General features: G+C 39.7%; 3 protein-coding genes across 5 annotated transcripts; 2 read left to right on the top strand and 1 right to left on the bottom strand.

The window, feature by feature from the left end:
- The first annotated feature begins 23633 nt into the window (after nucleotides 1–23633).
- Nucleotides 23634–41636, top strand: vps11 (VPS11 core subunit of CORVET and HOPS complexes). Of its 3 annotated transcripts, none has more exons than XM_031744623.2 (16): nucleotides 23634–23820; nucleotides 25724–25872; nucleotides 25959–26094; nucleotides 26179–26342; nucleotides 28986–29233; nucleotides 29436–29637; nucleotides 29765–29916; nucleotides 30165–30351; nucleotides 30506–30649; nucleotides 31659–31847; nucleotides 31949–32110; nucleotides 34551–34684; nucleotides 37686–37888; nucleotides 38034–38205; nucleotides 40702–40924; nucleotides 41097–41636. In XM_031744623.2, exons 1-16 carry the CDS (start codon nucleotides 23646–23648, stop codon nucleotides 41259–41261), a joined length of 2805 nt encoding a protein of 934 aa, XP_031600483.2. In that variant the 5' UTR covers nucleotides 23634–23645; the 3' UTR covers nucleotides 41262–41636. The 3 variants fall into 3 exon arrangements, with proteins under 3 accessions (XP_031600483.2, XP_031600482.2, XP_031600484.1); XM_031744622.2 differs by having other exon boundaries at nucleotides 31659–31856; XM_031744624.2 differs by having other exon boundaries at nucleotides 23634–23926; nucleotides 25765–25872; nucleotides 31659–31856.
- Nucleotides 41637–42311: 675 nt separating this feature from the next.
- On the top strand, nucleotides 42312–59630 carry hyou1 (hypoxia up-regulated 1). The gene is made up of 24 exons (XM_031744627.2): nucleotides 42312–42653; nucleotides 43516–43591; nucleotides 43781–43874; nucleotides 43995–44073; nucleotides 44181–44335; nucleotides 44695–44771; nucleotides 44879–45060; nucleotides 45538–45653; nucleotides 47220–47406; nucleotides 47631–47765; nucleotides 47895–47977; nucleotides 48063–48195; nucleotides 48345–48532; nucleotides 48705–48843; nucleotides 49199–49256; nucleotides 50016–50092; nucleotides 50252–50425; nucleotides 50603–50757; nucleotides 50835–50922; nucleotides 55365–55621; nucleotides 55696–55780; nucleotides 56000–56255; nucleotides 56360–56458; nucleotides 57219–59630. The coding sequence occupies exons 2-24, from the start codon at nucleotides 43519–43521 to the stop codon at nucleotides 57266–57268; spliced, it is 2940 nt and encodes a 979-aa protein (XP_031600487.1). The 5' UTR covers nucleotides 42312–42653; nucleotides 43516–43518; the 3' UTR covers nucleotides 57269–59630.
- Nucleotides 59631–60375: 745 nt separating this feature from the next.
- On the bottom strand, nucleotides 60376–61240 carry LOC116324083 (histone H2A). The gene has a single exon (XM_031744626.2). The coding sequence runs from the start codon at nucleotides 61143–61145 to the stop codon at nucleotides 60759–60761; it is 387 nt and encodes a 128-aa protein (XP_031600486.1). The 5' UTR covers nucleotides 61146–61240; the 3' UTR covers nucleotides 60376–60758.
- Nucleotides 61241–72089: the final 10849 nt, after the last annotated feature.

The raw sequence follows: 72089 nt of genomic DNA, 5'->3' as shown, positions 1-72089 counted from the left end.
CCCTTTTTCATAGTATAATCTTAACGTGCTTCATCTGAATCACCCTTTCTGTGTACTCACTACCTAATTTATAGCCAAAGTATTCACTCACTGTCTCTTTACTGTTTTCGCTAGCTTAGCTTAGCTCAGTAGCCGACTCGTTAGCACCATGGCTACTTCACCTGTCCCTCCTGCACTTTCCTGCTCATTGTGTCAGATGTTTAGTTACTCCTCGGCCTCCTTTAGCAGTAATGATACCTGTAACAAATGTAGCATATTTGCAGCTCTGGAGGCCAGGATTACTGAATTGGAGACTCGGCCGCACCCTTCATTCACCCGTAGCTAGCCAGGCCCCTGTAGCTGGTGCAGCCGAAGATAGCGTGAGGCCCCGCTAGCTGTTCCCCCCGGCAGACCCCAAGCAGCTGGGGAAAGAGGGCGGCTGGGTGACGGTGAGGAGGAAGCATAGTCTTAAACTGAAGCCCCAGGTACACCACCAACCTGTTCATGTGTCTCAACTGCTTTTTTCCCCACTCGGCGACACACCCGCCGGGGTCAAACTCTGGTAATTGGTGATTCTGTTCTCAGACATGTGAAGCTAGAGACACCGGCAACCATAGTCAATTGTCTTCCAGGGGCCAGAGCAGGCGACATTGAAGGAAATTTAAAACTGCTGGCTAAGGGTAAGCGTAAATACAGTAAGATCATAATTCACGTCGGCAGTAATGACACCCGGTTACGCCAATCGGAGGTCACTAAAATCAATATTGAATCGGTGTGTAACTTTGCCAAAACAATGTCGGACTCTGTAGTTTTCTCTGGTCCCCTCCCAATCAGACCAGGAGTGACATGTTTAGCCGCATGTTCTCCTTAAATTGCTGGCTGTCTGAGTGGTGTCCCAGAAACGATGTGGGCTTCATAGATAATTGGCAAACCTTCTGGAGGAAACCTGGTCTTGTTAGAGAGACGGCATCCATCCCACTTTGGATGGAGCAGCTCTTATTTCTAGAAATATGGACCAATTTATTAAACCCCCAAAATATGACTATCCAGAGTTGGGACCAGGAAGCAGAGTTGCAGTCTTACACGCCTCTCTGCAGCTTCTCTCCTCCTGCTACCCCCAAAACCCATCTCCACTGAGACTGTGTCAGCTCCCAAACAGACAAAAACAAACTAAAAACCAGCAATAAACAACTTAAACATAAAAATCACAAAAAAAAGAACAATACAGTATCCACATTTGAACCAAAGAGTAAAACAGTGAAATGTGGATTATTAAATATTAGGTCTCTCTCCTCCAAGTCTCTGTTAGTACATGACTTAATAATTGATCAACAAATCGATTTACTCTGCCTTACAGAAACCTGGTTGCAGCAGGATGATTATGTTAGTTTAAATGAATCAACACCCCGAGTCATTCTAACTACCAGAAATCTCAAGCACAGGCCGAGGGGGCGGTGTGGCAGCAATTTTTCACACCAGTCTATTAATTAACGAAAGACCAAGACAGACTTTTAATTCATTTGAAAGCCTGATGCTTAGCCTCGTCCACCCCAGCTGTAAAACTCAGAAACCAGTCTTACTTGTTATCATCTATCGTCCACCTGGGCCTTACACAGAGTTTCTCTCTGATTTCTCAGACTTTTTATCTGATTTAGTGCTCAGCTCAGATAAAATAATTATTGTGGGTGATTTTAACATCCATGTAGATGCTAAAAATGACAGCCTCAACATCGCATTTAATCTGTTATTAGACTCAATTGGCTTCTCTCAAAATGTAAAAGAACCCACCCACCACTTTAATCACACTCTAGATCTTGTTTTAACATATGGCATAGAAACTGAACATTTAACAGTGTTTCCTGAAAACCCTCTGCTGTCTGATCATTTCCTGATAACATTTACATTTACAATAATTGATTACACAGCAGTGGAGAGTAGACTTTATCAAAGTAGATGTCTTTCTGAAAGTGCTGTAACTAAGTTTAAGAATATAATCCACCCACTGTTATCATCTTCAATGCCCTGTACCAACATAGAGCAGAGCAGCTATCTGAACGCTACCCCAACAGAGGTCGATTATCTTGTTAATAATTTTACCTCCTCACTACGCACGACTCTGGATACTGTAGCTCCTGTGAAAACTAAGGCCTCAAATCCAAAGTCCCTGACTCCGTGGTATAATTCTCAAACACGTAGCCTAAAGCAGATAACTCGTAAGCTGGAGAGGAAATGGCGTGTCACAAATTTAGAGGATCATCATTTAGCCTGGAGAAATAGTTTGCTACTTTATAAGAAAGCCCTTCGCAGAAAGCCAGAACATCTTACTATTCGTCACTGATTGAAGAAAATAAGAACAACCCCAGGTTTCTCTTCAGCACTGTAGCCAGGCTGACAAAAGTCAGAGCTCTACTCAGCCAACAATCCCTTTAACGTTAACTAGTAATGACTTCATGAACTTCTTCACAAATAAAATTTTTATCATTAGAGAAAAAATTACCAATAATCATCCCACAGATGTAATCTTATCTACAGCTACTTTTAGTACCATCGATGTTAAGTTAAACTCTTTTTCTCCAATTGATCTTTCTGAGTTAACTTCAATAATTAATTCCTCCAAACCATCAACGTGTCTTTTAGACCCCATTCCTACAAAACTGCTCAAAGAAGTCCTGCCATTAATTAATTCTTCGATCTTAAATATGATCAACCTATCTCTAATAATCGGCTATGTACCACAGGCCTTCAAGGTGGCTGTAGTTAAACCTTTACTTAAAAAGCCATCTCTAGACCCAGCTGTCTTAGCTAATTATAGGCCAATCTCCAACCTTCCTTTCATATCAAAAATCCTTGAAAGAGTAGTTGTCAGTAGTAATATACCTACAGCTTTTTGCCCCCCACCCCCCCTACCCCACCCCCACCCCTCCCTATCCCCCCGCGTCCATGTGTGCGCGAACGGACTTTGCATGCGTGAACGGACTTTGCTTGCGTGAACGGACTTGCGAGTTCAGAGGTCATATGAGTTTACATGTGTTTAATAGCGTTTTATTTAATGAAACCATTATGTGTTTTAATTAAACTCTTTTTTAAAGGATTGTATAGGTCTCAGAGTTCTGTTATTTAGACATAGATGATTTAATTTAACTAGTTAAGGGTATTTTTCTTTAGGGCTCTGAAACACACAGAGGCTAATAGTTTTTAAACAGAAAGTTTTTTCCACCTTCTAAAAAACACATATTCACACACAGCATTTAATTTAACTAGTTTTAGGGTATTTTTCTTTTCTTTAGGGCTCTGAAACACACAGGGTGTAATAGTTTCAAACAGAATACCACAAACAGCATGCATTCCTTTAGAAATGGGATTCTTAATTCTGCAACTGCTAGACAGAGGGGGGTTACAGTTAGACCCCCTACAGTCAGCAGAAGAGGTCATCCTTATCAAGAGCATCTCAATTGTACTGTCATAGTTTTCAATACAAACAGTCTCCTTTATCTTATGGCAGAGTGTCGGCGGTGCCAGGTCCATCGGTGCCACCATACCTTTATCATGCCATTACACTTTCTACTGACCATCCTCCAAACAGGCATCACCTTTTGTTTACACCTGAAACCAACCCCAACCCCAAGGGACTGTAATGACACCTCCTAGAGGACTGTTCCAATACATATAAAACGGTCTCTTTCACCATTTGGAACATCAACAGCGCAACCTAAAGAACACCTCTAACTAGCTAACTAAGGAGTGCAGGATGACGCCGGCATCAACCATGACGAACAGCCAGAACATCACCCAAGCCACAGAAGCTCTAGGTACGTGTACAGGTGTATGTACCCGATGCCCCTCATCGTAAAAAGCAACGCTGTAAAACGTCGTAGATGGGTCTAAATTTAAGTTAGAATAGCAAGGCAGTAATAGGTATGTGTATACCGTTAAATATAACAGCGGAGCAGTTATACTTGCGTGAGATTGTGGTGAGGGAGTGTTTGCGCTGTCTTGGACAATGTAGTCATCCCAGAGATGCTGTATGTTTCCCAGTGGAACAGTCCAACAGGCCCTGAGCTTTACAGTGCGAGGCTGATCGTTTTAACCGTGAGACCCGATGACTTTATTATTCTCAGGGTATGTGATGACAGGGAAAGTCTTGTTGGTGCCAGAGGGGTTGAAAACTGGAGGTTAAATCCTTACCCTCTGAGCATAGAAGAGCCGCACTACATGGTTTAAGGATATGGTTTTTATACAGTGGCATAAATGTGTGTGTGTGTGTGTGTGTGTGTGTGTGTGTGTGTCTATGCAACAAAATATAAAATCTTTTTATTGTTCCCATTTTCAGAGCGAGACATGCAAGCGTGGGACCTCTCAGACTCCCCACCGCCTGCGCTGCTAATCCAGACCCCACCACATCCTCCCCTCTCCTCAGCTGCTGCAGGATCCTACAGGATCGGGTCTGTGTGAGGAAACCATTATCGACATCAAGCTTGCAACCCATCACATGGTGATGTTGGCATTAAACGCCTTTCTACAGGAAACATGCGGATGTCGAACAGCTCAACCCAGTCAGGTGCAACACAGTTGTTTGCTCGAACTGCACGAGCATTTTACTTTTAATTTAACTAGTTTAGGAGCATTTTGCTTTAGGGCTCTGAAACACACAGAGGCTAATAGTTTTCAAACAGTGTCACAAATAACATGTATTCCTTTAGAAATAAACTATGATACTTCTAAAACAAACAAACACATATTCTTTCCTCATCACTAGCCAATTCACCATTTTATTTAAATATCTGAATTTCGGAATAATGATCCAAGCGGGACACAGAGGCTGCTAGTTTAACGCACCAGAATGCAAATATAAATAAATGCATGACTATCCTGAGAGCTAGCTGCAGCGACACCTTTCTTTCAGACGGATGCCTGGATGTGCGTTGGAGCCGACTGTGCTACCCACACACAGCGTTTCTGACCCACGGGCGCTGCTTATACAACAGAGAAAAGCAACAATACAGCGTGTTTCTCTGCTCCAAGACATCGGCGGCCTTTCACACGGTAAGCATGTCTGTTATACCCAGCGCATAAATGTCTGTATGTCAGTGCTGATTATACAAACCCTGTTTAAAATGTGACACATATGTTGTCCGAAAACAAATCCTCTAAATTTGCAAAGTTACTGATTTAAAAATATATTTTCGAATTTTAGTTGCATGTCAAACACACGATAGACTCTTGAGCGTATTTATTTATATAGCTACATTCACAACGGTACAACCATGCTAAATAAAAGATGCCCAAGCACCAAAGCACTCTAATGCAAGCCTCTAAACTACATGTTGATAAGTGCATGAAGTTAACCTCTACAGCTGAAAACAGTTTGTATCCGCACTCTGAGGGTCTACTGAATTGTTTTTAATATTGCGCTTTTCACGAACTGCAGATGATGAATTCCTCTTTATTGGACATAATGTCCTTAAGCTATTGTTGCTCATACTTACAGAGTTCCCTAGCTACTTCTTTACTATGTCAGTAAACTTTTCGAAAAGGAAGGCGTTGTAGATTTAAAGAAACATCCTAATTGAAGCAAAGGCAAAAAATTGGAACGAATTTTATGTGACTGTTCATATTAAATTCAATTCAATTCAATTCAATTTTATTTATATAGCGCCAAATCACAACAAAAGTCGCCTCAAGGCGCTTTATATTGTACAGTAGATAGCACAATAATAAATACAGAGAAAAACCCAACAATCATATGACCCCTATGAGCAAGCACTTTGGCGACAGTGGGAAGGAAAAACTCCCTTTAACAGGAAGAAACCTCCGGCAGAACCAGGCTCAGGGAGGCGGCCATCTGCTGCGACGGTTGGGGTGAAAGAAGGAAAACAGGATGAAAGACATGCTGTGGAAGAGAGACAGAGATTAATAACAGATATGATTCGATGCAGAGAGGTCTATTAGCACATAGTGAGTGAGAAAGGTGACTGGAAGGGAAAACTCAATGCATCATGGGAATCCCCGGCAGCCTACGTCTATTGCAGCATAACTAAGGGAGGATTCAGGGTCACCTGGTCCAGCCCTAACTATATGCTTTAGCAAAAGGAAAGTTTTAAGCCTAATCTTGAAAGTAGAGATAGTGTCTGTCTCCGAATCCAAACTGGAAGCTGGTTCCACAGAAGAGGGGCCTGAAAACTGAAGGCTCTGCCTCCCATTCTACTTTTAAATACTCTAGGAACAACAAGTAGGCCTGCAGTGCAAGAGCGAAGTGCTCTAATAGGGTGATATGGTACTACAAGGTCATTAAGATAAGATGGGGCCTGATTATTTAAGACCTTGTATGTGAGGAGCAGGATTTTGAAATCAATTCTGGATTTAACAGGAAGCCAATGAAGGAAGCCAAAACAGGAGAAATATGCTCTCTCTTTCTAGTCCCTGTCAGTACTCTTGCTGCAGCATTTTGGATTAGCTGAAGGCTTCTCAGCGAGTTTTTAGGACATCCTGATAATAGTGAATTACAGTAGTCCAGCCTGGAAGTAATAAATGCATGAACTAGTTTTTCAGCATCACTCTGAGACAGGATATTTCTAATTTTAGAGATGTTGCGCAAATGGAAGAAAGCAGTCTTACATATTTGTTTAATATGTGCATTGAAGGACATGTCCTGGTCAAAAATGACTCAAGGTTTCTCACAGTGTTACTGGAGGCCAAGGTAATGCCATCCAGAGTAAGAATCTGCTTAGATACCATATTTCTAAGATTTTCAGGGCCGAGTACAATAACCTCAGTTTTATCTGAATTAAGAAGCAGAAAGTTAGCGGCCATCCAGGTCTTTATGTCTTTAAGACATTCCTGCAGTTTAACTAATTGGTGTGTGTTACCTGGCTTCATGGATAGATAGAGCTGCGTGTCATCTGCATAGCAGTGAAAATTTATGCTATGTCTTCTAATGATGTTGCCTAGGGAAGCATGTATAATGTAAATAGAATTGGTCCTAGCACTGAACCCTGTGGAACACCATAATTGACCTTAGTGTCTGAAGAGGACTCTCCATTTACATGTACAAACTGGAGTCTATTAGATAGATATGATACAAACCACTGCAGTGCAGTACCTGTAATACCTACAGCATGTTCTAATCGCTCTAATAGGATATTATGGTCAACAGTATCGAACGCAGCACTGAGGTCTAGCAGGACAAGCACAGAGATGAGTCCACTGTCAGAGGCCATAAGAAGATCATTTGTAACCTTCACTAAAGCTGTTTCTGTGCTGTGCTGAGCTCTGAAACCTGACTGAAACTCTTCAAATAAGCCATTCCTCTGCAGATGATCTGTTAGCTGTTTGACAACTACTCTTTCAAGGATTTTTGATATGAAAGGAAGGTTGGAGATTGGCCTATAATTAGCTAAGACAGCTGGGTCTAGAGATGGCTTTTTAAGTAAAGGTTTAACTACAGCCAGCTTGAAGGCCTGTGGTACATAGCCGATTATTAGAGATAGGTTGATCATATTTAAGATCGAAGAATTAATTAATGGCAGGACTTCTTTGAGCAGTTTTGTAGGAATGGGGTCTAAAAGACACGTTGATGGTTTGGAGGAATTAATTATTGAAGTTAACTCAGAAAGATCAATTGGAGAAAAAGAGTCTAACTTAACATCGATGGTACTAAGAGTAGATGTAGATAATATTACATCTGTGGGATGATTATTGGTAATTTTTTCTCTAATGATAAAAATTTTATTTGTGAAGAAGTTCATGAAGTCATTACTAGTTAACGTTAAAGGGATGGTTGGCTCAGTAGCTCAACAACAAGTGAAAATCCAAAACCGACTCCAATGCTTTGTATTAATGATCTCCCCCTCTCTCTCTCTCTCTCTCTCTCTCTCTCTCTCTCTCTGTGTGTGTGTGTGTGTGTGTGTGTGTGTGAGTGTGCGTGTGTGAGTGTGTGTGTGTGTGTGTGTGTGTGTGTGTGTGTGTGTGTGTGTGTGTGTGTGTGTGTGTGTGTGTGTGTGTGTATGTGTGAGTGTGAGTGTGTGTGCCCTCACAGAAGGAAGGTCACAGCAGGAGCTTTTTCAAACGCGTTTCCAATCATCTTTACAAGAAGTGTAGCTCATACAATGGTATTATTGTATTATTTGCGATACTTTATAAATATGAAACTCTAAAGATTTGGAGTTCATGCAAATTGTGAAACAAGAATCTAAATATTTGTGTCACAGTGATTTCTATAAAAACATGTTGTTTATGGGGATAATGTAACAAATCTTTTGTGGCCCTATTAATGATCAATGGTAATTGAAGAGGAAGCTGAACCCGGCTCTGGACATTTTCAGGACAAGCGACAGCGCAGACATCTACTAATGAGAGAACATGTTTTATCATCATAAACACTGTGATATGAAGTATCGTTAAAGTGTCACTTCAGTAATGTTTTAATAGATGACTTTAAAACACTAAACTCTAATTTCTGTGGTTTATTTTAAGTTTACAGAATATAACATGTGGTAAGACGACGAGTTTTACTTCTCACAAGTTGTGATATGTGTATCTATTATCATGTATGCTACTTTGCTCTGTGGACTGTAAAATGTTTCATTGTGTTCATGAAATAAACCAAACTTTCACCGTCTGCATCTTTTACTGTTTTTTCTGCTTTTGTACACTCCAAGTTTGACAAACCCACAGACATCCAGAGTTAACTTGCTAACAATGTGGAGCAGTCTCAGTGTATTTAGCAGCTTTTCCCCTAAACACAACCAACTGAGAGAAACGCTTGTAGTCCTCACTTTGGTCATTTTGAACGTTGAAGGAGTTTTGTTCCATAGACACCTTATACTAGTGTTTCCTGCACTTAATCCATCACTACTATGTTCTATTTAAATTCAGATTCCTTTTATAGTTTGCAGTTTCTTTACTAACACATTTGTAGATAAGTTTATTGCTGAACCACACAGCTAGCAGTCTCACTCACTCTCTAGGTTTTGAAGTTTTGTGTGTAATGGTTTTAGTCTATCAAACCTTATCCTTTTCTCCCCAGTATCACAACAGTATGACTCCCAAAGTACGGATCAGTAAACAACCAATGATTCTAAAGCCAGAACAGAAAGATACAGTTGGAAGATGCATGATTGCGTTTTTATGAAGCGTAGTAAAACTGGCCCCTCTTCTTCTTCTCTGTGTTGTTGTTGTTGTTCTTGTGTGTGTGTGTGCCTTAGAAGTCAAATAATACATTAGCCACACTTAAAAAAACAAAAAACATTTGAATTTCATTTAGAACTGAGATTCTAAGTTGTAAGCAGAAATCTTGTGCTCAGCCACAAACATGTTTCCCCACTTTCACAATGCTGAGGTGTCAAATCCACAACCCCAACAAATGGTTTGTTACACGCGGGGTGAAGGGCAAGCTTTACTTACACAGCCTCACACACAGTAGATTTTTAAAGTTTTTGGGTACAGTGGTTTAGCCACAGATGCAACTTCCACTTTTGATAAAGATCACTCCACCTGCATATTTCTTAAGAAATTAAGCATCTTTATTAAGCTCTTATTTATACATGTCTACACAATAATAGACACTGTGTGCTCTGTGACATTATAGTCTTCTACTGCTGCTTCCATTGGTTTGCATTTTAAACTCCCAACCTTTCAGGTTGTTATGAACGACTTATATTTCTAACATTTTGTGATATAAAAGTGAACCATGTGGGTTTTTTTAATTTTCTGTGTGATGGAAGGACTTAAGACACGAGTTATTTAAACAATTCTAAATGAAAGTGTGATGGCCATAGTACTTAGTGTGGGCCAAATATGTTAAGGATAATGTTTATCAATGTAAAATTGCAAAGAACCTTTGAATAGATTATAACATTTTGTAAACAGTTACCTCAGAACCTGTACTGTCAGCCCTATGTATGTAAGGTGAAACTTTCCACAGTACTTACACTTAAGTAACTAAACACATAAAGTCACCCTTACCAATAATCCACTGCTCCTTGAAAAAGTAGCACAAACAGACAACTGACTCAGCAATGATGAGTAGAGCTACCCGAGGCCGAGACTCAAGCAGAAGAAAATTAAAAGTTTTGGTTTTTGCGGCTCGAAAAATTAAAGAAAGTATGTTTAATAATTCAACAAGACCTACACTTTCAACACACGTACATTCAAATTTTGGATCAGACTAACATCGATGTTGTTCAATAGTTTTTATCCGTTCAAAAAGCCATTTTACGGCTTTAATGTTTCCAGCTGATAAGGAGAATGAGTGCATTTCATCAAATGGGCGTCCAAAGGCTTTAAACATCCGCTTTGTCTGTAAAGACAGTATCAAACTACAGAGCATTGTTTTTACTAAAATTCAACATTTTCAGATGAAAATTTGGCTGCTTTTTTTCACTGTAACACCCCCTCAATGCCATTTTTAGGATATTCTCGGTGATCCCATTTTTATCATATTTATGCTTTTGGGACTGAGGGTATCTATCACGTACATCGTCACAGTGTATTGTACTACCAACTGTGAGGCTCTGCTTTTGCTTTGAGCAGACTGTTTTTATTTTGTCTCCTGAGTGTGTGTTTTTCAAACGAGATCCTCCTCCTCAGTTTGATTTTGTTACCACAAACTTTGTGTAAAGTTCACAACAGAGGTAAAGAGATTTAAACACCCCAGTTTGAGGAGGCAGGGGTTGGACCAGCTGCACAGGGCAGGTGAAACAGAGAGTGTCAGGGGAGATGTGCAACAGAAGCAGAGGGAACATTTTACAAGATGATAAATGCCACATTTAGGTGATTAAGGATTTGTTGACAAGATTAAAAGACGCGCGGCAGTCAGAGTTCAACAACATTACAGTTTGATTAAATAAAAGTTTTAAACTACACAAGGTTCATTTTCTCCTCTGATAGTAATCATATTAAACATGTCAAGAAAGAAAGAGTACAAAGGAAAATAGTAAAGGTGTGTCTAATTCAACTCTTCCTGTGAACCTTATATGGTGAACCTTATATGGTGATGGCCAGAGGGGCCGATGGCTCGATATGGCAGCCTAGCCTCTGTCAGCCTCCCCCAGGGCATCTGTGGCTACAACAGTAGCTTGCCGCCACCTGTGTGTGAATGTGAGAGTGAATGAATAGTGGCATTGTAAAGCAATTTGGGTGCCTTGAAAAGCGCTATATGAAATCCAATCAATTATTATTATTATTATCATCCCTTAATATGTTCGGTGTTACAAACTTGAAGAATCAGAGAAAAGATCATCAGACATTAATCTAATCAGTTTTCAGCCTTCATTCATTCATATTGAAAAGTTGGAAATCTTCCCTGCTAGACCAAAGTGCAGCGTTTAACACCGTTGGCCATAACATTTTATTACAGCTATTATTAAATGAAGAGGCCTCTTCACACACTGAGGTTAATTATGAAGCTCCACAGGCTTCTGTGCAAAGACCAGTTCTGTTTACATTATACGTGCTTTAGAAGACATAGCGTACATTTTCACTGCTATGCATATGATACCCACTTTTATTGGTTAAACTGCCGGGATGTCTTAGACACATAATGAGCTTTAATTTTCTGCTTCTAAGTTCAGATAAAACTGAGGTTATCGTAACGGGGCGTAAAAATCTTAGAAACACTGGCTAACAAAATCCTTACTCTGGACGGCATTGCCTGAGTAGTCTGTTGTAGTCATTTGGCACATTATAAGTAAAATTGAAACATACAATCCCATAGCACAACATCAACATTTATTTATATACAAAAATAAAAATGCTTTTTTACAGAAAAGAATTGTAACTTCATATTTTATCAACGATTACGCGGGTACATGTTTTAAAAATGCACTAAATGTTGGATACATTGTTTGGTAAAATGCAGGTTACACGTTTTAAGAAAGAAAAATCAGTCTTTCAGAGAAAGCATTAGCAGCCTCCTTTGTAACACTCTGCGACCAGCCGTAACTGTCTGATTTTCACCATGTCCAACCCTACCAGATTGGTGTATGCCTCGGCTATGGCGTCAAAGACTTTCCTTTCCGATTTCAGTTCGTGCAAGAGAGTTTCCGCCACCATGCGGACTTTGACGTCGTCCATTTTGATGTTGCGAGCAATCAGAAGCCGTTGAATAGATGGAATGAAACGTGGGGTGAGGAGTCTTTTTCTGATGCTGTGATAATTTTCAGCGTAAAAGTCATCCTCCAAGACTTGCACACACTCGTGTTGTTTCTGGCGGGGTTGATCGGACTTACAGCCGTTGCATTCGTCAGTGAGGTACCTGTTGATTACTAGGTTGACTAGATGATACACCGCGGTTTTCACGGTATCGATGAAAAAAGAAGATGCCCAACCGTCAAGCTCGTCGGCATGCTGCTGCTGCTTCTCCAAGGGGCGATAGTAACCGGGCGTGTCGGGTACTATTGTGCCCTCAGCCGCAGAACTTTCCTCCTCCTCAGTGTGGCGCAGGGCTGTAGAGGCCATACTTCTGGTTTTTGAGCTAAAAAAAGGTTTGAAGGAATGAGACGGCGGTCTTCTTTTTAAAATAACAGAAGGGGGCGTGATCTGGAAGTGGGTTGATCTTAAAGGTTGTGGGTAGGAGTGGCAACAATTTTCAAAAACCGTAGAGTTGGCCACCGTGTCTCTCTAGCAGTTGCAACTTTGGAAAAGAGCGGTAATTTTCATCTGTTGGGCTTGAAATTCTCCATGAAAATGGCATCTTCCAGCCCTTCTGTTCAATCAACCATCAAAGTGGCTGAACCTGGTACATACTTGGTACTTGGTACTATCAGTGATGCTGGGCAATCTTTACTCTCTGAAGAGCCATACACTAACCCTGCATTTGAAGATTGGAGTGAAGACGCACCGTATTCACCAGTATCAGAGTGGAGCCCACCCCCTTCACCACCACAACTGTGGACTATGGACACTGACAACGAGGAAGATTTTTTGTATTTCGGCGACTCTCCCGACATTGATGAGGTAGACTGGGCATGGCCACCCTTCCAAGGTCCTGAGAGATTACCGGAGCCGCTATGGGATAATGATGAGGACTTACCCTATGTACCCGCGTAATCGTTGATAAAATATGAAGTTACAATTCTTTTCTGTAAAAAAGCATTTTTATTTTTGTATATAAATAAATGTTGATGTTGTGCTATGGGATTGTATGTTTCAATTTTACTTATAATGTGCCAAATGACTACAACAGACTACTCAGGCAATGCCGTCCAGAGTAAGGATTTTGTTAGCCAGTGTTTCTAAGATTTTTTACGCCCGTTACGATAACCTCAGTTTTATCTGAACTTAGAAGCAGAAAATTAAAGCTCATTATGTGTCTAAGACATCCCGGCAGTTTAACCAATAAAAGTGGGTATCATATGCATAGCAGTGAAAATGTACGCTATGTCTTCTAAAGCACGTATAATGTAAACAGAACTGGTCTTTGCACAGAAGCCTGTGGAGCTTCATAATTAACCTCAGTGTGTGAAGAGGCCTCTTCATTTAATAATAGCTGTAATAAAATGTTATGGCTAACGGTGTTAAACGCTGCACTTTGGTCTAGCAGGGAAGATTTCCAACTTTTCAATATGAATGAATGAAGGCTGAAAACTGATTAGATTAATGTCTGATGATCTTTTCTCTGATTCTTCAAGTTTGTAACACCGAACATATTAAGGGATGATAATAATAATAATAATTGATTGGATTTCATATAGCGCTTTTCAAGGCACCCAAATTGCTTTACAATGCCACTATTCATTCACTCTCACATTCACACACAGGTGGCGGCAAGCTACTGTTGTAGCCACAGATGCCCTGGGGAGGCTGACAGAGGCTAGGCTGCCATATCGAGCCATCGGCCCCTCTGGCCATCACCATATAAGGTTCACCATATAAGGTTCACAGGAAGAGTTGAATTAGACACACCTTTACTATTTTCCTTTGTACTCTTTCTTTCTTGACATGTTTAATATGATTACTATCAGAGGAGAAAATGAACCTTGTGTAGTTTAAAACTTTTATTTAATCAAACTGTAATGTTGTTGAACTCTGACTGTCGCGTCTTTTAATCTTGTCAACAAATCCTTAATCACCTAAATGTGGCATTTATCATCTTGTAAAATGTTCCTCTGCTTCTGTTGCACATCTCCCCTGACACTCTCTGTTTCACCTGCCCTGTGCAGCTGGTCCAACCCCTGCCTCCTCAAACTGGGGTGTTTAAATCTCTTTACCTCTGTTGTGAACTTTACACAAAGTTTGTGGTAACAAAATCAAACTGAGGAGGAGGATCTCGTTTGAAAACACACACTCAGGAGACAAAATAAAAAACAGTCTGCTCAAAGCAAAAGCAGAGCCCTCACAGTTGGTAGTACAATACACTGTGACGATGTACGTATTAGATACCCTCAGTCCCAAAAGCATAAATATGATAAAAATGGGATCACCGAGAATATCCTAAAAATGGCATTGAGGGGGTGTTACAGTGAAAAAAGCAGCCAAATTTTCATCTGAAAATGTTGAATTTTAGTAAAAACAATGCTCTGTAGTTTGATACTGTCTTTACAGACAAAGCGGATGTTTAAAGCCTTTGGACGCCCATTTGATGAAATGCACTCATTCTCCTTATCAGCTGGAAACATTAAAGCCGTAAAATGGCTTTTTTGAACGGATAAAAACTATTGAACAACATCGATGTTAGTCTGATCCAAAATTTGAATGTACGTGTGTTGAAAGTGTAGGTCTTGTTGAATTATTAAACATACTTTCTTTAATTTTTCGAGCCATAAAAACCAAAACTTTTAATTTTCTTCTGCTTGAGTCTCGGCCTCGGGGTAGCTCTACTCATCATTGCTGAGTCAGTTGTCTGTTTGTGCTACTTTTTTCAAGGAGCAGTGGATTATTGGTAAAGGGTGACTTTATGTGTTTAGTTACTTAAGTGTAAGTACTGTGGAAAGTTTCACCTTACATACATAGGGCTGACAGTACAGGTTCTGAGGTAACTGTTTACAAAATGTTATAATCTATTCAAAGGTTCTTTGCAATTTTACATTGATAAACATTATCCTTAACATATTTGGCCCACACTAAGTACTATGGCCATCACACTTTCATTTAGAATTGTTTAAATAACTCGTGTCTTAAGTCCTTCCATCACACAGAAAATTAAAAAACCCACATGGTTCACTTTTTATATCACAAAATGTTAGAAATATAAGTCGTTCATAACAACCTGAAAGGTTGGGAGTTTAAAATGCAAACCAATGGAAGCAGCAGTAGAAGACTATAATGTCACAGAGCACACAGTGTCTATTATTGTGTAGACATGTATAAATAAGAGCTTAATAAAGATGCTTAATTTCTTAAGAAATATGCAGGTGGAGTGATCTTTATCAAAAGTGGAAGTTGCATCTGTGGCTAAACCACTGTACCCAAAAACTTTAAAATCTACTGTGTGTGAGGCTGTGTAAGTAAAGCTTGCCCTTCACCCCGCGTGTAACAAACCATTTGTTGGGGTTGTGGATTTGACACCTCAGCATTGTGAAAGTGGGGAAACATGTTTGTGGCTGAGCACAAGATTTCTGCTTACAACTTAGAATCTCAGTTCTAAATGAAATTCAAATGTTTTTGTTTTTTAAGTGTGGCTAATGTATTATTTGACTTCTAAGGCACACACACACACAAGAACAACAACAACAACACAGAGAAGAAGAAGAGGGGCCAGTTTTACTACGCTTCATAAAAACGCAATCATGCATCTTCCAACTGTATCTTTCTGTTCTGGCTTTAGAATCATTGGTTGTTTACTGATCCGTACTTTGGGAGTCATACTGTTGTGATACTGGGGAGAAAAGGATAAGGTTTGATAGACTAAAACCATTACACACAAAACTTCAAAACCTAGAGAGTGAGTGAGACTGCTAGCTGTGTGGTTCAGCAATAAACTTATCTACAAATGTGTTAGTAAAGAAACTGCAAACTATAAAAGGAATCTGAATTTAAATAGAACATAGTAGTGATGGATTAAGTGCAGGAAACACTAGTATAAGGTGTCTATGGAACAAAACTCCTTCAACGTTCAAAATGACCAAAGTGAGGACTACAAGCGTTTCTCTCAGTTGGTTGTGTTTAGGGAAAAGCTGCTAAATACACTGAGACTGCTCCACATTGTTAGCAAGTTAACTCTGGATGTCTGTGGGTTTGTCAAACTTGGAGTGTACAAAAGCAGAAAAACAGTAAAAGATGCAGACGGTGAAAGTTTGGTTTATTTCATGAACACAATGAAACATTTTACAGTCCACAGAGCAAAGTAGCATACATGATAATAGATACACATATCACAACTTGTGAGAAGTAAAACTCGTCGTCTTACCACATGTTATATTCTGTAAACTTAAAATAAACCACAGAAATTAGAGTTTAGTGTTTTAAAGTCATCTATTAAAAACATTACTGAAGTGACACTTTAACGATACTTCATATCACAGTGTTTATGATGATAAAACATGTTCTCTCATTAGTAGATGTCTGCGCTGTCGCTTGTCCTGAAAATGTCCAGAGCCGGGTTCAGCTTCCTCTTCAATTACCATTGATCATTAATAGGGCCACAAAAGATTTGTTACATTATCCCCATAAACAACATGTTTTTATAGAAATCACTGTGACACAAATATTTAGATTCTTGTTTCACAATTTGCATGAACTCCAAATCTTTAGAGTTTCATATTTATAAAGTATCGCAAATAATACAATAATACCATTGTATGAGCTACACTTCTTGTAAAGATGATTGGAAACGCGTTTGAAAAAGCTCCTGCTGTGACCTTCCTTCTGTGAGGGCACACACACTCACACTCACACATACACACACACACACACACACACACACACACACACACACACACACACACACACACACACACACACACACACACACACACACACACACACACACACACACACACACACACAGAGAGAGAGAGAGAGAGAGAGAGAGAGGGGAGATCATTAATACAAAGCATTGGAGTCGGTTTTGGATTTTCACTTGTTGTTGGCTTTAATATGAACAGTCACATAAAATTCGTTCCAATTTTTTGCCTTTGCTTCAATTAGGATGTTTCTTTAAATCTACAACGCCTTCCTTTTCGAAAAGTTTACTGACATAGTAAAGAAGTAGCTAGGGAACTCTGTAAGTATGAGCAACAATAGCTTAAGGACATTATGTCCAATAAAGAGGAATTCATCATCTGCAGTTCGTGAAAAGCGCAATATTAAAAACAATTCAGTAGACCCTCAGAGTGCGGATACAAACTGTTTTCAGCTGTAGAGGTTAACTTCATGCACTTATCAACATGTAGTTTAGAGGCTTGCATTAGAGTGCTTTGGTGCTTGGGCATCTTTTATTTAGCATGGTTGTACCGTTGTGAATGTAGCTATATAAATAAATACGCTCAAGAGTCTATCGTGTGTTTGACATGCAACTAAAAATTCGAAAATATATTTTTAAATCAGTAACTTTGCAAATTTAGAGGATTTGTTTTCGGACAACATATGTGTCACATTTTAAACAGGGTTTGTATAATCAGCACTGACATACAGACATTTATGCGCTGGGTATAACAGACATGCTTACCGTGTGAAAGGCCGCCGATGTCTTGGAGCAGAGAAACACGCTGTATTGTTGCTTTTCTCTGTTGTATAAGCAGCGCCCGTGGGTCAGAAACGCTGTGTGTGGGTAGCACAGTCGGCTCCAACGCACATCCAGGCATCCGTCTGAAAGAAAGGTGTCGCTGCAGCTAGCTCTCAGGATAGTCATGCATTTATTTATATTTGCATTCTGGTGCGTTAAACTAGCAGCCTCTGTGTCCCGCTTGGATCATTATTCGAAAATTCAGATATTTAAATAAAATGGTGAATTGGCTAGTGATGAGGAAAGAATATGTGTTTGTTTGTTTTAGAAGTATCATAGTTTATTTCTAAAGGAATACATGTTATTTGTGACACTGTTTGAAAACTATTAGCCTCTGTGTGTTTCAGAGCCCTAAAGCAAAATGCTCCTAAACTAGTTAAATTAAAAGTAAAATGCTCGTGCAGTTCGAGCAAACAACTGTGTTGCACCTGACTGGGTTGAGCTGTTCGACATCCGCATGTTTCCTGTAGAAAGGCGTTTAATGCCAACATCACCATGTGATGGGTTGCAAGCTTGATGTCGATAATGGTTTCCTCACACAGACCCGATCCTGTAGGATCCTGCAGCAGCTGAGGAGAGGGGAGGATGTGGTGGGGTCTGGATTAGCAGCGCAGGCGGTGGGGAGTCTGAGAGGTCCCACGCTTGCATGTCTCGCTCTGAAAATGGGAACAATAAAAAGATTTTATATTTTGTTGCATAGACACACACACACACACACACACACACACACACACACATTTATGCCACTGTATAAAAACCATATCCTTAAACCATGTAGTGCGGCTCTTCTATGCTCAGAGGGTAAGGATTTAACCTCCAGTTTTCAACCCTCTGGCACCAACAAGACTTTCCCTGTCATCACATACCCTGAGAATAATAAAGTCATCGGGTCTACGGTTAAAACGATCAGCCTCGCACTGTAAAGCTCAGGGCCTGTTGGACTGTTCCACTGGGAAACATACAGCATCTCTGGGATGACTACATTGTCCAAGACAGCGCAAACACTCCCTCACCACAATCTCACGCCAAGTATAACTGCTCCGCTGTTATATTTAACGGTATACACATACCTATTACTGCCTTGCTATTCTAACTTAAATTTAGACCCATCTACGACGTTTTTACAGCGTTGCTTTTTACGATGAGGGGGCATCGGGTACATACACCTGTACACGTACCTAGAGCTTCTGTGGCTTGGGTGATGTTCTGGCTGTTCGTCATGGTTGATGCCGACGTCATCCTGCACTCCTTAGTTAGCTAGTTAGAGGTGTTCTTTAGGTTGCGCTGTTGATGTTCCAAATGGTGAAAGAGACCGTTTTTATATGTATTGGAACAGTCCTCTAGGAGGTGTCATTACAGTCCCTTGGGGTTGGGGTTGGTTTCAGGTGTAAACAAAAGGTGATGCCTGTTTGGAGGATGGTCAGTAGAAAGTGTAATGGCATGATAAAAGGTATGGTGGCACCGATGGACCTGTAGGTATATTACTACTGTTGTCAAACAGCTAACAGATCATCTGCAGAGGAATGGCTTATTTGAAGCGTTTCAGTTAGGTTTCAGAGCTCATCACAGCACAGAAACAGCTTTAGTGAAGGTTACAAATGATCTTCTTATGGCCTCTGACAGTGGACTCATCTCTGTGCTTGTCCTGCTAGACCTTAGTGCTGCGTTCGATACTGTTGATCATAATATCCTATTAGAGCGATTAGAACATGCTGTAGGTATTACAGGTACTGCACTGCAGTGGTTTGTATCATATCTATCTAATAGACTCCAATTTGTTCAAGTAAATGGAGAGTCCTCTTCACCCACTAAGGTCAATTATGGTGTTCCACAGGGTTCAGTGCTAGGACCAATTCTATTTACATTATACATGCTTCCCTTAGGCAGCATCATTAGAAGACATAGCATAAATTTTCACTGCTATGCAGATGACACGCAGCTCTATCTATCCATGAAGCCAGGTAACACACACCAATTAGTTAAACTGCAGGAATGTCTTAAAGACATAAAGACCTGGATGGCCGCTAACTTTCTGCTTCTTAATTCAGATAAAACTGAGGTTATTGTACTCGGCCCTGAAAATCTTAGAAATATGGTATCTAAGCAGATTCTTACTCTGGATGGCATTACCTTGGCCTCCAGTAATGCTGTGAGGAACCTTGAGTCATTTTTGACCAGGACATGTCCTTCAATGCACATATTAAACAAATATGTAAGACTGCTTTCTTCCATTTGCGCAACATCTCTAAAATTAGAAATATCCTGTCTCAGAGTGATGCTGAAAAACTAGTTCATGCATTTATTACTTCCAGGCTGGACTACTGTAATTCTTTATTATCAGGATGTCCTAAAACTCACTGAAAAGCCTTCAGCTGATCCAAAATGCTGCAGCAAGGGTACTGACAGGGACTAGAAAGAGAGAGCATATTTCTCCTGTTTTGGCTTCCCTTCATTGGCTTCCTGTTAAATCCAGAATTGAATTCAAAATCCTGCTCCTCACATACAAGGTCTTAAATAATCAGGCCCCATCTTATCTTAATGACCTTGTAGTACCATATCACCCCATTAGAGCACTTCGCTCTCGCTCTGCAGGCTTACTTGTTGTTCCTAGAGTATTTAAAAGTAGAATGGGAGGAGAGCCTTCAGTTTTCAGGCCCCTCTTCTGTGGAACCAGCTTCCAGTTTGGATTCGGAGACAGACACTATCTCTACTTTCAAGATTAGGCTTAAAACTTTCCTTTTGCTAAAGCATATAGTTAGGGCTGGACCAGGTGACCCTGAATCCTCCCTTAGTTATGCTGCAATAGCGTGAGGCTGCCGGGGATTCCCATGATGCATTGAGTTTTTCCCTTCCAGTCACCTTTCTCACTCACTATGTGTTAATAGACCTCTCTGCATCGAATCATATCTGTTATTAATCTCTGTCTCTCTTCCACAGCATGTCTTTCATCCTGTTTTTCTTCTTTCACCCCAACCGGTCTCAGCAGATGGCCGCCTCCCTGAGCCTGGTTCTGCCGGAGGTTTCTTCCTGTTAAAAGGGAGTTTTCCTTCCCACTGTCGCCAAAGTGCTTGCTCATAGGGGGTCATATGATTGTTGGTTTTTCTCTGTATTTATTATTGTGCTATCTACTGTACAAATATAAAGCGCCTTGAGGCGACTTTTGTTGTGATTTGGCGCTATATAAATAAAATTGAATTGAATTGAATTGAATAGCTTCTTAATTTGCATTTTATTGGCTTCTAGGACATTCTAGTCTCTAATTCCTCTGTTTTCATGTTATCTCCGTTTGACACACACAAACACCACCACACACACTCCCCTAAAACCCACAAAAACTATCCCTAAAACACACAAGAACCCTTAAGAAACTTCATTCATTTATTTATTATTATTTTAAACCCTTAAGATGTTGTGCTGTGTTTCCTCTGTGCCCGTTGCAACCTATATTAACATAAACCCAAAGTGTAAATAAGTCTGTCAAATCTAACTCCTTATATATTATGGAACTGGAAGAAAACCACTTACAATGTGCTAAACCCCTCCTTAGCCCAACAAACATCAAACAACTTACACCTATATCTATCACTCAAAGTCAACCACAATACCTGAGAAACACCAAATGTAACTGTGTATATTATCTCAAACTGAAACAAAACCCATCTAAAAGTCCTAAAACATCTTACTTGAACACACCAAAAGAGACATCACTCACAGACATATTTATTAATGAAATTATTTCACAGTCAATTTCAGTTTTCAGACCCCAAATAACGGTCCTAAGTATCAACAGTTTATGTACCCTATCTCAAAACCCAGCAAAAAGTCATACAGTCATGGCAAGAAATAAAAACTTTACTTACAGTATTGTAATAAACAAAACCAGCGTCTTAAATACAGGCGTTCAGCAATGTGTAACACTCTCTATGAACTTCCTAAAACTCTAGGGACCTCGCAGCTGCCTTATTTGCATTTTCACACACACACACACACAGTCTAAAAATAATACCAGCCTGACTCACAGACTCCTCTCACACACAATTTTACCCAGACGTCTTTATAATTACAACTGCAGTATTAGGCCTGACATTTCAAAACCTACACAATTTCGACAAATTTAAGTTAATGGTCCAACCGATAAACTCCCTGAGTTTTTTGTCATCAATTAACCAGTCTCGGCCCCGGACCATGGTCACATATCTAATGCCCTAACACAATTTAAAAGCGTCAACCAACTCAACCCCTGCCGAGAAGCTCTATTTTGGGGCATTTCACATCCCAGGCTTCCCCGAAGTTTTAAGTTACAGTTACACGCCCGAAACCCGGTTTCTACTGACCAAAAAAGTGCAAACCACCGCCCCGGACGGTAAACTGACCTAGTCAGTAGCTATTCTGGAGCGTCGTTGTTCTCCACACTTGCCAAGTGAACTATCCCTCACCGAGGCAGATGTCAATCGTCACCGACAAATTGGAAGCGTCACCTTCCGACAATGCACTTCTCAGAATTCCCAGAATCCCGCACTACAAAAATTTAATTACTTTTGAAGACACCCCATAAAATTACACAAGCAATGTTATTGATGTCCAAGCCCGGCTTTATATTCAATTAGGACTTAACTGTCACAAACTCTTCGCCAATAACCTATAACTCTAAATTCACTCTGCAGTCCAACTGCTTTAAATACACTTATTCTCTTTACTCTTTACTTATTTTCTCTTATTCTCTTTACTTATTTTCAACGTTTCATTATCATTACTTCAACTTCAATTCTCATGAGATTTTCACCAAAATCAAAACAGACATTTACCAGTAATTTCAGTGAGTAAACTTTTAATTTGGAATATCCAATTGGCACATTTTGGAAATAATTCAACAGGTAGTGCCTTACCTTTGAATAAGCCGGCTTATGTCCACTCACTTCGACCACTGACTCGTGTCTGCTCGTTCGAGCGCCTCGGACCCTCTCGGTCTCAATCTCCAAGTCTCTCCCCCTCAACCCTCGGCCAATGCACCAAATGTTACGGGTCCGAAATTGAGGACGAGAGTAAAACAATGATGGTCCAGAAGAGGTCGATCAAACAATTGATTTTAATGAATACACGCAGCGTGGGGAGACGTACACTGGAAACCATCAGTTGTAAATCCCCAACCAAAAATACACTTCAGATTGTTTTTATATTGTCAGGGTATTATAACGCCCCCTCATGCATTTACAAGCACATAATTTGCATCTTAAGAACATTCTTTGCCCCTTGTACAGACAATGATCTATTCTAAGAGATAAATACAGACACAGAAGTTCCCCTTTCTGGCATCCTCCAAATATGGTGATGATCTCAGGCCTTTGAGGTCCCCATGGACTTGTCCTCCTTCTGTCACCTGTTGCTAGGCAAACTCAAATGCAACAAGAAGCTGAATACATTCAGGCCTTCACTCAAGCCTGCTTCTTGATTATATGTATTATTACAAATGCTTGTTATGTGGTTTAATGCAATGTTAATTAATGCAATGATAGTGCCAATAATAAGTATAAGTAGCAGTAAAATATTCCTTATTCCACAGAAGGAAGTTGGTTTGGAAACATATTTGGCGATGCTTCATCTCCTGCTTTGCGTTTGTGTGGGAGCCCCGTCAATAACCTGTCAATTACGCTAGCAGTGTCCAAGCATTCTTTCTTTTTTTCTTTTCATACCGCGCCCCCCTGCAATGGCTCTGCGCCCCCCCTAGGGGGCGGGCCCCACACTTTGGGAATCTCTGCCTTAATACACTAAGGTACTGTGACTTCATTGGTTGATTAGATATTTTTTTAGGATCTGCTAAACAGGTGTACCTAACAAAGCCCCAGTAACCCCCCTCTCACCTTCATCTGTACCATATATAACTGTAAACTGTGTAACCGCTGCTATATAAACAAATACACACATTTTTTCTCTGCAGGCCTGCCTCATGCCTGCTATAGCCAGGAAACGAAGAACCAGCGATTTGGTCATGTGACTTACGTGTCACATGACAACACCCCAGTCTGCCAATACTATCAAAATGGCAGCGTTCTTACAGTGGAGAAAATTTGTCTTCTTTGATAAGGATACAGTGAAGGACCCAGATGACAATGGGAAAAACTTTCCTCTCCCTAAAGGGATCTCGGCTTCTGACTCCGGTCGGGGTCATATCGTTCTCGGAGATATCCTTAAATGGCAACAGTTAGCTACCTTAGCTGATGTGATGCTAGCTTGCTGACAACTGACGCTAAGTAACCCAGAATTCGTGAAAGTAAAAGTTAAATTCAGGTAATGTAGAGCATATCTTCGAGATAAGTAACTATTGTCTTTGCAGGGTATTCAAGCAGTAGGTTGTAGGCGGCGACAGAGCTAGGCTGGCTTCGTTTTCTGCGCCATAACAAGCTACCTGCAAATGTATACGTTAACGGTGGAGTTGAAGCTCGACTGCTTGTCTGAGACTCCACGAACCCTCGTGGATTTCTTTCCGCCTAAAGCTACATTTTACGTATTTCCCACTTAATCTTTAGCCTTACTGGGAACTTGTAGTTAGTCATCCTGTTTATTCCAGCAAGAAAAAGTAAGGAAAAAGCCGCGCAAAGTTCGTAAAAAATAGTATACAACAGAAAGGGTTGAGATGCACACCAGCACGTTAGATGCTAATCGAGTTTATTATAACCGCCTTGCACGGGTATCAGATGGAGACTGACACGGCTTTAGAAAATGATTAATACTGGCCTAGTATCCGCCTATATCCATTATATCCATTGCATCTACATAAATATTATTGTTATAATATTGCATTTTGTTAATAGGCACCTTTAAGACACACCATGGAATGAATATGTGTTTTAAGACTGGCTTTTAAGATGAAGAGATGTTAAATAAATGTTGGGAATGTGGTGCGGGAGACAGTTTCAAAGAAAAAGGGCCACTCAGCTGAGATGTTCAGAAAATCATGAAGCTGCAAGACTGTGGAAAAAGTTCAATTAAGAAGCTGAATCTTAAAATTGATTCAGTATTTTACATGATGCTAGTTGAGTGACAGAAGTACACATGGTCTCTGAAAGCGGTTCTGGTAATGACACGAACACTTACATTTTGGAAAGTTTAAGGCAATAGAGGTGTCTGTGGTGAGCCAGAGAGGATGGATTTACTGTAACCAGAGCATAAACAAGAGCTGTAAGGGGTAGGCTTAGCCAACTACATAAATGTAAATCTCCAGACGGTCTGATATCATTTTAACCTGGGAGGGAGGAAAGATTTTTGGTTTCTACTAGAAGAACATCTGTTTTATCATGATTGAATTCACATAAGCAGGTAGTGTGGTTAGTGAGAGAAAAAGTTGAGACAGCGGAACTCGATTTAATGGCCAAACAGAGCTGGGTGTCATTGGCATAGAAATGAAATTGTTGCCCGATTTAATAAAAATGTGACCAAAAGATAAATAATAAAATAGAGATCTAAGAAAGAGCCCTGGGAAACACCACTGACAACTGGAGCAGCACAAGTATGGTTAAAATCACAAATGATCTTCTGTTTCTGTGGCTGAAAACTAGACTGCAATTGTTTAAACAGGTTAAACATTGTTTAGTAAGGTGAAAGTAAGTTTTTCATTTGAAAGAAAAGGTAGTTAAGGTGAAAGGGTCTGCACCAGGTTTCTCAAGTGTTGGAATTATCACAATTGTTTTAAGAGCGGAACAATGATATTAAACAAGAGTGAATAACGTCAGGAGAGTGGATAAACAGGACTTCCGCTTGAGTGGAAGTGGGTTAAGGTGACAGGCAGAAGGTCTAGCGTTATTAATAAATTCAGATATTTCCTCATCAGTCACGAGTATGAAACTACAAATGAAAGGAATCTGACACTTTCACAATATAACTTATAACCAGGTCTTGATGAATAATATTAAAATAAAATATACTGTGCATATAGTATGTAAGCATTTACATCTATATAAGTATATTGAAAAGAGAAAAGGATGGGGTATTATTTTAAATTAATTTTGCAGAGATTTTATAAACTGCTTTTTTGTATTTTAGAAATCTTTTTGTAAATATAATTGTCCTTAACCTTTGTAGTGTTACATATGGAAGGTAAGATCTGGCTTTTGATGCGCTCTTTGCAGCTGATGTCTTTTCAGGCCTACAAGTTGCGAGTTACACATCTCTACCAGCTTAAGCAGCACAGCATCCTTGTATCAGTGGGTCAGGATGAACATGGAATAAACCCTGTAGTAAGCCTGATGTTTCCCAGAGAAGTCTCATTTTCAAAACACACACACAGAAACCACTGCTAAACTGAATAATTCTTATTTCTTAGGTAAAGGTCTGGAACTTGGACAAGAGGGACAGTGGAAATCCCCTCTGCACTAGGATTTTTCCTGCAATTCCAGGCAACAAACCAACTGAAGTTTCTTGCCTCAGTGTGCACGAAAACCTAAACTTTATGGCAATTGGTAAGACTCAAAGAAAGGTTCTTTTGGTCTACTGACCCAGTCGTCATTCTGACAGGTTATAGCAGATTTTGTGTTTCCTGGCAGGCTTCACAGATGGCAGTGTGGTTTTGACCAAAGGTGACATCACCAGAGATCGTCACAGTAAAACTCTGACTCTGCACGAGGGAGCTAGCCCTGTCACTGGCCTCGCCTTCCGCCAAGTAGCAAAAGTTACCCATCTGTTTGTTGCCACCCTGGAGAAAGTCTACGTAAGTCACCAAGTGCTATCCAGAAATGAGGACTATCCTGTGCAATATCTCTGAAATGTCAACTAATGAAAGTGACCTAACAGCCGCTAAATTCCTTCAAAGTTGAACACTTTGGCATTTACTTTTAAATCTTACATAAAAGCAAAGGTTTACATTTACTAATATAAAAAAAAGTACAGGACCCACAGTAACCGGTCCGTGGTGCAAAAAAGGTTGGGGACCGCTGATGTACAGCACTTTGGTCACCAGCCATTGTTTTTAAATGTCCTGCAGAAATGACTAGACTTGAACTGACTGTCAGCACTGTTCCATTCATAATCCAGATATGCTCATTTGATCCTGACAAATTTGTTTTTTGCTTATTTAACCAAAGAATCTTCTCCAATATGCATTGGGTTTCTAAGAAAGTTTAATCTTTCACTTTTGTGCCAAAGATTAAGTATGGTTTTTGTGATACTATGCAGTATCTATAGCACTTAGCCATCTTAAGAAGTTGATTCGATTCACCTGGATATAGGATGGAGAAAAGAGGAGGTAGAAGAAACATTTCATCCAAGTGATGTCTTCAGAGTTATTAAAAGAACAATCAAAGTCAGCACTACTGCATAACATTCAGCCACAAGATCAGTTTCATTATCATTAATATGTCAGTTTAGTCATGGGCAGTGACCTTTAGTCACTGCCTATGAATACAATTTGCATAGAGTTGGGGGAATCATGGTATTGTAAGATGGTGAAAGATGTACCCTTAGTCCCCCTCAGTGATTCAGAGATTGTTGTTTGTTGGCCATTGATTAATTTCTTGGATTATTGAGCGTGTATCAAGTAGAGATGGACCGATCCGATATTAGGTATCGGTATCGGTCCGATACTGACGTAAATTACTGGATCGGATATCGGAGAGAAATAAAAAATGTAATCCGATCCATTAAATATCAAAAAAGTACCTCACAAAACTTGAAACACGGCGTAACTCGGCTCATAACCGTAGCATGTCGGAGCAGTGTGCGTCACGTGATTGAGCGGCTGTGTGTATTTGTAGCCTCCTAGCAATCCAGCATTTCATCTCCGAGGAAGTTATCCCAGAGAGAAGTAAAGCAAGTGTGTACGTTCATCTCTGAATGTTTGTAACGCGTTCCCATGTTAAGCTTAACAACCGATATATGGAGCGAGTGCCTCTTCTCTCTCCCTCCCTCTCCTGCCGCTACTTCAATCGTGAAACTGATCAATGATCAGCTGATCAGCTTTTCTGTCGCGAGTCTGTCTCTCTTCTTTGTTTTTGGCCCACTTTGCACCAGAAAGAGGAAACCAGCGGCTGAACAACAGCAGCACGTTTAAGCTTGATAAGCTGTTGTTAGAATTTATTTAATATTACTTTCTAGACCAGGATCCTTTTCTCGTAGCTGACGGCTGGTAACTGTGCAGGCGGATCTAGCAAAGTTTAGTCAGGGGGCCGATAGGGCATTAACAGGGAAAAGGGGGCACAAAGACATACTTTTCTTTCTTATTCTCATTTAAAATATCTAGCTTTTAATAAATAATTATCTGAATCTTACACCCAAAGTATTAATCTGATGTAAAATGTATAGAAGTCCATTACTGTATATAGTAACTGTTAAGTCTAATATACCCTAGTAAGCTATAGTACTTTTTCCTTTGGGAAGGTACCATCTGTGCAGTCTGCAATTCTGTTGAAGAAAGATGTTGAATCTATTTAATTATTCTTGAAAAATAATTTATTTCTGTGCATTTTTTTTCACACTGCATCAAATTAATGTTGATTACATCGATTAAGCATCATGAGGTGGAGGGTGGGGGGTGGTTCCCTATTTTTTTTTTTTGCTGGGAGTTTGCAACGCTATTAGTTAGGTTGCTTGATATTTCTGCTAAATACTCTTTAAAATACCAGAATAGGAAGGATGGTGTAGGTTTAAGTTTATTAGATTGATCAGTGTTGCTGAACTGTGAAATATTTTGGGTGCAGTGTATTTTTTACATACAGATATAACAGAATAACTTTAGTGTTGTTGTTTATTTAAACTGAGTATGAACTTATACAAAATGCAGCAAGATATTAAAAAAACTGTTTTATTGATTAAAAAACACACAATATCGGATTCATATCGGTATCGGCAGATATCCAAATTTATGGTATCGGTATTGGACATAAAAAAGTGGTATCGTGCCATCTCTAGTATCAAGACACATACCCATCTATTATTGAGTGCTAGATTGTGCAGAGTCTGTATTGTCTTTTCAATAGTTTACTTATGCAGCTTTGTTTCCACTGAGGATTTAATTGGTCAGTGATCTTGATGTTCTATCATTACAAAGGCTGACAATCATCATGTGGAGCCAAAAAGAACACATGCAGTAAACGCAGGCCATAGATTGAAATGTGAGAAAAATCTGGTGTTGATGTTATCTAAATGTTTTTGAATGTTCATAAGAGTTGAGATTATTTGAAGTATTGGACATTTAAGTGATATTACACACAGGTGTGCTCATTTCTGTTTTATATTGGAATACCTTGTTTATCCAGTAAGTTTTAAAGAGCATGCTCTCATAGTTTAAAGGTGACCATACAGTCTTTCAGCTGTAGAGTGTTATTTGAAGTACTCTTTGTCATCTTTATTTGTTTAGTGTTACACCCTGTCCATCAAGGAGTATCCAAAAGTGGAGCTGGATACACACGGCTGTGCACTGCGCTGCTCATCGTTGGCAGATCCATCCCAGGATTCTCAGTTCATTGTAGCTGGTGAAGAATGTGTGTACCTGTATCAGCCTGATGAACGAGGGCCCTGTTTTGCTTTTGATGGACACAAGCTATTGGTCCACTGGCACCGTGGATATCTGTTTTTACTCATAAGGGATGTAAAGTCACCCAACAAGTAAGAACAGAACTAAAAGAATGAGGTGACAATAATATTCGTGGAGTATTCCATCTGAAAGAAGAGAATATTGAATTTTAATATTCCATTATTCAAAGCTGTCTTTAAATCGCAAATCTTAATTCAATAATCCATATTCATCAGGTGACTTAGAAAAACACATGTCCTATGAGACTAATGATTCTATTCATTTTTAATTTAGGACATGCTTCAGTAGTGGGGAGACCTCGCCGTCAGACAAACAGCTGCTAACTATCTATGACCTGGACAACAAATTCATTGCCTACAGTGCCTCTTTTGATGATGTCATTGACGTGGTAGCAGAGTGGGGTTCCTTCTACATTCTCACCAGAGATGGAAAAATGTTTGTTCTCCAGGAGAAAGACACACAGACCAAACTGGAAGTCAGTTCAGTCTCTGTAACTGCTGATTGAGAACTTGTTTAAAAGCAGTGATGAACAGTGAATTGAATCATCTATAAATCTAGTTATTCGGGTAGAATAACTTTTACCTGAATGTTTGTCTTTAAAGATGCTGTTTAAGAAGAATCTGTTTGTGATGGCCATAAACCTGGCTAAGAGTCAGCACCTGGACAGTGATGGGGTATCAGATATCTTCAGACAATATGGTGATCACCTGTACCTTAAGGGGGACCATGATGGTGCCATTCAGCAGTACATTCGGTAATTGCATTTGCCAGGACTGGAACTTACTGGATGAGAATGAGTTTTGCCATTATTCAAAGGTTCAATTATTGAAAAGAGTGCAAGTGCTGAAATTAAGAAATTTTATTATTGAATGATGAAATTATTATAATTTCTTAATTTTCAAGTGTTTTAATCACTAAACATATTTGAGGTATTTACTACATTACAGATCAAATGAGACATTAATAAAATCCCTCTTAAAAATACGTTGTGCTTTCACACAGCACCATTGGGAAGCTGGAGCCATCATATGTCATCAGGAAATTTCTAGATGCACAGAGGATCCACAATCTGACAGCCTATCTGCAAGCCCTGCACAGGCAGTCATTGGCCAATGCAGATCACACTACACTGCTGCTCAACTGTTATACCAAGCTCAAGGACAGTTCCAAGCTGGAAGAGTTCATTAAGGTGACTGACTGGTGAATATGAGCACTGAGGTGTTGGGCTTTTGATGATTCAGACTGCTGTTTCACTTGGACTGTCATTAAAACCTAGATTGACAAGAGTCAATAATGGTTGATATATCATAAATGTGTTGTCTTCCCACACTGTACTTAAACAGAGCAGTGAAAATGAAGTACACTTTGATGTTGAAATCGCCATCAAGGTTCTCCGGCAGGCTGGCTACCACAGCCACGCTGTGTTCTTGGCTGAGAAACATATGCACCATGAGTGGTACCTAAAGATCCAGCTGGAGGACTTGAAGGTACAAATGTTCAAACCTTTCTTTAGAGATGGATGTTCATCACTTCTCTGGGCTACTGAGAATTGTCCTGTTCTGTTTTTTCTTAACCTTAAAAAGCCATCCAATGCATTACTAAGTGACGCTTCCTTTGGCAAACATTGCAACTTGTAAAAAAAGATTTTTATTAGCAACTAAGAGTCTTTCAGATTTGGTCTGGGAGATTTTGTTCCGTTTTTCATTCAAAGGCTTCTGTTTCTATGACGCTCTTGGACTGTCTTGACTTGCATGCACTGTTTTGTGCTCTTAGATTTGAGATGATCTTCAGGTAAGGCATATCTTGGATTTGTGTTACGGTCACTGTGATATTTGCTTTCAGAATTCTTCCATTCCACTACAGGACTTCTTTGCAAAATGGATCTACTGATGTTGAATTTTTGTTATGAGTGGCTCCCACAAATTGGTTTGCTATGTTCGTAGCCATAGTATTATATTCTCTAAGCAGTGCTACACAACTGCTTAGAGCAGCTCATGACTGATTATTATTGGTATGAGGTGGTGATTAGTTAAAATAATTTTTAAAGCTAATTAAGACCTTTTAACATTGTAAAAGTTATTTGTGAACTTGTGCACAGTCCTGTCCTTTTTACCCCTCCGCTGTAAAAGGTTAATCAGAATCACAGAGACTTTATTTATCCCCAAGGGGCAATTAAGATAAGAGCAATTAATGGGGGGTAGTGTCCTCACCCAACCTTGGGCTGGCAGTGTGGACACCCGAAGGAGCAATGTAGTATTATCAAATTCATTTCATAGGTGCATCTACTATTAAAAGCTCAAACAAGTTGGAATTTTAGTAACTTTAGTGACTGCAAGGTCAGATGTCAAGTTTTCTGATCATCTTGTGAATGCAATTACTCAAGAAGGAAGTCAGCTAGAATTTTAGAATTTATACCACATCAAAAATAAAATATAAATTACTTAATATGTTAAATACTAACTCTTTTTCTAATGGAGAGTGGATATTTTCCCACAGAATTATCAAGAAGGCCTGCGGTACATTGGACGTCTGCCTTTTGAACAAGCTGAAAGCAACATGAAGCGTTATGGCAAGACACTGATGCACCATGTCCCTGAAGGTACCACACTCCTCCTGAAGGGCTTATGCACTAATTACCAACCCAGTGGAGACGCTGCTGAAAAAGACAGCCTGGACAGGAGTGTGGTCAGTAAGGTCTCTGAGCAATACTGTTATCCTCCTAGATAATCATTAATATTTGAAGTGTTTATCAGAAATATTCTCCTCACCTACTGTTTGTTTTTTAGGCAAACTCGGAGGAATTCATCCCGATTTTTGCCAATAACCCTCGGGAGCTCAAAGCCTTCCTGGAGCACATGATTGAGGTGGACCCCCGTTCTCCCCAGGGTGTGTATGACACACTACTGGAACTACGGTTGCAAGACTGGGCACATGAACAAGATCCTGAGGTCAGTGCATAACATTTAGACAGTTATAAAAGCTGCCATGAAGATTTTTAAAATCGAGTGTGATTGTCCTTTCAGGAATTTTTTTTTCATTTACTTGTTTATTTATTTTAAACAAGGATAAAATCCTCACAATAAACTTTTTTTTTATATGGATAAAAGCATTTCAATAAATATTTAGACAAAACAAACCTATATGGAACATTATAAAAACTTGTGGATCGGCCAAATGATTGAAAATGTGATCCATTCTTAAAAATGTACCAAAAGAAACAGAAACAGATTCTCATGAATGGAAATATAGAGGGTTTGTAGCAAGACACAAAAGACTGGTTACGCTCACAGTTCTTTCTTAGTGCTTTTCTACTCTGCCTGAGGACTCAAAGTGCTTTATACAACCTCATTCACACCAGCACATTTTTCTATTCTGAAGTGCTTTCTTTCTAAAAATTGATGCATTGGAGAGTTACTTGAGGTAGTATCTTGCCCAAGGATATTTGGTGCACAGACTGGAGCAGCCAGGGACCGAACCACCAACAGATTAGTGGATGACATGCTCTACCTCCTGAGCCATCCCAAAAAGAAATCTTTAGACAGAATAACTTGTACCAAAGTGATGCAAAGACAAAATTCTAGCGTGGGATCCAGCAAAAAAAAAAATCATGATCATAAGCATGCCACATGTTCTGTTAAATATGGTGGAAGCAATGTTACAACATTAAAGATGACGAAGAATAAAAACCCTTAAAATAAATCAATATAATATGAAAACTACAAAAGATGTTCGTAAATTACCAAAATATGACCAAAAATAACGTTGGAAATACTGATAAACTACGAATGAAAGGTGTGGTCCAATGTGCCGTGTATTCTGAATGATACATGTTCGAAAATTCACAACAAAACAAGTTGTCTAGCCATCAACCTCCCTCTCACCAGCCACCTCTTCCATCTTATCCAGGGAAACATGAGGTGTTGCCATGCCAGTCAAGAATTGTAATCTCTACAGGCTGTCATGGGTCTCCTCTGGGGCCTCCTCCTGGTAGGATGCGACAGCCTTCGCAAGCTCTTTTCGATGTTGAAGAGGAGTAGCTATACAGTGGTCCCTCGCTATAACGCGGTTCACCTTTTGCACCCTCGTTGTTTCGCGGATTATTTTTTGTGTGCAATTTTGCATTTTTTTTTTTTTTTTTTTTTTTTTAACAGCGCATTGTGTTGTGCGTCCTGATTGGCTGTAGACCATTGTCAATCAGTCTTGTGCTTTATCTCCTGCACAGTACAGAATGCGTTCAGCTTGTCAAATTTACATAAATCTTTCATCGCTAGCAGCGTGACTAATGAAGTGCACCTGCGGGTGCCTTTGTTTTCATTCTATAATACTGGACTTATTTTTCTACAAAGGTTTGAACTTTGAGAGGGTTTAAACAAGAGAGAAAAGTGTGAAAATGTTTTTGCCTGTCTGAAAAAAGTGTATAAAGTGTGTAGTGAGGGGTTTTACAACCTTAAAAAATCTATATTAATTGTAAAAAATAAAGTTGACTACTTTGCGGATTTCACTTATCGCGGGTCCTGCGATAAACGAGGGATCACTGTACTCTCATTTCCACTGCTTGTATGAGCAATCTCATTCTAATAGTGTTAACAAAAAGATCAGGCCTAGACTAACAGATTCATGGCGTTTCTCAAAAACAATGCTCCATCTTCATCTGGTCGCAGATGGCTGCATAACAGTTAGGATACATCATTTTACCGGAATTGTGCACCAATAAAAAATTTAACAATTAGATTAAATGACTAGTACATCTAGTAACAACAATGACAGTTAGTCATCTAGTTAACTAGTTGCACACTTCTCTAGTTTATACATCACTATTAAATTTAACTCTTACTTTAATAACTCTTAAATTGAATTAAATTGAAATGAAGTGTTCAAGGCTATGCTGTCTGCATAGATTCAGTCAAATGCTGCGAAACGGATGGGTTAGCTCTTCACGGTGCAAAAGAATAAAGACCTAAAGCGTTATACAAAAGCTACCCAAGGGTTTGGTCACCTCATCTCAATCCAACAAAGCATTTTTTTTAGTTACTGAGGAAAAAACTACAGGCAGCAACTGAAATGTTAACTGCAAAACACTTGAATCAATTTTATACATACTACATTTAAAATAATGTTATTTTGTTCAGAAAATGAGGAAGTGACTAAAACACTTTTAACTCATAAACATTTCATGCAAAACTTTTGTTAAACCACTTGAATTAAAGCAGATAATCTACAGATTTGAATGTTTGATTTAAAGTTCATTATAGTAGTGTTTAACAAAAACAAACATATTACATTTCAGTGCTTCGAGGCAACTGCTGTGTTCATTTGGCGTTTTTTTAATAAAACTCAATATTTATTGAATATGTAATAAATACTTCTGCTTCTCATTCTGTTTGGCAGAGGAAAAAGGTCCTGCAGGGGGAAGCTGTGTTGCTACTGAGGAGTGACAACACTGTGTTTGACAAGGCCCTTGTCCTCTGCCAGATGCACAACTTCAAAGAAGGCATCCTCTACCTGTATGAAAAAGGCAAACTGTAAGTGATCAAACAGTCTGAATACTTATCAAGTGCCACCTCACAAAATCTCATTATTCACTGTTTTAGTGTGATAGGTAAAACCGAATGAAAGCTGTAAGATGTGTCAGTATCAGCAGAAGCCAGTTTAATTCAGTAAATAAAGTAATTGTGTCATTGTTTGTGGTTGAATATTAATGATGACAAATGCACTCATTATGAGTTAATTTATGTTTTAAACATAACCCTAACATGTTATTGAATCTAATACAGTAGTAATATGTAATAATGATCATTTCTAAATCTGGATCTGGATTCAGATATAGTGTAGGTAGTGTATGTGTAGTGTAGTGTAGCGTAGTGCATGATGCAATCTTTTCACCAGAGCCACCTAACCATGGGGAATTTCAGTCATGAATCACTTAAAAAGACACTCAGCTTTCATCAATATATCTCGTCTAACGAGGTGTAACAAAACATTGGATCATTGTTACACATCAATAAAGGATGCTTTATTGATTTATACATCCTCAGCTTATGTGTACGTCAGAAAAAGATGCTTACGGGTCACTCCTGTTGCCTACCTATGCTAAAGCCAAGCCCTGGAATGGCACGGCTACGTCTGCAGCCTGTCCGCAGCTCGGACACAAGCACTTCACTACATGTTGTACTGTGTATGATTGTGTATGTGACAAGTAAAGGTTGTTTGTTTGTTAGTGATCCTGCCTGTGTAAACTTACTGCTTATTTATAAAACTGATGTAATTTACTTGTTCCAGTCTCTTGTGAAAACATGATAATTCCTTTTAAGCTTTTAAGTCCAACCCCATAGCTTAGATGTTCTCTTTGGGGTGATGGTTTGGGTAATTATCTGTTAGAAACTGAAACTTATTCCATCAAATTGATAAATGGTCTGACTTGTGAGTTACAGCTGTACCAGCATGGCTGCATACCAGACAGTTGGAGCGACTTTTTCCTTTGTGTAATGTCCTTCCAGATAAAGCTTTAAAATTGCACAAAAGTGCCCCAACGGGCATCAAATCATAGCTAGGATGTCCTACACAATGTGGTAAGGATTCTTTGTTGGACTGACTTGCACTGTGTTTCCAGATGACATTGTGATCTGTCATGAGAGGAATGAGTCATCTCTCATTTCTTTTTATTTTTCTAGAAAAAATTGAAGTACAGTGGTCCCTTGTTTATTGCGGTACTCCCTAAAATAACCTGCGATAGGTGAAATCTGCGAAGTAGTCAACTTTATTTTTTACAATTATTACAGATGTTTTAAGGCTGTAAAACCCCTGACCTATACACTTTATACACTTTTCTCAGACAGGCATGAACATTTTCACACTTTTCTCTCTTGTTTAAACCCTCTCAACGTTCAAGCCTTCGTAGAAAAATAAGTCCAGTATTATAGAATGAAAACATAGGCACCTACAGGTGCCTTTGACGGTGCAAAACGTTTCGTCGACATTGTTGTGTTTGTTGGGGAGAAAACTTACAAACATACAGTGCAGCACTTCATAGTCACACTGCTAGCAAACGAAGATTTATGTAAGTTTGACAAGCTGAACGCATTCTGTACTGTGCAAGAGACACGGCACGGAGGAGATCGATTGACATTGGTCTACAGCCGATCAGGACGCAGAACACAATGCGCTGTAACAAAAAAATAAATAAATAAATTGCACACAAAGAAAATCCGCAAAAGGTGAACCGCATTATAGCATGGGACCACTGTATTTGCAGTGATTAACCTTAAGTCAATATTTGGCAAGAGTACTTTTGTACTTTACAACACAGCCTGAACGGTCTTAGGCAGGCTTGTCACTTCTTTAAGTAGCTTTCAGGAATAGTTCTCGAGGCCTATTGAGAAATCGTCTGCACATACCAATGATGATTTGACCCCCCCCAAAAATGGATTCATTATAAAAATTGTCCTATAAATATATAAGACACCCTGGCACTGATTTTAAGTCCAGCTCTTGTGCAGTTTGGCATACTTGAGCCTTTCCATTTCCCTTCCTTAAAAATGACTTCCTGGTGATGGTGAGGAGGATGGCTCTAAACAGAAGCCCTGTTCATTTCACAATTGTTTTTGCCCAAATTCTGGTTATTGATGTTTCTGTTTTGACACATATGAAGCTACAGACACCAACAACCACTGTGAAACAATATAGCATCCATAACTGCACCAAAGAGTAAAACAGTGAAATGTGGATTATTAAATATTAGGTCCCTCTCTTCTCTGTTAGTACATGACTTAATAATTGATCAACAAATCGATTTATTCTGCCTTACAGAAACCTGGTTACAGCAGGATGTTAGCTTAAATGAATCAACACCCCCAAGCCATTCTAACTATCAGGGGACTGGCAACAATCTTCCGCTCCAGCTTATTAATAAACCAAAGACCCAAACAGTTTTAATTCATTTGAAAGCCTGATGCTTTAATCCTGTCAACCCCCCCAAAAACAGTTTTATTTGCTATGTGTCATCTGCCTACCCCTTACTCATTTTCTATCTAATTTCTCAGCCTTATCTGACTTAGTGCTCGGCTCAGATCAAATAATTATTGTGGGTGATTTTAACATCCATGCAGATACTAAAAATCACAGCCTTGATGTAGCATTTAATCTTTTATTCAACTGAATGGGCTTCTCTCATAATGTTAAAAAAAACCAAAACAAGCACAAAGCACTTTAATCAGACTCTAGATCTGAATATTTAACAGTATTCCCCAAAAACCCTCTTTTGTCTGATCATTTCCTAATAACATTAAAATTTACAATAATGGATTACTCAGCAGTGGAGAGTACTTTTCATTACAATACATGTCTTTCTGAAAGTGCTGTGTTGCTTATATAAACTGACACTTTAAAGCAAAAATGATGTCTCACTAATTTGTGCGATGTTCATGTAGCCTAGAAAAATAGTTTGTTGCTCTATTTTTTAAAAAAGCCCTGCGTGAAGCTAGAACATCTTACTATTTATCACTAACTGAAGATGTTTGTATGCAGGTACCAGCAGATTATGCACTACCACATGCAGAATGAGGAGTATGGAAAAGTAGTGGAGGCCTGCAAACGTTATGGGGACCAAGAGTGTTGCCTTTGGGAGCAGGCGCTGGGATACTTTGCCAGAAAGGAAGAGGACTGCAAAACTTATATCAGTGAGGTCCTACATCACATTGATCAAAACAACCTGATGCCTCCATTACTTGGTAAGTACATTTTTATCTTCATGCATTGATTGTTTAGAATGTGATTCACACGTTACAGTATAAGCTCGGGCAAAGATCATGTCAGTTGAATGTAATTTTAAAAGTGTTTGCACTACATCATATTTTTTTTCTTTTGGTGCTGTAGTGGTGCAGACATTAGCCCACAACTCGACAGCCACTCTCTCCGTCATCAAAGACTACCTCATCAACAAATTACTTAGAGAGAACCAACAGATTGAGGATGATGAACGGAAAATCCGACAGTATCGCGATGAAACAGCTCACCTTCGCTCAGAAATCCAGGAGCTCAAAACAAGGTTGGTCACATAAAGGATGGGATTTTCTGTAAACGTAACTCTTTCATAGCTAATATGTCAAGCCCATGCCTATGAGTATTTGGAAAGTAACAATTATTTTTAACCCTGCTAAGAGGGTTTATGTGATTTGCTTGGTGTGTACTTGTCTGATTCTTTTTCAGCTTAGGTGGAGGTACACAGTCTCAGACTGCTATTTGTTCATGATGTGTTTAGCTGATGCTGGGAAGAAAAGTGTCCGTAAATATCAAAAACTTCATCAGATAGGAATTTTGCAGATCTCACATTCAGGTCATTTTCTGGGACATTTCCACATGACTTGCAGTTAATAAATTTCTCAGATATTTGTCCCATTCTAAGTACTTCCACTGTGAGAGTCATGTCTGCTGCTATAAGGTCCTAAGCATCTGAGGGAGAATACTGAGAGAGAACAACCTGAACTGTGGTGTCATCGTCGCCGAGCCACTCTGTGTCTATGTGCATAAAGATTAATTTCCCATCACTCTAGCGGCAAACCGCAGAGTGACACTGCACGTACCAGGTACAAGATATTGTCCACCAGGCATGGAAAGAAGTGTGGGCTTACCTGGACAGCTTACTGGCTCATTAGGCAAACGACCCTCACTGTAAAGTCACGAACCAGGCTTCCATTTCCCCAGTCTTTACTCTTAAGATATAGGCCAGCTCACTTGGTCCAGTCAATCTTAAGTTGTGGTTCCTCACCCCGTGAACAGTTCAGTATTTAATTGATGAGACATGAAGTAATAACAATAATAATCTTTTATTGTTGACTTTGACAGTAAAACTTGTTTTCTGAACTTGGTCACATCCTATTTTCCAGGTGTTTTTGGTGATGCGAAACTCCCCCCCCTTAAGGATTTATTGATTTTTGTGTCACACTCTTTGTCTTTCTCCTACTCTGCTCCTTCTCTGGTGTAGCTTGTGTAAAAAGTGTTTACCCCCTTTTTGATTTCACTTTGTTTTTGCATATTTGTCACACTTACATGTTTCTGAGTGAGTACAAAGATAACCTACCTACAAAATACAGTTTTGAAATGAGGATTTAATTAATTAAATCACTACCAAATGTGAAATCATTAATTGACTGTAACCACCTTTCTTGGAAAGATGAGTTCAGTTTCACTAGACACACCCAAGCCTGTTTAGTGAAACACCTATTAAATTTAAAAAAAAAAAATCACTTAAATGACAAAGTAAAAGTTCACAAAAGAAATAAGTTAGAAAGTTATTGACATCAGTCTGGAAGGGGTTACAAAGCCATTTGTAAGGCTTTTGGGATTGGAAAACAGACATGGCAAAAATGGCAGAAACCCACTCCTTGGAACAAAGACTCATTTTACACGATGATCTCAAAGATTTTGCGGAAAATACTCTGTTGACTGACGAGAGAAAAGTTGAACTATTTGGAAGGTTTCTGCCCTATTACATCTGGTATAAAACTAACACATCATTTCACAAAAAGAACATCATACCTACAATCAAACATGGTAAACAAGGTATGCAGCTGCTTTGTTGCTTCAGGACCTGGGCGACTTGTTGTAATTAATAGAACCTTGAATTTTGCTCTCTACCCTAAAATTCTGAAGGAGTATTTGGCCATCAGTTTTTGGCCTGAAGCTCAGGCGGAGTTAGGTTATGCAACAAACATTGGAACCACACCAGTAAGTCCACCTCAGAATTCCTGAGGAAAAAAAGGTGGTTTTGTAGTAGCCTAGTCAAAGTCTGGATAGATTATGCGTGAAAGCCCTCCAATGTGGCTGAATAAAAATTGTTCTCGAAAGAAGAGTGGGCCAAAATTCATCCATAGCAATTTGCCTGTTATTACTGTTGCTTGTTTCAGCTCCAACTGTCAAGGGTAGCACAGCCACTTATTATTTTTAGGGGGCAGTTACTTTTCCATATAGCCAGGTAGGTTTGGATAGCTTATTTTTACCCTACTAAATGAAATAATAATTTAAAATTGCATTTTGTATTTACTTGGGTTATCTTTAATAAAATTAGTTTGAAACATGTAAATCTGACAAATATTCAAAAGATAAGAAATCAGGAACCAGGCAGCACAGTATATCAACACCTCTGTGGACAAACTAAAAATTCCTTTAAATAGTTAGTATGCGCAAATTGAGTACTTCTAATGAACTTCTGATGTCACGATACAAGCACAATTTTGTATCTGAGAACTAATTTTCCAGTTGAGATTATGAAAGTAACTGAAACTGTTAATGCCATATTTTTGGTAAACCCCTTAAATTAAACTCGAAAGTCTGGACTCCAGTCACATCTCGATCATGTTGCTTTCTATTGTAAGATGTATGAATCTTATTGTAGTGTACAGCAGCAAAATAACAAAGAATATTGTCACCATCTATTTACTTATGCACCCAAATTATCTCTTACTGCTCATGTGAGTAGAGTGCTGTAGAGTTATAGAAACTGCCAAGTATGACCATAAATCTTAACCTTAATATTTCCACACAGTGCCAAGATATTCCAGAAGACAAAGTGTAACATGTGCAACAGCCCCCTGGACCTGCCATCTGTTCATTTCCTGTGCTGCCACTCCTTCCACCAACACTGCTTTGAAAGCTATGCTGAGAGCGAAGCGGAGTGCCCAACTTGCACTCCAGAAAACCGTAAAGTCATGGACATGCTGCGTGCCCAAGACCAAAAACGCGATTTGCACGATCACTTCAACAGACAGGTAACAATAAGTCGTACACCAAAAGCCAAAGAATGTGTTCTTGTTGAATATGTGCGTAGTCTGCTTTAATATTGTCTAATAACCTGCTTTTGTTATTTAAAAAGCTTATATTTGAACACTACAGGAATATTGGAAAATACAAGTTTTCTTTTGTCTTTGCTCTGTTTTACAGTTACGCAGCTCTAATGATGGATTCTCTGTAGTAGCTGATTATTTTGGCCGAGGAGTCTTCAACAAATTGACTCTAGTTACTGACCCACCTGGCAGCAAATCTGTAGGGAATCTGGAAGTCAACCTGCAGAGGGACCTTCTCATCCACACCAAGAGAAATAGCTAGAAAGCTTGTATTTAGAATCTCAATTTTACCTGAGAGGCTACATCTTTTTCAGGTTCAGGACAAGATGCTACATGTGTTGGCCCTTTATTTATCAGACATTAAAACCACCTGCTTTTAGTAATTTTGATGGTCCTTTTTACATAATTGTTTCAGTTTGGGCTAATGACTGGAAACTGTCTACATTGAAATTGTTTTAAAATGGTCATACTGTGATTTGAATAGTCACGTGTTGGAGGCTTTAGCTAATGTGTGTATGTGTATGTACTGTCTTGCACATAGCAATCAAAAACAAGTCAGCCATTGATCTTTATTGAAATTACGCCTGGCACTATAACCTGAGCATTACATTTGAAAATAAAGTCGTGATTAAGTGTTTCAGTGCTTCCTGACATCTTTTGTGTTGTGCTCTGTAACCGTTAAACTGTCAACATTGCTCTTTGACATTACTGTCGATTTTATGGCATTTTTAGTATGTAGAAATATGTTGTTCGCTTTGAAGTGTTCATCATTTGGACTTGGCACACAACTTTTGTACACAAGCACAAAAACCACCGATTCTAATTCTATTGTGACATCAGGTAGTAATTTGCAACTGACTTCCATGCATGCATGTGGATTTCTATAGGGTATATACTAAAATTACATATGAACACATTAAAACAGCCATTGTGAGAGCAAACAACATAAAATGTTTATAAAAATTGACAAAAGTGAGTAAAAAACTGTTTATTCCATGGAGGCACGTGGCTTGTTCACGCTTTACCTGGAAATTGCGTCATTCCGGATACGCCCACTATCTTGACGTGTAGCAATGGGATCGAGATTTGGGGTCAGGATTTCGCGTGGACCAATCACTAAGCAGTGCGTGGAACACGGTGGGCAGGCTCTAGTGTTACTGTGGGACCAGTCGTCAACACGGTGGAAAGTAGTTACCGGAAGCTTAGAGGTGTCTCCTTCATAACAAGAGCACATAACGAGTTCTGCTCCTTTAATCAATAACACCAACTTTATACGATCCCCTTGGGAAATTACAAAACGACAATGATAACAATTTTTAATATATAAATATAAATGTGTTCTTTATTTCCAATTCAATCAACTGTGGGGAAAAACTAAGAACTTGCGCTCGGTCGCTTTACCGTCAGTTTTCGATTGGTTTTCATCCCAAAAGTTAACCGGTTACAGTATACTTGGTTTTAAGTAACTTGACCACAGTTTTTCTCCCGGTCGCGGCTTCAGTGGATCCAATGAGGTGACGCCGCGTTCCGGGCCCGACAACTGAGAACAAGCCGGTGATAAGAGGAACCAAAACTACCGAGTGTGACAACAAAGAACCTCCGAATAAAGATACCAACTGAGAAACTAACCTCAGAACCCGCCTGGAAAAGCACAGTATGTTGGTGCCGTTCACTTTTATTTGTGCCGACTGAAGACTGATTAAATACTAGCGTGGTAGCATTATATTGATAAATGTATGCTTTTATAGAGATGGTTTTGCAGACAGTATACTAGCTAACTGTAGCCTTCAACTTCTGTTAGTGGTCTTCGTATCAACGTATCTTTGCTTTTGTTTAGAGCGTACACTGTTGGTCCAGCTGTGCTTGAGTAGACCGTTTACTGGTGTGTATCTCACCTGGCTCTGTAATGGTCGTGAGCGTGTTATCTTATTGTTAGCCAGCACGTATAGTGGTTCGGAAAAGCTAAAAAAAAAAGCGGTGGCGTATTAATATGTAATAAAATGAAAATGTAAGGCTTTCCGGTGTACATCCGTTTTTCATTCATGTGTCACATCTCGATGGGTGTTAGAAGTTTCTATTCATGTTCCTTTTTGTTTTCTCCCTTTAAAAAAGCACTGTGCAGGTACTCGGCGTGGCTCTGAAGCTGTGGCTTCAGCACACTGTGTTTGATAATGCTATTAATGCCACGTGTTCAGAATAGTCTATACCTAAGTGGGTGGAATCAGGTGCAATACATGTTTTTCATATCCTTAAGCCAAGGTCACCTGGCGAGGACACATTAAAACTTTTTTTTGGACAATTGTTTAAAAACCGACACGCAGCAGATAAAACAGGTTTGTTTTATCAAGACATATACTCTAAACTTGAAAAAAAGTTCAAGAAAAGTATAGGTTAAATGAGCAAAAGAACATCTCAAAGCTTATTTGAGGATACTTGTTAGGACCCAATAGGGTATATATCAGTTCTGCTAATGCCTTTATTTTTACTTAAATGTTTCCTTTTTCTGATTTTTACAGCACATGATGGAGGGTAGAAAGCTGGTGCCGGCTGCTCTCTTCTGTCTTGTTCTGGCAACATTTCCTTCTCACATAGGTGACATAATAATTTAACTTGACTTTTCTTCTGGTACTTATGGTTAATAGTAACCATGGGTTACTGGTAAAAGCAGCACAGTTTGAAACATGGTCTCATTGATGAACACATGCAGTGGAATAGAAAAAGTACACTGTAGGTGTTAGCTGTCTGCTTGCTTTACTAAACAATTGGTCTTTTTGTTTCCAGTGACCGTGGCTGTCATGTCAGTTGACCTGGGCAGCGAGTGGATGAAAATAGCAATAGTTAAACCTGGCGTGCCAATGGAGATTGTTCTAAACAAGTGAGAGCACATTCCCACATAGAGAAAATGGCAGCATCGCGTTCCTTATTTCTTTTATATGCTCAAAAATAGAAGAAAAGCATGCATTGCTACCATTGTATGTATTGTCTTTTCCATCAGGGAGTCGAGGAGGAAAACACCCACAGTTGTATGTCTCAAGGAGAACGAGAGACTTTTTGGAGACAGTGCAATGGGAGTAGTAAGACTTCTTCTAAAATTTCCAGAATTGACTTAATCTACTAAATCACAACTGCATATTCAGATTTTGCCATGTATGCTGTTTCCACGCTTTGTACCACATTTCAGTCTGTCAAGAACCCCAAAAGTGTTTATAGACATCTCCAAAGCCTCCTGGGTAAAAAGCATGAGAACCTCCAGGTGGCACTCTACCAGAAACGTTTTCCTGAACACCATCTGCAGGAGGACCCAGTGAGAGGCACTGTCCACTTTAAAAACTCAGAGTAAGCCTCTTTGTGTGCTACCTTGTTTTTATTTAATTTTTATTTATTCACTATACATTCACGCATATTCATATTACAAAACTTGTATACACTAGGAAAAGATGTACAGTAAAGAACCAAAGGTGTGCTATTGTGTGCTAACAGATTGGCTTCACAGCTTTGACATTGATTCTTGGATCTCTGGAACTTCACTGGTCAATGCCATTCCTCCAGAAATTATTACCAGATTTTGTGTTTTGTTGTTGAGAGTTCTGCCTAACACATCAGTCCATAATTTTACAGATGTTATTAATCGATTATTACCATAAACACAACACTCTCCTAGTCAGGCTCACCTAAGTGCATTATGTTTCTGTCAGAGAAATGCAGTACACACCAGAGGAGCTCTTGGGTATGGTCCTTAATTACTCTCGTGGACTGGCTCAGGACTTTGCAGGTTAGTTTGCTTGATGCAGATGATGTATCATTGTGAGGCATGTTCACATATGTTCAGGAAATATTAAAAAAACCAAAAAACCAACAAACATTCTCTTCAATTCACAGAACAGACAATCAAAGATGCAGTGATCACTGTCCCAGCCTTTTTCAACCAGGCAGAGCGCAGGGCAGTCCTGCATGCTGCACACATTGCAGGTCTAAAGGTCCTTCAGCTCATCAATGACAACACGGCCGTGGCTTTGAACTATGGGGTCTTCAGGAGGAAAGATATTGACAGCACAGCTAAGGTAAAGGTTCAAGCTTTATACCCAAATACAGGCATTAACTCTCATACAACCAACACATTTTACATACATGGAGTACCAACTGGCGATCTCTGCGGACACTGCAAATAAAAAATCGTAATCATCAGCTACTCTTCGAGTAGATCTTCCTGCATTCAGCAACTGGCGTTTTCCTCGCTTGCAGAAAGATCCTTGTTGCTCAGATTGGAGCTTGTATTGTGTCCTGATCATGCCAGTATCGCCTCTCATGCTTTAGCTTTCAGGTACACTAGATTTAGCAACATCTCCAATTTTATGACAACTTCCAGTCTGGAAAATTCCCTTTCCATTTGATTTGATTTCATTTATTTCATAAAACTTTACTAATCTCAGAAAAAGTCTGACTACAGGGCTGATTGATCAGAGGTGATATTTGATGTTGTTTAAAAATGTGATGAGTGATTTAAAAACTGCTGAAAGCCTGATCTCGTTCCCTTCCAGCATGTGATGTTTTATGATATGGGCTCTGGCAGCACCACTGCCACAATCGTTACCTATCAGACTGTCAAAACCAAGGAGTCCGGGACTCAGCCCCAGTTACAGATCCGAGGTGTTGGGTGAGTCCATTGATCCATGCAGTGGCACTGCCACTGACAGAGAAGCAGCTATTAGAGTTGATTCTGATAATGGTCGAATAAGAAAAAAACATGGATATACCTAAACTAAAGGACTTTGGAACTAGAATAGAATAAACCTTTATTATTCCACGGATGAGAAATTTCAGTGTTACACAGCTCTTCTAACAAGGGAAATATAAAATATAAAAAGAAGACACAAAATGGTCCTCTATACATAAGCAACTGAAGTTTGTATATACAGGTAACAATGTACAGAAATATGTATAGAAAAATTGTACGGAGATATGTATAAAATGTACAGTGGTCATCTTGCTCACTAGCTTGTTTGTTCAAAGGATGTTAAACTGTGTTATAAACTACCTGCTTAAAATTAAATTCAGAGATTATGAAATATTTTTTGTTGGCTCTCCTATTCTATAAGCCTGATCACAGCCTAAGTTGCGGCTATAACAAGAATGCCAAATGCAGACACGAAACTTTCCTCTTATTTTATTATCTTAACAAAGATACACGTTCTGTGTACAGTCCAGTAAGCTATCTGGGTATAGTTTTTGACTGTATACTGTATGTGAAATACTGCATTCATACTTCTGATTATTTGACTTCCACTTAATTTTAATAACCACCTGTTTATTTGGCATCAGTGGGAAGTTTTTTCTTCCCCATGACCTTAAAGTGCTTGCTCACAGGGATTCATCTGATTGTTGAGGTTTTCTGTGATATTATAGGGTCTTTACCTTACAAAGTCCAAAGACATGGATGAGTGAGTTTGGTGTCGAAGTATAGAGTAGGTATGGCTGTTACTTACCTGCTGCATGGAAACAGGACAGTCCTGTTTCTATTGTACGTCTCTGATTTCCAGTATATCTGCCATCTGCAGAAGTTCTCTGACACCACAGTGGCATGAGTTGGAATACAGGGAGCTGGTGAGGAGCTTTGCGGTGTAGTCTGGAAGAAATCACTGCAGAAATCACTTCCTTCTGAATGTCAGTAATACAAAAGACACAGTGGTTGACTTCTGGAGGAAAAACAAAAACCTCTAAGCCTGTTAACAACATGGGCGAAAAGGCTGAAAGCATCAATAACTGCAAGTACTAGGCCATTTACTTGAACGGGACACTGGACTGAAGGACAAACAGTGATGCTGTGTACAAGAAGGGCATGAGCAGACTCTACTTTAGTTTTTATTATATCTATCTGGACCTCGTGTGGTTTTATGATCTTGGCACAGGTGACCACCACACACTGGTGGACTTCACACTGGTGGACTTCAGTGAAAGAAGCTGGCTTTGTTACTATTATTTCTTTTGACAGTGCCCAGAGCTCTTCATTAAGCAGTTAGGAATTGCTTCAATTGCTGCATGATAAACAAGCAAACGCATTTGCTTGTTTATCATGTTGTAGCTGTTACAAAACCCTTTCTAGTTTTTCTAGTATTTGTTGGTCAGTATTAAAACCATTAAATTGTAATTTGCTCTAAAAAAAAAATAACTGCCCACTTTACATCCATCCAGACTAAAGTGTGCAAATGTGTTCTAACTTAAGGTTTGATCGGGGCTTGGGGGGCTTTGAGATGGACCTGCGACTTCGTGACCACCTGGCCAGACTGTTCAATGAGCAGAAGAAGAGCAAGAAAGATGTGCGGGAAAATCATCGGGCTATGGCCAAGCTTCTCAAAGAGGCTCAGAGGCTCAAGACTGTGCTGAGTGCAAATGTAGACTTCATGGCCCAGGTCAGTCCAGAGACAGGAACTTCAAGCACTCACTTCATCTTACCGGTTGTGTATCTCATTGTAATGTGTTGTAGCTAAAGTCACTGTGATAAACTGCAACACATGGAAGGGCTTTGCCAGAATCTCAAAATCTGAAATCCACACTGCACTCTTAAACTCACAGAAATCTTGCACTTTCTTACTTTATCTTTTTGGGGTTTTTTTTTTTTTTTTTAATTACCCAGGTGGAAGGTTTGATGGATGACATTGACTTCAAAGCTAAGGTGACCAGGAGTGACTTTGAAGAACTGTGTGCTGATCTGTTTGAAAGAGTGCCTCAGCCCGTGCAGGATGCCCTGACTGCTGCAGAGATGAAACTGGTCAGTATGCTCAACGTGACAGGATGTGGACGGATTTGGCTCCAAACATCGGATACAACGACAGAATTAGAAGTTCTGTCATCACCAGACTATTAGACGTTTTATGATGTTTTATGTTTGTGACAACAGGAGGATATTGAGCAGGTGATTTTAGTAGGAGGCTCCACTCGTGTGCCAAAGGTTCAGGAAGTGCTCCTTAAAGCTGTGGGCAAGTAAGTGTTGTCCATAGAGATGTTTCCATCATTCTCACAATTTTAATTTTCCAAACTATACTAAGTTTGTTTTCTCTATGTGCAGAGAGGAACTGGGGAAGAACATCAATGCAGATGAGGCAGCAGCCATGGGTGCAGTGTACCAGGCCGCTGCTCTGAGCAAGGCTTTTAAGGTCAAACCTTTCTTGGTTCGAGATGCAGCTGTTTTCCCCATTCAGGTCAGCATTCAGGTCCTTCGCTGCCTCAAACTGAGTGCATCATGAGTACAATCATACTTTATTGAGCTTTGATTAGTCTGATTAGAGTAATGGGAAATCCTGAGTAAAATCCATGTCAACACTGACTGCATGACATGTCATTGTATTAGGTGGAGTTTACCCGGGAGGTTGAGGAGGAGGAAGGTGTCAAAACCTTGAAACATAACAAACGCATCCTGTTCCAGAGGATGGCAACCTACCCCCAGCGCAAGGTCATTACATTCAACCGTTACAACAATGACTTTGTTTTCAACATCAACTACGGTGACCTCAGCTTCCTCAGTCAGGAAGACCTCAGGTTGGAACTGATTGAAAAATACTCAGAAATGAGGTTCATTTTAACAGTTTATGGCAAAACCCCATAAAAAGAAGATATTTAAATGTATTTCATCCCATCACTGTGTGCCCTCACGCTTTAATTGGATGTAAGTGTAAGGCAAAGCCGTGTGCTTCTTGCTCGTGTGTCACAGGGTGTTCGGCTCTCTGAACCTGACCACAGTCAAGCTGTCTGGAGTGGGGAGTAGTTTTCAGAAGCATGCAGATGCAGAGTCGAAAGGAATCAAAGCCCACTTCAACATGGATGAAAGTGGGGTGCTTCTGCTAGACCGGGTCAGTTAAACTAACATGAGCTGCTTCACAACAGTCACTTATTCAAGTTCTGCTTTCTCCTCCTGGCAGAGTTTCAACAAAGCATTTCCCTACTGTACTATCATTTGCAACTACTATTAAAAGAAGATAACTGTGCATGTGGATTTCTTTTTTTAATCTTTGGCTGTAATGTTGGTAGTTAGGATTGATGAATTTCAAGCCAAAACATTGGACTCCAAATGTGAAATCCAAACATGGGAGGATTGACATGCCATGCTCACATAACAGCTTTCAGTGTTAATGGAAAAACTTTTCAAACACTTTGTTTTGCTTAAATATCACACAAATGTTTAAAAAATGTCATTTTCATACACAGGTGGAGTCTGTCTTTGAGACCGTGGTAGAGGAGAAAGAGGAGGAATCAACATTAACTAGTAGGTTTCTTGCAAACACGAGCCAGTGCTTGAATCCATTCTCAACTCATACTGCTAACATGAGGGGACTAACCCCAGACTGATATCTTATGATGAAACTTTGACTGCAGCCAGACATCCAGTTAAAGCTGACACAAGCATCTGACACTGTTACATAAAAAGCTCTCTACTACAAAGTAGCAAAATGTAGCTTGACAGAGAAGTTAAATTGTTGGATTCTTGCTGATGTTTAGCACATAAGTTGATTAAGGCTCTGTGCCCTTTACTTTCTGCTTCCTCCCTTATTTGCTCATTATGCTGATGCGATAGCTGGTATTTAGTCACAGCTCGGACTCTTGGTGTCAGTGACAGTAACTGTTCAAAATTATTAGCTCTAAGACCAGCTTTATCAGTTGCAGTCATGGCAGAGGAGTTTATGCACTCTAACAGCCAGGTCATTTTTAATTAAAAAGTTGATCATCTTAAATATTTTTGATGGTAAGATAAAAATGAATACGTTTACTTTTATTAAATGACCTAAAGTCTGTTATAGAATAACTGAAAACACCTGAACCCCTGTTCCTTGGTTACTCACTGCTCTTGTCCATCATTAACTCCTTTTTTTACACTCACTTATGTTTCACTGCTTCTGTTATGCAGCACACAGGAAGTTCTGCCTGTTTTGATTAATTTGACATCGTATGTACTTTTGCGATGGCCTATATTGTAGAAAGTGTGAGTTGTCGTATTTAACTGAGGGAACGATTTGCTGTCTTCCAGAACTCGGTAACACCATTTCCACTTTGTTTGGAGGAGGATCGTCAGAACCTGCTCCAAATGTAACTGAACCTGTTCAGGTAACGTCACCTATCAAAAGCAACGCATGCTGGTCTAGGAATTTTGGTACCTTCTTGCCAAGTGTGATTTAACTTTACCATTATATAAAGAACATAAATGGTTGTCCAGCACTGAGCAAAGGGTCAGCATGGCATTGCCCCTTGATTTGTTGTGTCTAGGACGAGGAGGAAGTACCTCCAGAATCTGGGAAGGACAGCAAGGATGAGGACGGCAAGGATGAGAATCACAAAGACAAGGCTACCAACGAGAAACCCAATGATTCAGAGAAAAATTCAAGCGAAGACAAAAACCAAGAAAAAGCCAAAGAGGCAGGAAGCACAGCTGAGGCCAAGGTAAGAGCTCCGTTTATAATACTCTGTGAAATGCCTCGGTCTGAATTCAAATGCTGACATTTATCTGCCTGTGCACCTTTTTAAAATTTTGTGTAGTGTTTGGTGAAAATGTATATTCATGAGAGATTAGCCTTCACAAAGCTGTTATTGATATTACCCATCTGTCTCCCGGCAAAGGAGGAAAAAGACGGAGACAAATCTGTAAACACTGAGGTGGAGAAGAAGGCCAGACCTCAGAAAAAGAGCAAAATCTCTGAAGAAATCACACTGGAACTCCTTATCAATGACATCGTTGACCCCACGGCCGATGACCTGACATCCTCTAAGAAAAAGTACAGCTTGATTTTCATTTATTTTCTGTTTTGGTTTCCTGGTTTTATCAGCTAAAGGAGTCTTTGTGTGGTTTCAGACTGCAGGATTTGACAGACCGAGATCTGGCCAAACAGGAACGAGAGAAAACACTCAACAGCTTGGAAGCTTTTATATTTGAGACACAGGTAAACAAAATGAACATCCTGTGTGTACCTGTTTATGTTTATTTATTGCAAGTGTTTTCTATCTGATATTCACACAGAAATGCCCCAGCCCTCCCTCTCCCTGGCTGTCACCCGGGAACTTTGATTCCAAACTTTTTTGTGTTAGGGAATGGCAGCATGGAGGCTGAAAGCTGTTAGCTTTAGGACCTACTGAGCTAAGTCCGGAAGGGCCTGAAGAAAGCTCGCTGGGAGTGATGATGTAGTTCATGGGCTGATGGTTTTGCTTCTGCTGTTGAGAACATCACTCTCTAGACTGGGAGGCAGGCAGCAGTGGTGGTGGTGAAGAGCTGGTTAGTGGTGAGGTGAATGGCTTGTTAATAAGCAGGGTTTGAGTGCAGGGGTGTGGCTATGAAACTCTGAGGCTGGCGAGTTGTAAGCAGCCAGGACGCAGAAAGCCTGTTCTAATTACCGGAGCCTCATTTGAAAGAAGGCCAGCTGCAGAAGCAGACAGCCACGACTGAGTGACTGTGGTAAAGGGTTGTGGCGAGGAACTGTTAGTGAATTAGTGACGGAGCACCAGCAGTTTGCAGAGATGTGAAAAAATGAGCTGGAGGCAACAGGTGAATAATAATAATACCTTTTATTTATAGGCACCTTTAAAGACTAGGGCTGCCACAATTAGTCGACTAGTCACAATTACGTTGGCTATCAAAATTGTCGACGACTAATTTAATAGTCGACACATTGTTTGAAGCATTGTAAGATCCTGATCCGGCCCAACGTATCACAGAATTCATAGCGCGGCCCAGACAATTCCAGTAGTGGTGTGCGATACTGCATATTTTCGTATCGATCCGATACCAAGTAAATACGGGCCAGTACCGCCAATACGATACTTTTCAATAAATAAGGTGGATGCGTCGCTGAATCTCAATTAATTTTCATGACCTTAAGTGTTTTTTGTAATGTTTCGTTTTTTATTATTAAATAGTTAAAACCCAGAACATAATTGGGACAAAGTTTGTAATAAATAGAAAATGCTTAGAGAAAATGAATATTCTCTTTTTTCTTTTTTTTTTTAGAAATAGAAATAATATGTAATATAAAAAATATGTAATATTTAAACAACTTAACAACTCCCAAAGCGTCTAAGTCACGTCACGTGACGGCCCAACATCTAAACATAAGAGAGGGAAGGGGGAGCAAAGAGTGCCTGCTCTGCGCTGACACAGGAGTGGCGAGCCCAGTGACCTGGCTGTTTCGTCTTTGCTGAAACCAAAGCATTGCAAACAAGAGCGGAACTTAAAGTAAAGAATCAGTCTCAACAGGCTAGTATCGATCCGATACCTATGCCGACTTGGTATCGATATTTGGATCAATTTGGATCGATCCGCCCACCAGTACTAGCCTTCAGATATGCCGTCTGCTCCTTGCTATCTAAAATATAACAGGACACTGGCGTAAATTCTCGATCATCTCACACTTCTGTTTAATCAGTTTTCCGTTCAACGTTTATTCAGCTGTGTGAAAACTATAACTTTAATCTCAGCCAAACCGATTTACTCACAAACAAATAAAACACTGAAAAAAGCCAAACAATAACATTTTTAGGTTATCTAAGTGACTTATATATCATGTTTAACCCTAGCCCCGTCTAGCTATCGAGCTGGTGGGCAACAGACGTCTCCAAAAACGTCGGAGCATTTTTGCAAATATGTGATGTCTCATTTAAAGCCAAAGGATGTGGCCCCTAAATTTGGACACAGCGGGGGTGTCCAAATTCATAAGATGCATCCTCCTGAGGCCTATTACATCACAGCGATGTGACGAAAGCTGTCCAAATTCGTAGACTCCTCCAACAGAGTCAAGGCTTGCTGGAGCCGGGGAGAACAGCGGACTCCTGGCACATCATTTTCAGACCCCCGTGGTCTTTCGCTACACAGGTTAAACATGATATATAAGTCAGCCAAACAATAACTTTAAAATGTTATTGTTTGGCTTTTTTTCAGTGTTTTATTTGTTCCTGAGTAAATTGGTTAAAGTTAGATTAAAGTTATAGTTTTCACACAGCTGAATAAATCTCAAACAGAAAAGTGATTAAACAAAAATGTGAGATGGTAGAGAATTTACTCCAGTGTCCTGTTATATTTTAGATAGCAAGGAGCAGACGGCTGAGTTTATTAAATTCCACTGCAAATTTCATTAAAAGTTTAATAAACTTTCATCTTATCTTCATTTTTAGTTAGCACATACCTTAAACACTTCAAGCTGTAAGCTGATGATAGTTATATAAGAGCAGATGCATGCTGGTGCAATAAGCTGTACGTTTTATGTCCAATTGATGATCTGATTAGTCGACTAATCGCAAAAATAAGGCAACTAGTCAACTATCAAAATAATCGTTTGTGGTAGCCTTATTAAAGACCCTCAAGGTCACCTTACAACAAAATGAAAACATAAGGTAAACAAAAACTAAAAAAAAAAGAAGTTAAACAAGGTAAAAAAAAAAAAAAAAACTAAGACTGTGTCATGATGAAGCATATAGATGGGTTTTAAGATGCCAAGCAGAGTGCTGTTGTGTCTTTTGAGATGTGTAGGTGATGGCTGACGGTGGTAAAGCTTGAGTGCGGGGCCGCTCTTACAGCAACAGGGATAAAAGAATGAAGACAAATTCCTCTTACTATTTTGGCAATAACTGCTGGGGGCAGGAGCATAGCAGGATGCTAATTCTTTGCCCCACTTCTTCCTTGCAACCCATGCAGAAGGAACATAGCCACCATCCCAGGAGAATGTTGAGAATTTTGAAACTCCTCGGATGCTGCGTCCACTGAGTCCATTCTGGGCAGAGTGTACAGTCATTAGGTGGAGTGTGAGGAGTGAGAGCTCAAATACAGGACATGAACACAGGCAGGCAGAATTATAATCTATAGAAACAACACAGTGGGTCCACATGAACCGACATTCAGACAAAGGACAAGGGGACTCTAAATACATATAACGTGTGACAACAGGGGAGAGGGACATACGGCTGACAGGGAAGCAAAACTAAAAGTAAAGCACAAGGAACAGTCACTCTTAAAAATAAAGCATTAAGTGAGAAAACAGACACATGCATGAATGTACACAGGAGGTTGTTTCAAGTTTCTGTATTCACCCTAAAGCAGGGGTGTCAGACTCATTTTACATGGTGGGCCACATGCAACCCACTTTGATCTTTAGCTGGCCGGACCAGTGAAACTCGTCACTGTCAGTGTAAAGAAGTTACATGTTTAATTGTTTTTCTGCATAATGAAGAAAAAGCTGCTGTGACAAAGGAAGAAACCTGCCAGCATGAAAAAGTTCTGGTAGCTCATTGCCCAGAGGGTGTCCAGCTTTGTTTTGTTTTTTAAACTGTAGTTGTGAAGAAAAACTTGAAATTTCTATACCGGTAGTCTGTTTTTCACAAAGTTAGAGAGACAAAGCTTTTGCAAGCAGTGTTTCACAAATTATGCCAAATTGGCATCCTAAGGTCTTCCTTTGCTGCTGGTTCAGTGAATTTTGGTCTGAGAATGATGAAACCCGCAGTTTCAGAATCTGTGAGATGTCAGCTTACAGCACCGGTAAACAGACATATGCTTCGTGTTTACGTCTTTTTATGGAATCTCCTGCTCTTTAATCGTTTGCTGTTTCACCTGTTTGGTGGTTGTTGAAATGGTTTCGTTGCTGAGATTCTGAAGTTTCTGTGGATACCACACATCTATATTTAAATATATAGAGATATGGTGCATTCCATTAAACCTAATGTTCTCCATCTTGCCCCCAGTACTGGGTAGCATTGAGTTTCAATAAGTTAATTGTTTATTGCTCAATTACTTTGTGTAGTGTGAATGGCCATATGGGAAGTTTTAATAATTAGGAAAAACTGTAAATACAGTTACAAGAGCACAGATCACGCAAGTTAGGAATTCCCAATGACTTCAAGCGCACATTCAGGCCTATGAAGACTCACTTAGACACTCAGGCACTCAGTATCTTTGACATGCAACCAGATGCTGCTCATTCAATGTCTTTGCTTGTTTCTTCACTTTTTCCCAACACGCTTGCATTTAAATCTGGCTCCCCGTCTCTCTATGTACCTGGCTGGTACTACTGTACTTGCTGTCTTCAGAATGATCATACCATTCACATAATAGTATGATCCCAGTCTGACTTTGAGTGTGACTGGGAGCACGGTGTGTCCATCAAAATAAAGTCCCACCCCCACCTGCATGGATTCTCAGCAGACCTAAAGACTTGTATACCAGCAATTAATAACTGACATATGAAACTATGTGGCACCCGGGCTGTACGTTTGACACCCCTGCTCTGAAGCAACCGGGAACTAGGACTAGAATGAAAATTTCAAAGTTAAAAACAAATATACAACAAAATAAGAAATTAAATCCCTTTTCCCCATGTAAGGGTTCAGTATGCTCTTTTTCCAGGACAAGCTGTACCAGGAGGATTACCAGCAGGTGGTAACCGAGGAGGAGCAGGAACAGATCTCAGCCAAGCTGAAAGAGGTGTCTGAGTGGATGGATGAGGATGGCTATGCTGCCACCACCAAACAGCTGAGAGAAAAACTCTTTCAGCTGAAGAGCCTGTGCAAGGACATGTTTTTCAGGGTGGAGGAACGACGCAAGTGGCCGGAGCACCTGGCCCGCCTGGAAAGCCTGCTCAATAGCTCCAGTTTCTTCTTAAAGTAAGTGGTTAGAAGGAAGGAAATGTAAAGTTAGTCATGAGCCAGTCGTTGACCAAGTTTTTGTTCTCTCAAAGGAGTGCGAGGCTGATCCCAGAAGATGATCAGATCTTTACTGACGTCGAGCTAAACATGCTAGAAAAAGTCATCAACGAAACAATGGTAGGTGGTGACTATATTATGTTTCCGCACTATTCTCACATGATCAGTTTGAATATTAGATTTCCCATAATGCATTGCCACACTGGTTTTATTTAGCTTTTTCTTGGCTAAAAATCCAGGGTTTCTTGCCCAGACTTCACATGCCTGTTCACACAGGCTGAATATGTCACTATGTTTATAACTGAGCTTCGTGTGTGAACTCATCTCTGCTTACTTTAGATGTGGAAGAACGAGACGACAGCAGAGCAGGAAAAACGCTCTCCAAAAGAGCGACCGGTCTTGTTGTCCAAAGACATCGAGTCCAAACGGACTCTTCTTGAGCGAGAGGTCAACTACTTGTTTAACAAGGCCAAGTTTGCCAAGCCTAAACCCAAAGCCAAAAACGGTACAAGCACAGATAAAAGCAGCAAGGCTAACAGCACAGCTGAAGAAAATGTCAGCCCTCCTATAGAGGAAAGCACAGACACCAAGAGTGGTGGGTCAAACAGAAAAACACACATTCTTTCCCCATTATTCTGATATACTAATTAGAAGTGTATTAAAAGAACTTCATTATACCTTTTTTTGTGTTAAATTTAGATACAGAAAGTTCAGAGGAGAAACCATCTGATGAAACCCCATCCACTGAGAGTACTCTCGACAGCCAATCACAACCTAAAGAAGAAACCGCAACTACAGGTTTGTACACCACGCCTGTTAATTAGTATTAGTTAATGGAGCCAATTAATGGTTTGACAATCTTACTGCTTCCATAGAAACTGGAAGTCAAAGTAGCAGTCAGATCCTGCTAATCAAATGTAGTTGATGATCCACCTGTGACCACATGTATACAAGCTTTGACCGTTTGTTGTCAGAATGTGCTGATATAGTCGACTAGCCGACTAATCGTTGGTAACCAGACGTACTAGTCGTTTAGTCTAATTGTTTTACATTGTAATTGGCACCCAATGTTGGTAAATGGTAGCATCCTAATCGTTGGTGAGAAACACCATCAATCCATTAATCTGCACCTGATCTTTTTATAAATGTTATCGTTGCTAGTCCTTTTAAAAGTGAACAAATGAGATAGAGACGAGCAGCAGAAATTTGGATCGTCTTTTCCTTAGCGATAGAATAAGGAGTCCAGTCATTTCGGAGGGGCTCAAAGTACAGCCCCTATTTGTCCACATAGAAAGAACCAAGCTGAGGTAGGCGTCTCCCGAGTAGGGAGTTCCGGCTGGATGTGTTCTACTGGGAGGAGGACCCGGGGTAGATTTGGGAGATTTGGTGAGAGTATATCTATTGGCTGGGTTGGGAACACCTCCGACAGACTTCAACACCTAAAAATATAATTTCACTCACTCACCACTGTATCTCTCGCTTGCAGAGAGAACATAGTCATAGTGGAGCTTTTACTGTTTTACATATTTATGGCTCAGATCTCTGTCCTTTTTTCCAGGAAAACTGGAGAGAACCCAACCTGAAAACCACATAGAGGATGAATTATAACAGCTGGAACTGTAGAAGGAAAAGATATTTATTGACAGTGTCTAAATGCTCAGCTTCTCTCTCAGACTGTTTTTTTTTTGTTTTGTTTTGTTTTGTTTTTTTGTCTCGTTGACTCATTTGTTGAACCTCTGGACACACGGTGAATAGGAACTGGACATTTTTCTGCTCCTTGTCTCCACTTGAGTGTTTCATCTTCATGGATTCTATGAACGAGAAGTAGTTTCACATAAATCAAGCCCCAGACTGCATTCTTCCTGAGAAAAATGGCTTTTCATATCCACCACCATTATCTTATCAATCCTAATCCAGAGGGAGCTGTTTGGCTAGTTTTACAACATCTTTAATAACAATATTTGACGTTTTAAGTTGGTGGATATACATACCAAGTTAGTGCAGCACTTAACAGTTTTGGTCACAGTCACAGTGGATACAGTGTTCTTGTTTTTGCACCAACCCATAATTCCTTTGGCCCTATAAATTGCTGTTAAAAGTGTCATCTAGTATATTAAGCATATGTAAAACTATAAGAATGAAAAACGTGTTAATTTATTGAAACTTTAACTACACATAATGTAGAGGAAGCGCCAATGTTTTTCAGCTAAAATTCTGAATCCAATGTTACCAGAAACATCCAGTGTAATGTTCAGAGGGTGAGACCCTGCCCTCCAGGGACAACTCTCTTATATTTTTTAAAAAACATTTTTCCTAACATTCTGCAACTCAATGGACATTTTATTTATTGGTAAATGTTCCAACATTAACATGTTATCCACCAGCAGCACTTACAGACATTCACATGGTAGTGTCCTTTATGTGGCCCTTAGTTTTGATAGTGGACTGCCCCCATGTGTGCAGACGAAACAAGATAAATACTGAGCTCCCAAATGGTGATGATTTAACAGTTCAACAGTGTGTTCACACGTCTGCCTCCTGCTGTCGTGATATGGCTGGATTTCAAAGACGTTTTCTACTGATGCTAATAAAGCTTTTGACAAGTGCTTGAATGTTGTTTCATGATGCCAGTCACACTGAGTGCTTTCAGAGTCTTCATATAAGCTGCTAGTAGAAGTGTTTAGTTTTTTGTTTACTGGGACATAACAGTGTGGCACACATGTTTGCACCACTTTTCCTGTTAGAACACGGGGGTAAGGGGTTTGGGTCTGCTATATCCTTCTCTGTACTCTGAATGATGCAAAAGAAATCAGGGTGGAACCAAGAATAAAATTTGGAATGGGAGATGGAAACGATTCCTGTATTCCTAAACTGTTAATAAAAAATATTTTTGTTTGTAATTTTAAGACACTTTGAAGAGTAATGTATATGTTCCTCAGTTTTTGCAAGTGTAGTCCCTGATTTACCATACTGTGTGTGTTTAATATCTGTACTTTTACAACTAAATTAAGGAAAATATTTTAAAAGTGGCTTGGTTTGTAATTATTGAGGCCGTTCATTCAAAAACTGAAACAGTGAAAGGTGACATGAATCTTGCTGTCATTAGGATTATTATATTACGAACTGAGGGTGGCTGAGGGGTTTAAGAATATATATAAATCACCCCTGGTGGCCAGAAATCCCAGGGCAGTTTTTTGTTCCAGTTCCACACTTTGTGGGAAAAAAAAAAAAATGGCATTGCATAAAGAATGACCCACACAAATACCAGGACAGTAAATGAAATTCACCAGATGTTGGAGGTGTCTGAGGATAATTCTCTCCAGGATCTTTATCAGGTGGGAAACTGACCACAGGTCAGGTTTGTAGCTCTGATTTATTGAAACCACATAGAAAGTCTTACACTTCAGACCAATGTCCAGAGTACACTGCCTTACCTGCTCCAAGGCCGCTTTTATGCTCTTGTGTCACGTAGTGATTTTCACATCACATCCTGTGTTGCGAGACACAATCTTTGTTGCGCTTCAGCTGACAAGCAGAAGATCTTAGACAAGGGCGATGAGGTCATCAGCTGGCTGGAAAAGAGCCAAGCAGATATGAATGGATATGGAACTAATTAAAGGCTCGTAAATTAATATTGTGTTTGTCCGTGGTTTTCACTTCAATTCATTTTGATACTTATGGTTATCTGCTAAAAGAATATGCAGACAGAAAATTCTGGTAGTCTCTTATTTTCTTGAATTATGCATATCAGTGGCTTATGGCATATTTAGGAAACCATCAAATATTGCTGGTATGTCGATATCAGTCACAGTAGTGTTGTTGTCAACGTGTCACTGCAACCATTTTCCAACACACTATGTTAGTTGGCTGTGGTATTGAATGTGTAATATATGACTCACCACAAAGAAAATATCTGTATGTGCAGTTTATGAAATGTTTGGACCCTGAACATTAAATTATGACAAAGGTAGGTGTTTCAGCAAGTTTCATTTCTTAATTTGTGCGTGTGTAATAAACATCCATTATATTTGTAAGCTTAAGTGGAATATGTTGGTAATAACGTGAAATGTTTTCCATGAATAATGATGACAATAATATTGAGTCAAGTAACAGTTAACATATACCCTGCTGCAATGAAAAACTAAAAACTCAGTGCCAAGCATTCGTAAACAGCATATGGCTAACTACAGGATCCTTCTGATTCTCATTTTTGGTTATTTTAAAGTCAAACATTGAAAGTATTGTACGTATTATTTAGAAAATGTATTCATTTTCAATTCAAATGGCCCTTGCAGAACTAGCACAGGCACAAAGTCCAAGTGTACCATGTGTATTTGTTAATGAGTTTATGAACAACTGCATAAAGACGAGGACTTCAAGCACACGAGGGTCAAGAAATTTACATCTTAAGTTTAAATCGGGAGTAAAATTTTCATGAATCATAAAAGAACAAAATTTTGAGTTTATTACAGTAATGTGAACTCAAAGTCATAGCAACCTACTATGACATATGAGTCAATGTGAAATCTTGTAAACACCTCGCATTGTTCCACTGAAGGCCAATCTTTTTTGTGAAAGAAAGAATCTAAATGAAGAGAAAAAAACAACTTACTACCCGTGAACACAACACCACAGCCAGAGGCCATTTCTGCTCAGCTGTCGTTTGTTCCATCGAAGAGACGAACAGCAAAACACCCGGATGACAACAACAAAAATAAAGACTTAACATATATTTTTATTGAAACACCATGACATAAACAATAAAACACATTTGCACGTAGCAGCATTGCGAAACTAAAACATCTTCCGGCCCAGACTTGGTCCACTTTAAGAATGGATTTTTTTTTTTTTTTTCCTACGGCCGTCATCACCACCCAGCCTGCAGAGAGTGCCTCCATTTTCCAGAGCCAAAAAACGCAACAACAGTCAATAAAATTGTCCCGATACTATAAGTTATAACGCAGAAACAGCAACACCATCCCCGTTTGAAAGGTTGTTTATCAAAAAAAAATATATATTAAAAAAAAGTGGCTGGCCCCACGGGTAACCTTTTGTCCCGGCTGAATCCAGACCTCTAGGCAGTTTGTTTGTCTGTTGTTTACTTGCTCTTAGTCGGTTTCTCCGTCTTCTTGGGAAGGAGGACAGCCTGAATGTTGGGCAGCACTCCTCCTTGGGCAATGGTCACTCCCCCCAGCAGCTTGTTGAGCTCCTCGTCGTTTCGTACTGCCAGCTGGAGGTGCCGGGGAATGATTCTGGTCTTCTTGTTGTCCCTGGCTGCATTCCCTGCGAGCTCCAAAATCTCAGCAGTCAGATACTCCAGCACGGCCGCCAGGTACACGGGAGCCCCGGCGCCGACCCGCTCCGCGTAGTTTCCTTTGCGCAGCAGCCTGTGGACTCGACCCACTGGGAACTGGAGTCCGGCTCGAGAGGAGCGGGACTTGGCCTTTGCTCGGGCTTTGCCTCCGGTCTTTCCTCTGCCAGACATCCTTGTTAATGTGGCTGTTGACGATGTGGAAACAGTATAACAGCCGTGCAATGACGCCCTTAGAGCTTTACGTAATGCATTCGTGAATATAACGCTATAAACCAGAAAGCGCTCTCCGATTGGACGAAAGGAACTGAACTCCACGAACCAATGGCACACCACATCCTTTAGCAATGCAGGTCCTCGGATGAGCAATGGCCCAATCCTAGAGAAGGATCGGCACGCTTAGATTTACATAGCAATGCTATAAATAAGAGACAGTGCAGGAGGCGGTATTTTGAGCTGTGCTGTCTTTAGGGCTATGGTGCTTTAGTCAACGCGACGGAGAAATTGCCTGAGCCGACAAAATTAAAACAGGTGTTCTGACAAAACATCCTACCTATCAAGCTGTCCTACTTGTTGTTACTGCGCATGCGCACAATTCAAAACGGCCATTTTCCGGTGTTCTGACAAAACGTCCTACCTTGTCAAAACATCCTACCGTAGCGCTACCGTAGCGTAAATTTATGGTCTTGTCTATCAATCCGTGCTACCTTATCAGAATATGCTACCTTAAGTGGTTAATGGCTCCATCGTACATATCTATAGGTAGGACGTTCATATGGCCAAATCACACTTAAAAACTTGGATTTATTTCGCTAGGACGTTCAGAACATGCTTCCTGCTTGGATTTATTTAGGTAGGATGTTTAGGTGTCCAAATCACACTATTAAAACATGCTTCCAGCTTGGATTTATTTAGGTAGGACGTTCAGGTGGCCAAATCACACTATCAAAACGTGCCTCCAGCACACAATCAGTGGCGGTCCTAGCCTGTTTGGCGCCCCGGGCGAACATGCCCTCTGGCGCCCCCCCCCCACACACACACACACACACACACACACACACACACACAGTTAAGCCCATAATTATTCATACCCCTGGCAAATTTTGACTTAAAGTTACTTTTATTCAACTAGCAAGTTATTTTTTGACTGGAAATGACACAGGCGTCTCACAAAAGATAATAAGATGATGTACAAGACGCATCATTGTGGAAAAAAATATTTCTCAACTTTTATTTACATTTGAGCAAAATGTATCATGTCCAGAATTATTCATACCCTTTACAAACTGTCACAGTCTCTGGGAAAATCCAAAGTTCCATACCATTCCAAATAGTCAAAGCTGTTCTAAAGCATCCTAATTACCCTGATTAATTGGAAATAGCTGTTTTGATCAACTCAACAGGTGAAAAACAGCAGCTCTCTGCAGGTGGTCTGTGGACATTCATGGCTAAGACAAAGGAACTCAGTGAGGACCTGCAGCTGTGCATTGTGGCTGCTCACAAGTGAGGAATGGGCTACAAGGCCATATCCAAATGTTTTCAAGTTCCAGTGGCTACAGTGCAAAGTATTATTAAAAAATACAAGATGTTCCGCACTGTGGAAAATCTCAGAGGACGTTGTCGGAAGCCAAAAGTGAAACCTGTGCTGGCCAGGAGAATAGTGAGAGAGGTGAAAAAGAATCCAAGGATCACCACCAAGGCCATTCTGGTGAATCTGGGCTCTGCTGGTGGCAATGTCTCAAGGCAGACAGTCCAACGGACACTGTTGGGTTCCACGGATGCAGACCAAGGAAAACGCCACTTCTCCAGGCACTTCTAAGGCATGCAAAAGCTCATTTGGCCTTTGCAAATGCTCATCTGGACAAAGAAGAAGGTCTCTGGTCTTCAGTGTTACAGTCAGATGAAACAAAAATTGAATTATTTGGTCACAATGATGTTTCCTTCATTTGGCATAAAAATGGAGAAGCCTTCAACCCAAAGAACACCATCCCCACTGTCAAACATGGTGGTGGGAACCTAATGCTTTGGGGGTGTTTTTTAGCCAATGGACCATGGAACCTAATCACAGTAAACAGCACCATGAAAAAAGAGCAATACATGAAGATTCTCAACATCAGGCAATCTGCAGAAAAACTTGGCCTTGGGAACCAGTGGACATTTTAGCACGACAATGACCCAAAACATACAGCAAACGTGGTGAAGAAATGGTTAGCAGACAACAACATTAACGTTTTGCAGTGGCCTAGCCAGAGTCCTGAGTTGAATCCAATTGAGAATCTGTGGAGGGAGCTAAAGATCAGGGTGATGGCAAGAAGACCCTCCAACCTGAAAGATTTGGAGCTCATTGCTAAAGATGAATGGGCAAAAATGCCTGTGGAGACATGCAAAAAGCTGGTCTGCAATTATAGGAAGTGTTTGATTGCTGTAATAGCCAATAAAGGCTTTTTTCTATTGATTATTGAGAATGGTATGAATAATTCTGGACATGATACTTTTGCTAAAATATAAATAAAACCTGAGAAATATTTTTTTCCACAATGATGCCTCTTGTACATCGTCTTATTATCTTTGGGGAGACACCTGTGTCATTTCTGCTCAAAAAAGAACTTGTTGAACAAAAGTAACTTTAAGTCAAAATTCGGCAGGGGTATGAATAATTATGGGCTTAACTGTATATGACCCTATATATGAAGAGAGAGAGTATGCATAGTATGCAAACGGCTACCAAACAGACATCATAATTAGGTCATATAATGGGAACAGGACAAATCAACAATTGACACTGACTAATTAATATTATATTATTGTATATATTGTTTGGAGTTTAGTCTCTTACTGTTACTATTTTTACCATTTCTTCTTGGAGGAACTGTAACCCACATAATTTCCTTAGGGATTAAGAAAGTATTCTGATGCTTCATGTTTTAGGATACATGACCTGCCATTATCCACTGACACATCTGCTTACCTGTATCTTTTGCTCGTTTCTCCTTGTAGGAGCCGTAGTTAAATGTATTGAATTTTAATGATCACTGGGTTTTCATTTGATGTGTAACGGGAGTCACGTGGGACATTAAGAGGGCGTTGTCAGTCTGTCATTCACTGGTTTGATTTTGACAGAGAGGAGGGCTGGCAGCCGTAGTTTTTGTTGACCGCAGCACAATGAGTTTCCCCTTGTTGCATTAGAGCTGTGATGTTTTAAGAGTTTGAATCGCGAGCCGATCACATTGCTCTGTAAACTTTTCAAGCACTTTAATAAACAAGCAAGCAATTCCACCTCTCGCATTATTGCGTACAGTTGACAGCGCATCAGGCAAATAGGCAGGCTCCATCCCCGGCCTCTAGCGACTGTGGAAGTCGCTACACTCCTCCTCTTCTTTTCTCTTTTTTTTTAAACTTTAAAAACGGGTTGTGTGTGAGACTTTAAATCAACAAAATATAAAATATACATTTTAAATTGTTATTGATCCCTTTACCCCGAGTCCTAAAGTGTATATTTAGTTTCTTACTCTTCTTATATTTGTTGTTTGTTTACTTGCACTGCTGTAACTGGAGCCTCGTCGTCACGTCTCTCTATATACTGGACTGTATGTAGCGGAGATGACAATAAAGTTTACTTTGACTTTAGCAGCGAGCAGGCGCACCGAGAGCTCTCGCGCTCACTTTTCGCCTATAGAATTTCGAAAAAACATCGGTGCAAATTATAAGTCTGTATCATGATGTCTGGTGTTTTCGTGTTGTTGGTTTGTTTTTATTTTGTTTTATTTGCAAGTTGGTTATTAGATGCCCTCTCCTCCCTGTGCCGCAAGCAGCAGGCGCACCTCGCAAACGGAGGGCGCCCTTACTCCCAGCAAATGGGCGATAGAAAACCGATCGGTGCCTACGACATTCCCAATATGCGCTGGCTGATGTCGGGGCAGCATGAGTACGAGCAATTTTTTTTTTTTTTTTTGCCGATGCCCGTGATGCCGCCCCCCACCACGATGCCGCCCCGGGCAACCGCCCGTGTCGCCCGTATCTAAAACCGCTACTGCACACAATCATCTAATGTTGACAAAGAATACAAAGAGACATGGAGGGGAAAAGACAGCTGTTTTTATTTGAAATTGTTATGTGTTTTCCTTACATTTTTTGCATTTATATTCTTGGTTGCTCTCTTTATATTTTGCACATGCAAAATATGCCCATCTTTGGCAAGATTCACACTGCACCTGGAAAGGAAAAATAAATAGCTCATATTATGTTTGGTGAATACTATTAGTCAACATTTTAAACATGATTAGCAAGTAATGATACTAAGACTTATGTGTTTCTTTTGTTTTGTTTTACCATTTCAATCATGCTGCGGTCAGCGTCAGCATCTAACATAGAGCAAACAATGCAGTAGTCCTCAGTGTTCCCTGAAACACATTCATGGTTAGGTTTTAATCAAACATTATTTATTGATTAATTAAAAAAATAATAGTACATTTTTTCCACAAATACTTCATGGCAAATTAGTCCCCTGAATTTTTTTAAATTAGACTTTAAGAAGGGTTTTATCTGAAAATGTTTGAAAAGCACTATTTGTACTGTGCTGTTTGAAAAGCACTATTTAAATTGGAAGTACACACTCTAACGTGATAAGGACTTTACTGGACTTACCTCGATGTTCAAGTAGGGTGCAAGCTATCTGCATTCGCTCCAGCACAACTGCTTCTGTAGTGGTTAACACCTCACTGACCTCTCCAAATACAAGGTACTGTTCTGCAAACTGTGAGATTTCTCATTATGATTATAATGTAAAGTCCTAAATGTAGCTAACAATAAATGGAATCATTTGAATAAGGGTTACCTTTAACAGCAAAACTCCGCAACTGCTGGAATCCTGTTGCTTGTTGTGTTGCATAATCTGTAACTGCCACTCCATGGTGTCTTCATGCCCTCTCATCCTCAGAAAATTCCTAGTTGAACAAAAATGTTTGTAATGAAACAAGAAATGTTTTATGTTTAATATCTAAACATAAAACACACAAGAATAATACCTCAGTATCATACATACCTCCAGTTGCGCAGAATTTTCCTGTCATAAACACCTTCAAGCAACGAGATCGGCACAAGATTGGGGTAGGATGAAATAATAGGCGTGTACTATTTAAACCGGAAAATGGCCGTTTTGAATTGTGCGCATGCGCAGTAACAACAAGTAGGACAGCTTGATAGGTAGGATGTTTTGTCAGAACACCGGTTTAAATAGTACACGCCTATTATTTCATCCTACCCCAATCTTGTGCCGATCTCGTTGCTTTTGTGCCGATCTCGTTGCTTCGAAAAAAGATTTGTATTAAATGTTTTACTTCTTTATTACAGATGATAATTGTTTACCTTAAGCTGCTCAATCGAAGTCATATTCCAAGTGTTTATTTGGTGCTTTTAAAATTTATTTTAGTCCTCCTGCAGTTACTGGACACCACTCGCTGTTGTTATGTTGAATAAACGCTCCGTTGTTATGTCGAAGAAAGTACTTTTGCACCACATACTTGTTAATTGCGTGATAACGTTGTGTAGTCGTTTTATTTACTGTATGGATTCCGAAGCCATGTTGAAATTGTCCGATTTTCTCCTTAGTTATGGAGAACAAATACGAGGAACTGCTCATGTTTCGGTCTGTTGGGTCCTACCCAACTTTTTCTTTAGATTGTCAACATTTCTGCACAGAAAATACTGCTCATAGACCCCATGGGGAATGAAGGTGTTTATGACAGGAAAATTCTGCGCAACTGGAGGTATGTATGATACTGAGGTATTATTCTTGTGTGTTTTATGTTTAGATATTAAACATAAAACATTTCTTGTTTCATTACAAACATTTTTGTTCAACTAGGAATTTTCTGAGGATGAGAGGGCATGAAGACACCATGGAGTGGCAGTTACAGATTATGCAACACAACAAGCAACAGGATTCCAGCAGTTGCGGAGTTTTGCTGTTAAAGGTAACCCTTATTCAAATGATTCCATTTATTGTTAGCTACATTTAGGACTTTACATTATAATCATAATGAGAAATCTCACAGTTTGCAGAACAGTACCTTGCTTTTGGAGAGGTCAGTGAGGTGTTAACCACTACAGAAGCAGTTGTGCTGGAGCGAATGCAGATAGCTTGCACCCTACTTGAACATCAAGGTAAGTCCAGTAAAGTCCTTATCACGTTAGAGTGTGTACTTCCAATTTAAATAGTGCTTTTCAAACAGCACAGTACAAATAGTGCTTTTCAAACATTTTCAGATAAGACCCTTCTTAAAGTCTAATTTAAAAAAATTCAGGGGACTAATTTGCCATGAAGTATTTGTGGAAAAAATGTACTATTATTTTTTTAATTAATCAATAAATAATGTTTGATTAAAACCTAACCATGAATGTGTTTCAGGGAACACTGAGGACTACTGCATTGTTTGCTCTATGTTAGATGCTGACGCTGACCGCAGCATGATTGAAATGGTAAAACAAAACAAAAGAAACACATAAGTCTTAGTATCATTACTTGCTAATCATGTTTAAAATGTTGACTAATAGTATTCACCAAACATAATATGAGCTATTTATTTTTCCTTTCCAGGTGCAGTGTGAATCTTGCCAAAGATGGGCATATTTTGCATGTGCAAAATATAAAGAGAGCAACCAAGAATATAAATGCAAAAAATGTAAGGAAAACACATAACAATTTCAAATAAAAACAGCTGTCTTTTCCCCTCCATGTCTCTTTGTATTCTTTGTCAACATTAGATGATTGTGTGCTGGAGGCACGTTTTGATAGTGTGATTTGGCCACCTGAACGTCGTACCTAAATAAATCCAAGCTGGAATCATGTTTTGTTAGTGTGATTTGGCCATCTGAACGTCCTACCTAAATAAATCCAAGCTGGAAGCATGGTTTAATTGTGTGATTTGGACATCTGAACATCCTACCTAAATAAATCCAAGCAGGAAGCATGTTTTAATAGTGTGATTTGGCCATCTGAACATCCTACCTAAATAAATCCAAGCAGGAAGCATGTTTTAATAGTGTGATTTGGCCATCTGAACGTCCTACCTAAATAAATCCAAGCTGGAAGCATGTTTTAATTGTGTGATTTGGACATCTGAACATCCTACCTAAATAAATCCAAGCTGGAAGCATGTTTTAATAGTGTGATTTGGCCATCTGAATGTCCTACCTAAATAAATCCAAGCTGGAAGCATGTTTTAATAGTGTGATTTGGACACCTAAACATCCTACCTAAATAAATCCAAGCAGGAAGCATGTTCTGAACGTCCTAGCGAAATAAATCCAAGTTTTTAAGTGTGATTTGGCCATATGAACGTCCTACCTATAGATATGTACGATGGAGCCATTAACCACTTAAGGTAGCATATTCTGATAAGGTAGCACGGATTGATAGACAAGACCATAAATTTACGCTACGGTAGCGCTACGGTAGGATGTTTTGACAAGGTAGGACGTTTTGTCAGAACACCGGGCCACAGAAAAGGCTCCCAGAAGGCCGCGAGCAAAACCCATAAGAAGGGGAACAAAAGGCTGCGCAAAAGCAGGAAAGAGCTATGTTATTTACTTGTGTAATGGCACGGCAAGATAAAAGCCATTGTTTTACACATAAGCAGGCATTACATTTTGTAATATGTATTTGATATGGTTAAAATACATCAAATGCAGCAATAAACACTGTATGTAACTTTCTTATTTTCTTTAGACCACATAATTAAACATTTATGTTACATAAAAATGTATAGCCCAATAAGTATATTACAGAAAGCTACACAACACGAGGTCAGTCAGTTAGAAATACAAGTCTAATTTCAGTTTCACACTATTTTTCATTAGAAAAAAATCAGATGGTTACATACTTAAATTTACACAAAGTGTCATAAATCTGCACCATCATCAGCACATTTTTCACCAATGCAAAGGTAATGGGGCCCAGAGTATGACTGGCCATTTTTGACTACTTTTCATTTTACCTTTAAAAACTATTTACCTTCCTTTGTTTGGTAAAATTCTTTTCAGCATAATCTGGCATGTCTGAATTTACAGTTTTTTGGGGGTTTTTTCATTTTGACATACTGCATAAACACCAAATCACACAAAAATGAATTCAAAGTAGGAAAAAAACATATATTGTTCACTGTGAAAACCACAAACATGTTTAGTGAATCATTTTCATAACTTGAAATGTATATAACTTCGGCGTTAAATAAACCTATGCACAAATTTTGCAAACAGCAAATGCAGTCAATACCTCACGCGTTTTTTGTACAACCATTTAAAACTACTACTAACTACTTAAAATTACAGAACAATCAAGTCTCACAATAAGATGCTGAACAAATTATTTGTGCAACTCCAAAAATTATTTTCTGTCCACCACACAACAGAAGAGCACATCACAGAGATAAACCCGGTAGACCTGACAGCAGGAGGTGTATCACTCCTGTTTCCCACCTGGAAACAGCATTTACATTGAACTCTTCCTGTGGTGGCTTTTTCATAGCAGCTGTGACATTCACTAGTGCCTTTATTGACACACAAAAGAAAACAAAACAAACAAACCACACAACACAACACACTAACTACACACTCCAAACACGCTAAATGTCACAAATCTCTCACATCTTGAAACTCACTATCGAAATCACGGTCTCTCTCTCACCTCTCTTCCTGAAAACCAGATGAACATGTTGCCATATAATTCTTTGATTGGTCAGCATGGTACATTTTTCTACCAATCTGAAAGGGGTGGCATTGTTTTTTCTTTTGTTGTTGTGCTGACCCAAGAAAGCATTGTGCATATTTTGTTATATCAATACTCTGGTTTTACTTGCCCTGTCAACACAGTTTACAAAACTGGTATATCGTTGGTGAAATGGAGATGCAGCCACGCTGAGTCTCCTCTGCTGGGAAAGTATCCTGCTCAGCGCATTACAACAAGCACTCCACCATCACCTCCAGGGAGAGCCAGGCTTGCCTGGTGAGCTGGCTAAGCATGCTGTGTTCGAGGGCACAAAGGCCATTGCCAAGTATATCAATTCCAAATACAGTCTCAGTACAAAGAGGGCAGGAGTCACTAAACCAGAAGCCAGAGAATGTTTAGCCCCCCCCACCCCCTCTCTCCTCCTATGTTCATTTTGCCAAATTCTTAATTTTTGCACCAGTGCCAGATTAGGAAGAGAATGGATTCCATTAGAATCAGGGCTTACACTGAACATCTTAATTCACTGGACCTGTCTGTTATGTTTTAATATAGTGTTTCATTTGTCTCTGATTTCTTCGTAGGGAATCCTTCATTTTCTTGCCCTGCATCAAGAAGAAAGCCCATGGACTTTGCTCTTCGTCTGACTTGTTAAAATGTGAATGTCTTTTTTTTGCACAGCTTGTACACATTTTACTTTCACCTTACAAAATGGTTATTGTATTTAATTGTCATGAAGTGGAAAGAGTGAGAGGACCCAAATGCAAACACTGGAACAGAACTTGAACTGAAAACGTGCCTTTATTTGTGGCAGAACAAAACACAAACGAAAAAGCAAAGGGAGACAAAGACTAAACTAACAAAACCTGAACTGGGAAACAACTAAACATAAGTACATGGAACATAAAGACCTGAAACCCAGACGATGAAGCACCTGAGACTCACAAACACAAGGGGAGATGAGCAGACAATCCAGCAACAAGCAACGAAAGATGGAAGATTGTGAAATAATAATTAAAAAATCAAAGTAGCTGATGCGTAAGTGCTGTTTTAGCTCTGAAACTTAACATCGGCATTTTAATAAGTAAACTTAGTGGTTTGGCTAAAAAAGTGTATGCTCACTGGACACTTTATTAGCTACCCCTTGCTAGTGCCTTCCAGACCGCCTTAATTTGTACTAACAGATTCAACAAGGTTCCTTCAAAACTTTAGACTATATTCATGTGGGTATATTCCTGTGCATCGACACAGTGAGCAACAACCCCTCGGTAGGCTGTTGTAAAAAGGAAATGAAAATCAGATAGGATTACACCACCTGCAGCCTGAACTGTTGATACAAGGCATATTTATGCTGAATTCTCATGTAAATGTTGCAGCACAAATCGAGACTCATCAGCTAAGGCAAGGTGTTTTATACCTACCACTGTCCCGTTTTGGTGAGCCTATGCTAAGTGTAGCCTCAGTTTCCTGTTCTTAGTTGACATGAGTGGCCAACAGTGTGGTTTTCAGCAGCTACAGCTCATCTGTTTTAAGCTTCAGTGTTTTGTGCATTCAGAGATGCTTTTCTACATATCTTGTTCGTAACAAGTGAGTATTTTGGTTACTATTGCTTTCCTATCAGCTCGAAGCAAGTCCAGTTATTCTCTTATGACCTCTGAAATCAACAAGGCATTTTACTGCCACTCACTGGATATTTCCCACCATTCTTTGTAAACTTTCTTTGATTGTGTGGAAAAATTCCAATTCATCAACAATTCTCAGACCAGCCCACCTGCAACTGGCATGTTCAAAGTCACTTAATATAACCTTTCTTCCAGATTATAATTAGGGATGGGTACCGGTGTCCGGTGCTATGATGGCACCGGTTCTGACATAAACGGTAGTAACCAGACCGAAAAACAGCGCACATTTCGGTGCTTTATTTCGGTGCTTTATTTCGGTGCTTTATTTCGGTGCTTTTTTTTCCCTGAGCCAATTCTAGCCAATCATTTTACGTTTCCGAGGATAGTAGGCGGGAGGTACGTATGTTCTTTTAGAGCAGAGCTACAGATTAAAAATGCCCAAGGCGAAGCGATCAAAAGTCTGGCTGTACTTCACAGCAAAAGATGCAAACTCAGCAGCCTGCAACAAGTGCTTTAAGCTGATACTGTGATACTGTCAAAGGAGGTAACACCTCAAATCTGATGAAACACCTGGCGACGCATAGCGTTTTTTTTTAAAGCCGAGAAATGCGCCGTGTTTAATAGCTTGCTGCGAGACCTCACACTGTGCACATCTACTGCCGGTGTGGTGCCTGTTATCGGACCCGGAGTTAGCAACATCCCCCAAAAACCCGAAGAGGAGAGTCCTGGCCCCTAGCCCTGTCAGCGTAGCAGAAATGATGACGGATGATGATG

The sequence above is a fragment of the Oreochromis aureus genome, linkage group 10, assembly GCF_013358895.1.
Source record: "Oreochromis aureus strain Israel breed Guangdong linkage group 10, ZZ_aureus, whole genome shotgun sequence".
Taxonomy (NCBI): Eukaryota; Metazoa; Chordata; class Actinopteri; order Cichliformes; family Cichlidae; genus Oreochromis; species Oreochromis aureus.
Note: the sequence above shows the minus strand (reverse complement) of the source record. Positions and strands in the feature narration are given on the sequence as shown.

Excerpts from the sequence above, each read along its gene's own strand:
- vps11 (XM_031744622.2), top strand. The coding sequence starts at position 23,646 with ATGACAACACCCCAGTCTGCCAATACTATCAAAATGGCAGCGTTCTTA. Across the intron at positions 25,873-25,958 it reads AACATGGAATAAACCCTGTA|GTAAAGGTCTGGAACTTGGA; the intron begins GTAAGCCTGATG and ends CTTATTTCTTAG. Across the intron at positions 30,650-31,658 it reads TCCAGCTGGAGGACTTGAAG|AATTATCAAGAAGGCCTGCG; the intron begins GTACAAATGTTC and ends ATTTTCCCACAG.
- LOC116324083 (XM_031744626.2), bottom strand. The coding sequence starts at position 61,145 with ATGTCTGGCAGAGGAAAGACCGGAGGCAAAGCCCGAGCAAAGGCCAAG.
- hyou1 (XM_031744627.2), top strand. The coding sequence starts at position 43,519 with ATGATGGAGGGTAGAAAGCTGGTGCCGGCTGCTCTCTTCTGTCTTGTT. Across the intron at positions 50,093-50,251 it reads ATGTAACTGAACCTGTTCAG|GACGAGGAGGAAGTACCTCC; the intron begins GTAACGTCACCT and ends TGTTGTGTCTAG. Across the intron at positions 55,622-55,695 it reads AGCTCCAGTTTCTTCTTAAA|GAGTGCGAGGCTGATCCCAG; the intron begins GTAAGTGGTTAG and ends GTTCTCTCAAAG.